General features: G+C 41.7%; 2 protein-coding genes across 3 annotated transcripts; one reads left to right on the top strand and one right to left on the bottom strand.

The window, feature by feature from the left end:
- Positions 1-5,449: 5,449 nt before the first annotated feature.
- On the bottom strand, positions 5,450-28,417 carry smap2 (small ArfGAP2). Of its 2 annotated transcripts, none has more exons than XM_033637622.2 (9): positions 28,105-28,417; positions 11,399-11,532; positions 10,292-10,456; positions 10,057-10,116; positions 9,683-9,740; positions 9,391-9,548; positions 7,743-7,923; positions 7,191-7,585; positions 5,450-7,105 (listed from the first exon to the last, which is right to left on the bottom strand). In XM_033637622.2, exons 1-9 carry the CDS (start codon positions 28,208-28,210, stop codon positions 6,980-6,982), a joined length of 1,383 nt encoding a protein of 460 aa, XP_033493513.1. In that variant the 5' UTR covers positions 28,211-28,417; the 3' UTR covers positions 5,450-6,979. The 2 variants fall into 2 exon arrangements, with proteins under 2 accessions (XP_033493513.1, XP_033493514.1); XM_033637623.2 differs by having other exon boundaries at positions 7,191-7,582; positions 28,105-28,355.
- Positions 28,418-29,197: 780 nt separating this feature from the next.
- Positions 29,198-34,345, top strand: trappc3 (trafficking protein particle complex subunit 3). The gene is made up of 5 exons (XM_033636426.2): positions 29,198-29,360; positions 30,494-30,591; positions 31,888-31,987; positions 33,270-33,452; positions 33,578-34,345. The coding sequence occupies exons 1-5, from the start codon at positions 29,319-29,321 to the stop codon at positions 33,695-33,697; spliced, it is 543 nt and encodes a 180-aa protein (XP_033492317.1). The 5' UTR covers positions 29,198-29,318; the 3' UTR covers positions 33,698-34,345.
- The last annotated feature ends 31,730 nt before the right edge of the window (positions 34,346-66,075 follow it).

Genomic DNA, 66,075 nt, shown 5'->3' with positions numbered 1-66,075 from the left:
TGAATGTAAAAGCTGAGGATGCTTTGGAATGTAAACTCATACTCTTGCTTGCTTCCCTGTAAAATCCACCATCCAACTTTTATCGTGTGCAAAACTTTTTATACGTATCTTCAATCGACCTGATTCGTCTCTTGAGTGCTACGTTGGAAATGTATTTTATTTTTGTAAGGAGAGCGGTATTATTCAGAGAAGGAGGAGAGAGAGTCAGAGAGGCAAAAACCTGCCTTGAGATTTTCGCGAAAATGAGGGCTTGTTCATTTTACAATGGCCTTATTTTGTGTAGGAGACATTGCTTCACTATTGTAGCACACAACTGAAAGTTTTGACAAATGTATTTTGCTTGAAAATATTGTACCGAAGTTATATATGTGTATATGTATAGTTTTATGAATGTATTTCTTAATCCTTACACCAGGACTGAGTGTAATTTTTTTGTCATCTTGTTTGCTATACCGTCTCTTTGAAGACTTTCCAGGGACCTTGCCCGAGTTGGTTCGGGCAGCCCCGACTTTTACCGTGCTGTATACTGTATGTCTTATTCTTTGTGTGTTCATTTTAAAAAGAACAGCTCTGTGGTTGAAACAAAGCATGAATTCTGTCTGGCGAAATGCTTTTTTATTTATTGAATTCGCCACGATGACTTTCAAGCTGAAGGATTGCTATTCCCCTCCTGTACCGATTAACTCGATTTTATCTACCAGGCTGATGGAATTGTTTATGATTTTTGTACTTTGAACTTGAAAACGTTCGCCGCATGGTTACTCTGATGATTTTCTTGTATTTAATCTTTACGATGGTATGATTATGATGATTATGATAATGACACGTGATGAGAGAGTCAGTTAGACCCAGTACAATGTCATAGGGAAATCACTGAGATGCAAAAAAAAAAAAAAGCTGTATCTTAAAGTAGCATGGACTTAGCTTTCCACCTTCTCTTCTGGCAATAACTATTGGCTGTAGCCTGTTGCTGAGGCCTTCACCTTTGGCCTCGGCCTCTTTCTCAATCATTAGGTCGTAGCAACCTCAGGCTGACTCTGTGTCAGCCCGCCACCACGACAAATATGATAAAAAGTCAGATCACATTCACAAGCACTAGAAGCAATTTAGACTCGAAAGAGCATGAGGTGCATTGTGAATAACTGCTATTTGACAATAGCCCCCATGAGCAACACATTTTTATTTTTAAAATTTTTAATTGACTTTCGTTCTCTAATGAAGCATGCATTCCAAATGTCTGTTTGCCAATGTAGCAGCTGTCAATGAGAGCAAAACAGACGCTGATTGGAGTTTTTGCTGCTGAATATGCTAGTTTGTCTTCATCCGTGTCTATAAATGTCGGTAATCACAGCACAAGTCTCCTGAGTAGCCATTCTGTCCTTTTAGCTGTCTGTCAAACTATATTAAGGCCACTGTAGCTCCCCTCCCCTCTATCAAGACAACCTTCATCTTATCAAGCCCAGCAAAGCACATTTGTAACGTCCAAAACTGAGGTAAATCTATGACGTGATTTAATGGACCACAGTGATACTCCCAAGCACACGTAGTAAATGGATGCAGTGGAATCAAATCTGAAGACGGATGGAAGCATCTGGTGAAATAAAACAAAACATTCAGCCCAGTTAAATTGGATTGCTGGTGTTGGTAGATGAGCGGTTGTCTTTTCTTAACCAGCCTTAACCTTTCCACAGTGGAGCTTTCACAGAGTAAGTTTTAAAGGGCAAAGCATAGCAGACCGTCTGATGAGAGGATGCTTATAAAGAGGAAAAAGGGAGCTGTAATTTTATACCTGTGCTTTGTAAATGTTTTCTATGTGCAGTATTTGATAATGTCAAACTGGTATTTTTGTGGTTTGTACGCTGCAGAATTGATTACTTAAGGTGCACGTAGTTTTCTAAGAAAATAGAACCAAATGGAGGAAAAAAAAAAAGATAAATTTCTGATTCAGAAGCCTGTATTTGCATGCCCTTTGACATCTGGACGAAAAGTCAATAAAGTTTATTTGAATCACAAACATTTGTCAATCCTTATTTTGGTCTATGTATGAAGCCCATTTCCAGCAATGATATTTAAAAAAAAAAAAAAAAAAAAGATCCTGCAAGTCCGGTAATGAGAAATTCTCAAAATGATGACTTATTCATCTTAGAATAAAGACTTAGTATCTATAACTAATAAACTTTCTTAAAATAATACTCACCTCAAAATGGTGACCTATTTATCTTGAAATAATGACTTAGAATTGCAATATAATGAAAAACATTCACAAAATAAAAAAAACATTCTCATTAATGATTTGTTATTCTGAGTTATTTATTATTTCGAGACAAGTAAGTAATTATTTTTTTTTTTTTTTAAATAAATTATTTTGAAACATTTCTCATTATTTTGAGATAAGTAAGTAATTATTTATTTTTATTATTATTATTGTTGAAAAATGTCATTATTTGAGATAAGTAATTCAGTATCTATTATTATTTTATTCATTATTATTTTTGAAAAGTTTCCCATAATTTTGAGATACTAATTCATAATTTTGAGATAAGGAATTAATTATTTATTATTATTTTATTCATTATTATTTTTGAAAAAAATCTGATTATTTTGAGATACTAATTCATTATTTTGAGATAATTAATGAATTATTTATTATTATTTTATTAATTATTTTTGAAAAAAGTTTCATTATTTTGAGATAAGTATTTATTTATTATTTTATATTATTTATTTTTGAAAAATACTTTCATTATTTTGAGATACTAATTCATTATTTTGAGCTAAGTAATACATTATTTATTATTATTTTATTCATTATTTTTGAAAAAGTTTCATTATTTCAAGACAAGTAATTATTCTAATTATTTATTATTTCATTTTAATTAGTATTATTATTATTTTTGAAAAAAGTTTCATTATTTTGAGATAAGTAATTAATTATTCATTATTACTTTATTCATTATTATTTTTGAAAATGTTCTTATTATTTATACTAATTCATTATTTCAAGGTAAGGGAGTCATTAGTTCAATTAAGTTTCTCACTATGACTAACAAGATCTTTTTTTTTCATCACATTGGTAAAAAAAACCCATACTATTCTGTCCAAGTGTCAAAGTGTGGTTTGTATTGCTTTAAATAATTGTTCTCAAGTCATGCATAGGCCTCACTCAAACAGGCGAAAGAATGTTAGTACTTGGGCGGGACTGATTGTGTAAAAATTTCAAATCACTACAATTTATAGAATTTAATCAAAACAATATTTATTTTTTATGTTTTCACAGAGACAAATATCATATGTTACATATTCTCAAATTGAAGTGACTAATCGTGTCGACATGAGATCAAAAGGGGGCGAAGCATGTGAAAAAAATGCAGAACTAATATACAGTACATGTTCATCCATCTTGTTTAAGAAACACAATATACAGAGATATTCTGATAAAGAATAAAGTACACAATATCTTGATTGACAAGTACATAAAAAGATACATTCCTTTAATTGCTCTTATTTCACAGAAAATATACCAGACAAAAAAAGGAACTGATCACAAGCAAACTAAAGTTAAAAGATGATCATAACGTAAAGAGCTCAGGTGAAGCTTCATCGCCCACAGAGACAGATTTCTACTGCTTCTCCAGAAACATCTCGTCGCCTGCTGACAGATCTGCTGTTACACTGCAGAGATGACACATTGTCTTATGGTGATATTGCTCTCAGCAGAGAAAGTGACTGCTGCTGACACACTGTTGCCTCCATTGCCACCAAATGAGCTAAAATTGAAAGAAATACCTGGAAGGAATGGACGAGTTTCTGAGTTGTGAAAGGCTGTACTGCTTGTTTATTGGCAGCAGTTAGTTTGAATCTTATTATGCCAGATTATGTTAATTTATTTCTCTTTTAGCTCCTACCCGTCACATTCAGAGTGGCAATTACCACCTAAGTACTCCTACGGAAAAACAGAAAGACAGATTATTTACACAATGGCTTCATGCATTTATAAGAATGAACATCTTTAGAAACGCTCTCAGAGAAATCAGGACACAGAGAGATGGCGTGTGTGGGCGAGGTGTAGAAGGGTTAACTAAAACATCGAGAGGTGACAGATTGTGGTCGTACAATCGCTTTTCGCTTCACAATGTGGTTTGGCCAAATTGTAAACGCCCCCGTTGAGTGACCTGAAAATGCGTCAGCCTGGTCACAGTTTGCTCCTAGTTTGACGATGAGACAGGTACATTAAAACCTGCAAACAGGACAGGACGCTGTTGACCACAGGACATTCAAAAGACAGTGTACACAAGTCGTAGAATATCAAAAACAGACATTCATTCGTTTTGTGTGTATTCAAATGGAGTCCAGTTCAGTCGTGAAACACATTCAGGACGCACATTCGTTGAGACATTTTGTTGGTCTTGGTCAGAGACTGATCAACATGAAGAGAGAAACATTCAGAGAGACACATTCGGATATCTTAATAAACATACAGTACATACAATCAGAGCTAGATAAACATTCTCCTCATGCAATTCAGTGGAAGAATCTGAAACGCGGCTGATCTGTACCTTAAAGTTTGTCTCTTTCCACCTCTCTCTCAATCTTATTTACAGACATTCAACACGATTTGAGGCCTCTATTGTACAAGGTAGATTAACTCGAGGTGCGTGAGCGTTACCTCAACATTGACATGCATGCAAGTGACTTTGTAAGTGTCCCACCCTTGCTGAGGAAATAGCACAGTGAATTGATATGCCCAAACATTCATCGTGTAAGAGCAAGTGTGTACTGTTAAAGGACTGCTTAATTTGATTTCCTACTAATCACTAGTTGTGTGGCTACACAGATGTAACAAAGCATTGGAATACTGTACAACCTTAATAAAGCTAGCTTGATCTTTGGTCTCCCAAAATCCAGGTTAGGACTTTTGACACTTAAAGTCGGGATTAGATATCGAATCTAAAAGAAGCCCTCTGTAAACTGAGTAGAAGACATCATGAGTAAGGGCTGATTAGATAGGTTTTGCTGCTGCTTTAACTTGTGAGAAACTGAGGCTCTACGAACTTATCAACACCTAAAGGGATTTCTTACATTTTACTATAGATGTACAGGTAGGATAACTTAAGTATTTAGGATGGTGATACATTGGTTTTTGGAAGATTTTACGATTTTTTCCTACTTACAGACCCAGGCTAATTTATTCCTGCTTTTCCCTACTTGCAGCTTGACATTGTGTGATGAATTAAGACACTAGCCTAGCCTAGCCTACCTTGATTCACCTATAATTGATATAATTTAAAATGATTGTCACCGAATGTATCAAACTCTTCACTGCTATGCGCATGAAAGCTGGCTGCAAAAATATCTGTAGTTCCTCCTTCACAAATATGGTTGCGGCTAAAATTAGGCTAACAGCTAAAAGGTTGATATTCCCAACGACCATATCTTTTTTTCTCTCTCATTTTGTCTTTGCATTTCCTCGTAACCTACACGCTAGCTTTCTTAGCCTAGGTGACCTCTAGAGTTCCATTTAAAGGCAGCAGTTGACATCACGCTGTGTTACAGGGGCACCATCTTGCGAGGATAATGCTGTGTTACCTGTGGCTGCTACAGTGGTCAAGCAATGGCAGTTGAATAAACTAATGAGGATAAACAACATAGATCCATATGACTTGGCAGCCCAACATTGGATTACAGTCAGTATCCGATGCACACACTAACCTAGAGATAACGGAGCATGTTCCTCACAAAATGGCGCCCTTGTCCTACACAACGTAATGTACATTCTCTATCTTTTGTTAAGAAACATTTTTAATGCTAGGTTAAAAGAATAGTTTGACATTTTGGTTTTACAAAAACTTTATGTTCATTTGCTTTTTTTGCCAACAGTTACATGAGAGGATACCACTCTTGTGACTGCAAGGTATGTGAAGCTAACGCTAGCAGCAAGTTAGCTTAGCACAAAGACTGGAAGCAGAGGGAAACAGCTAGCCTGGCTCTGTCCAAAGCTAACAAAATCCACCTATCCGCATATCTAAAGCTCATGTGTTTTATCCATACAAAGCCTGGCAACCTCATGGTGACGGCAAGACTCCAGGAAGTTACTGACCAAAAAATAGTTCCCACATGAAACCCCAATGTGTCATTTTTACACTTTGGTTTTTGTATGGATTAAACGAATAAGTTATAATGTGTTAATACCTTAACGTTGCCTTTGGACAGAGTCAAGCTAGTTGTTTCCCCTGTTTCAAGTCTTTACGCTAAGCGAAGTTAACTAGCTGCTAATGGTAGCCTCATATTTGGCGCTCAGACATAAGAGTGGTATCAATCTTTTCATCTTACGCTAAGCAAAAAAGGCAAATAAACATATTTCCCACAATGTTGAACTGTTTAACAAATTAGAAAACATTAAGCCGTTAGCCTTGCAACACAGTATGTTTCCCTCATTTTAAGAGAAATGAGTCTTGATTCAATTAACGCCAATATTCAAGTACCTCTTCCAATTGAGTTAAGCTCAGCTAAGCTGTTCTCTGAGTCCTAATTCTGATCAAGTAAGAAAAACTGTAAAATTCTCCTAAAAACTACTTTTAAGTCAGCAGTTAGTTGACACCCACATATAGCCGATGTGCGTGCAAACACTCACACATGGAGGCTAGGTACAAAGAAAGATGTGTCGTCCTAACCAGCGAACCTCTGAACCCTGTTGTCTTGGTCATCATACCAAAGTGTTCTGAAGGCAAGCATGGAAATATGCAAAACATGGCCATGGATGGGTCGAAAAGAGGAAGCATGGGCAGAGAGGAGAGAGAAAGAGAGGTAGTAGTGGTTTCCCAAACCTTCTTCTTCTTCACACCTGTCTCCTCCTCCTTCTCCTCCTCCTCCCTTGCATTAGAAAATGTCTCCCGGAGAGTCTGATCCACAGAATCCTACAACTCAGTTCCCCTCTCTTTTGTGGGTTATTGGCGTTACATCACTTCCTGGATAGATGAGATCATTTCCAAACGTGTGCTGTCATGTGCGCTGAGCTCGGAGTTGTCGAGCCTCCCATTTGTTGACTGCTGTATCCCATCATGCCATTGGTGTTGTAGAGATTCATTCCCGCCATGTGCTGAGTCATCTGAGAGCCGAAAAACACACTTAGTTATAAACAGACCTTTAACTACCTTCAAAATTCATATGGTCCAAAACAAACACACACAGACCTGGGTAAGGTTCCACTGCAGCTGCTGGGCATGTTGCACGCCATACATCTGCTGATGAGGTACACCTCCAACCTGCTGCTGCCCCATCATCCCACTCTGCTGCTGTACCATCATGCCAGTCTGCTGCTGTCCCATCATGCCCTGGGTCATCCCTGTCATGTAGGGTGACGTCATAACGCCACTAGGCTGGGCCATGACACCCTGGGCACCCATTAAGCCATTCTGCTGTCCCATCATGCCGTTCTGTTGAACTCCAATTATGCTGCTCTGTTGCTGGCCCATCATGGCCATCTGCGATGTCATCATGGTGCCGCCCATTCCACCTGCCTGGGCCAAAGAATGGTACGATCCATACGGATGTGTCGGGTATCCCATTTGGTTCATGTACAAGCCTGCTGAAGATAATCACAGACAGAGAGCATCCATTTTGCTAATTGTAAAGCAATTAATACTAATTCTCACATCTCTCTGATGAAACTAACCACCCACTGAATCAAGACTTAAGGACACGTAGAGAAAAGAACATCAGAGAAGAGGTTTTTCAGTTCTCACCGTGAGTCGCCATGCTGCTAGCGTGTACCGACGGGGTAGAGGCGTACAGGGAGAGTATAGAGTCCTTGGACAGTTTCTTGACAGTGCCCTCTTCTGCTTTGGGCATCGGACCCAGGAACAAACTGAGGTTTTCAGGCACCGAGGCAGTCACTCTGCTCTGAGGCATGGAGCTGGAAACAGGCTGGAGAGGGAGGGTGTGGCACGGATAGAGAGATAGAAAGAAGGTAGGAGAAGGTTATCAGCAGTGGAAGGACTGACAGAAGGGCATCCAAAAAGGCAGATTTGAACAAGACTAAAGGCCTTTGCACACTGAGTCAGTTTTTATTATCTGAAATTGTTGCATGTCTAAAAATAAGTATGGCCTTGCGTTATGTCAGTCACGTTTGCCCACTGAGTCTGACACTTTCGTCTGTCATTCAAGTTTTTGGAACAGGTTCGATATTCTGCGTCTTTTGCATCCGTCAAAAGTCTTTAGAGACATTTGACCAAGAATCAGTGAAGAAAATGTGGGCTGCACAGTATCCTTTCATAACTCAGATAGCTCACTTTAAACAGGTCAGGTAGAAGATGATGCTGCAGTCCCAAACGCAAGTCACAGGGAGAGAGTGGTGACAGCTAGAAAGGTAATTTCAGTGGAGAGAAGCAAGGGAGGAAATGTGTCTTTACAATTACAACAATAAAATGCATTGGACTCAGTGTGCAACGTTTCTCTGGGTACCTTTTTTTACCTGAATGACGGATTAAAAACACGTTATCGGCTCTACTTAGGAAGAGTAGTGCTTTGAGCAAAATGCTAACTTGCACACAATAAAAATGCTAACGTGCTAATGTTTAACATGGATGTATAAAGAGAACTGGATACAGCATTGGAGCCAGGACCCGTTTCATTCCTATGAAAGTTGCTCAATGGCGCATGAAGCCCCACTATAAAATTATGCAGATCTTACGCATTGTGGGGCCCATGGAGCAAGCGCACTAGAGACTTTGCCGGCCGAGCGACTAACTTCCACTGGCTAAGCGGCTAACTATCTACTACTTTTATTCACTGATTTACAGACAGCTCTTTCACAGTGTAAGTCTTGGGGAAAAAGTTTTTGGGACCCACAGTCGTACATCCATGGTTTGGCCACTATGTTAAACTGGCTGCAAAGCCTGGGGGCTTGATCTTCAACAGAAATGTTCAACATACTAGTTAAACATATTAACATGCTAACATTTGCTATTTAGCAGAAAACAAAGTACAGCTGAGGTTGATGGGAATGTTGTTAGTGTTGCAGGTTTTTGGTCATAAAGGACAAATTGAAATTTTGACCTGATGATGGCGACAGATGAAAAGTCAGCGGATCAGTTAAGTAATTACAGTTCATCCTGAGGGGTAAATAACGGTCTGTATTTGTTGGTAATCTAATAATCTTGATGCAAGAGAAAAAGATCACTGACGTCAGTAGAATTCATCCTCCTGGGACCATGAATGTAGGTTCAAGATTTTATGGAAATCCACCCAAGAGTTGTTGAGATATTTCAGCCTGGAGGGGTTGGACTGACTGACAGATCAACATTGCCATCCCTAGAGCTGCGCTGCTAGCATGGCCACAAACATAAGGGTTCGGTGGAGAGCAGACAGTGCCCAGCATGTGCAGAGTATTACCGTGGTTTTTGCGGAGGAAGCAGAGGAGGGTGCTGGCAGGGAGCTGAAGAGATCCAGCGCAGAGTGCGCCAGAGCTGGATTGGACGCCGCTGGGCTCTCATTACTGTCTGGAACACATCCTCCACCATTAGACACTGCAGGACTAGGAGCAGGGGCATCTAATAGAGATGGGAGATAAAGGCATGGTTCTGATTATTCAAAATTATTCAGGATTCAAATATAACCTGTCTATTTCGATGTCTTTCTCTTCTCTCTTAACTGTCAGTGTGTTCATGTGTGTGAGGTGCAATACCTAATCCAAGCAGGTCTGTGACAGACTGGGAATCTGTCTTGGGGCTGATGTCTTTTTTCTGTCACAACAGAGAAAGTTGATATGAGTAATGCAATATGTCTGCATTGATTAATGAGCTTGAGTCCAGAATCCTATTTTTCTGCTCCCTGGTGGTGAAATGACCTTCCAGAGTTACTCCCAGTTTTCCCCTGCTGGCTGAAAACCCCTCTCCTCAAGGTATACTTCCTCTCCTGTCACCTTGTCCTCAAAGACTCCGCTTTCTTTCGTTCATGTCTTCCTCTCTTAGCGCTCTCCAGCTCAATCTAATTCTGCACTTTGCATCAGCTTATATTAAAAATCTAACAAATTAAGGGCAAGATACAACCAGAACTCACCAATTTCATCTTCTCAAACACAACAGGTTCCTTGGGAATATTGTCACAGCTCTTTTCTTTCTGTACAGAGACAACAAGTGTTTTTTTGTTGAGCAAGCAGACGCTTCAGGTGCTGTGGCCTTGTTCAAGGGTATCGTGACAGTGGTAGATAAAAAGAGACCAGACGAAAGCTATTTGAGACCAAGCACAAAGCCTCGTCTTCTGTGCGTGCGCACGTGTGTGTGTGTGGACTCACCCTGAGCATCTGGATGTCAATGACCTTATCCATGTACTTCTTTTTGTCATATTTGTCCCTGATAAAGATCTCTGCAGACTGGTCCGTCTCTGGGCGCTGGAAGCACTCAGGTAAGAAAGCCTCGTAGAGACGTTTGGCTTTGGCATTTCCCATCTCCTGCACACACTGGTGACACCAAAACACAACAAGCCATGTCACATTGTTAAGCAGTCTGATAAAGGACAGATACAATATCCAGGTACTGCTAATAAAATAGTGTGAATTCTCAATGTGGATGTCGAGAAAGGAGAAAAATAAAGGTGCTGACTACAGGAAAATTATCACAGTGGGAAGCATAATGCTGACTGTCTTGCTTATCAGACCCAGACAAGATGAGCTGCATACTGATGAGAGAGTGTCTACTTCCCCTTCTGTTTGTGAAACTGCAAGTAAAATCCCAGACGGACACAGTTGCAGCAACCAGGAAGGTTGTCGTTTTTAAACCAAAAATGACAAGAATCAGTTTTACAGAGGAAGGAGCCATGCTAACCGTTTCTACACTTTATACTTAGCTAAGATAAACAATGAGGTATTCTTTCTCAACATGCCGAGTAGACACTGGGTTTGTTGTTATACCTTTTGACGGTCAGATCTATTATTATTGTCAGCATTGAAATGTAATGTTCTGTTTCCTGTTTTATTATTTGGAAGTCTGTTTGTCTCCCCATGTCCTGTCAAGTTTCCTCCCTGATTGTCTGATTGCCTTCACCTGTGTCTCATTATTTCCCCTGTCAGAGTGTATATAAGCCTGTGTCTTCTCTTTGTTCTCTGCTAGAGTGTCTTGTCATTTGTGTGAGGTTTCCGGTGTTCTTCCTAGTGTGTATTCCTCGTGAGATTGACCTTTTTTCGTATTTAGACCAGTGAGTTTCTGCCTGTTGAGTTGGTTACCCCTGCCTGTGTTGACCTGGACTGTATCAAAAACCCTGAACTTTGGATTTCGTCTCAGTCTGCATTTGTGTCCAACACTGTGTCTGATACTTATATGTGAACCCAATCAGTATCTTGTGAAAACCCTGTACTGTGTGTCACACATTAACACATATAATGTCCCTTTCTGTGTCCTCTGACCTGAACCTGCTCCTGTGTCCACTGGTCCAGATTGACAGACTTGACCTTGGAGATGTGGACCCCCAGGTTTCGATGGATACCGGCACAGCGGATACAGATGAAGATGCCCAGATTCCAGGATGCCCATCTTGGACCTGGCAGAGAAGAAGGTAGTGTTTAAAGTTCTACTCTGGGCATCGATTAATCTGCTACAAAGTTGTCTCTGTTCATCAAGATTACGGGCCAATCCCAATTCTCTTCCCTTTACCTTACCCCCTGGTTTCAATTGCACTCGCCAGATAGATTCCCCTCAACGACGAAGGGGTAGTGTTGAGGGGTAGGGAATTTTACCTACAAATTGGGACGCCACTTCATGCAAATTAGCGTAACAGACATGTTCACCTACGTCACGTGAATCGTCAACGAAGGCTTCTTGCACGGAGAACTCTGTAGATCTTCATGTCGGCTACATCGTGAATTAGCAATTTTCAAGCGTTCATATTCTTTTTTAAAGATATTTTTTAGGGCATTTTGCCTTTATTGGACAGGACAGGTAAGTGTGAAGGGCGGAGAGAGAGAGGGGGGATGACATGCAGCAAAGGGCCACGGGCTGGATTCTAACCCGGGCCGCTGCGGCAACAGCCTTATATATGGGGCGCCTGCTCTACCACTAAACCACCGACGCCCCAAGCGTTCATATTCTAACTCAATGCTTACAGATAACAATGCATAATGCAGAAACATATTCCAACATATTTTGGAATTTTTGCATGCTTATTTGGGAAAATAGTACTTAAATTGTGCGATGGCTTTCTCATGGAGGCTGCCATCTTCCTGGAAGACTCACCTGGCTGGATAGTTTCGCAATGCATCCTGGGAAATTCAATCTTTTCTTCAGTTGAGATGGGTTTGTAAGTGTGCATCGAACAGCCCTTCAAATTAAGTGGGGATTTTAAGGGCTGGAAAGCACTTTGCTAAAGCTTGGGACACCCTAGTCCTTCGCAGGAACGTGCAAAAACAAGGGCTAGGGCCAATTTTGAGGGGAAGTGTGAGTATTGGGACGGACCCTACATTTCAGAAGTTTTTTCCATAATAGATATAACAGATGCACACATCCACAAACCATTTAAGGCAAGTGCTGGACAAAAATAAAAGCCATAAACAACAAAAACTGTGGCTCCCTTAAGTGTTATTTAACACACACCCACAAGTGACCTTGCAAGCTAGGGACTTTTTGTCAAACTAGTCTGGCAAACTAGTTTCTTCCATGCCATAAAATGTCCTGGATATTACACTACATTCACCTCATTTAGTATATGGCTATATGAATATGCAACTTAAGCCCCACCTCTATCCCCACCCACACCTGAGCTGCTTGCCTGCAGCTTGAGCGTACCTGCTGACCTTTGACTCTGCTCACTGCTCTCTACAATGTTAGAAACGTAATCATAACAGATAACATGAGCCTTGGCCTTGACTATGTTAAACAGCTACGTGCTAAACAGAGAGTAATGCATTGTTAATGTCGGATAAACCATGTTCCTGATCACCAGCTCTGACAAGTTGAAGTCAAAAGTAGCTTGCAAAATACCGATATGTAGTTTTGCTATAGCATTATGCTAATGATATAGGAAGCCCCACCCTCTGAGTTGATTGGATTGGTTTCTTAGGTTTGTGACATATGAACTCTGGCTGTCTAAATCCGTGTATGTGAGACTGTCATTGGTACACTGAAGCTCCAAGGCTGGAATGTTCAGCCATGGCGTTACTGCTTATTTCGATCATGGTATGTCTACAGCCTATAAGAACACCATATGGACATGTAACAAGGTTAAAAACTTGATTTTTAACTGTAAGGAATCTTTAATACTTAGAACAGATGGTCTTTTCAAGCAGTTGGGCGACAAACAAAAAACTAAGGAAAGAGATGGAGAGTGAGTCAAGAAGTATAACAGACAGGTAGAGTGAGCAGGCGAGAGGACTGGGTGAAGAACAGTGCTAAAAAACTGATTAATTTTAGTCCAATTATAGAAAGACGAGCCTGAAATTCAATTATGAGTTTGAATTCAGCTGGGAACTCATCTAATCCAGTGTAAGTCATGCGGTGTCCTGACACATAATAGGATCCAATAGAAGAGTTAGCCTACATAACTGAGATTGAGAGGAGAGAGGGGGAGTAGAAAGTAACACAAACACACACACACACAGAGGCGATCACACACACACACATTCTGGATACCTGCAGGGATGATTACTCATTTGGTCATGAGCCTGTGTGTGTGGGTGCGCGGTTATCTGAGTGGGCCATTTTGTCCATCTTGCTGCCATCTCTATCTTAATGGTTACATGTGAATGTTGCATGCCCCATATTCACCCCCATGCTTCGTCAGCTTAAGCTCTCTATCATGTTGTGTGTGCCTCGCTGTCAGGGAACTCTGAGAGGGGAGAAATAAAAACAACACCGTCAGGCTATTTTTCTGCTGAAATTATGCAACCGTCCTCTTCTGAGAATACAGTCAACTTCAAAGAGAATACTGGTGCTCCTCTTCCCCATCTCTCCTCACATCTTCCTTCTTGCCCCTCCTCCTCCACCTCTTCCTGCTCCCCCCTCCCTTGCTTGCTCTAGTTGGCAGAACCACCCTCTCTGCTCATCTCCGTTATGAGCCCTGGCTTGCAACCTTGCCACAAGTTGATGCACTGTGGCCTTTACGCCACTAGATGGAAGAGCAGCTTTCGATTTGGATTTCTCATTGGCCTCTTCTGTCTTGACAAAGTCGCTGCGCTGAGTTAAAGGAAGGCCATTCTATGCAAATGAAAGAGGAAGTTGAGTTTCGGAAGAGAAAACACAAAACCTTCCTCTTTACTGCAGCTGCGGAAACACAGTCTCGGTGCAGAGTCAAAAAAACAGCTTTGTGTCTTGGTTGCATCCTGAGCTATAGATGCTAAATCTGTTTGCACCATTAACAGGAAATCATCAGATTGGCTCTGTGTTTATTTCTAATCTGAATAGTTTGCAGGTTACATTTTTAAAATAGCAAAAGAAAAGGCATCAATGGGCAAAAAATGCAAGAGGGCAAACAACAATAGAGGGTCACCAGACAGACAGACAGAGTATGTCCATCACCTTGACTGTCTGGCTGCAGCATTAGCTGTCATGCCGGCTAATAGTAGCATTACTCCGCAAAGCCTGCTTAACTGCTGTAAACACTGCATGGCACCAGTCGAGAGCAAGAGAGACACTGTCAATCGCGTTGAACTCCCCATACGATGGAATTAGTTTGTCCTTCTCATCCTTATTCTAACGCTCCTCTGTGTCCTGGTTGCCATTTCTTATCTCTCTCATTCACCACCGCTGCTTCCCTCCTGCTCTCCCTTGTCCACCCATATCTCTCTCCCCCAGCTCTAATTCTCCTTTCTATTACATTCTCCACCCTCGCTTTCTGGGGTTTCGCCCAGTTGCTGTCACTGTTGCCTTTTTTTTGGCATGTCGTACTGAGTTTTTATCTCTCTTTAGCCAGGCTAGTGGAGAGGCTCTTGGGGTGGCCGTTATTGGTCTGTTGGTCCACCGCTTTGGACCAGACTCAAATATCTACCCATGGTACTCCGAAGGTTGAATCCTATTGACTCGGACAATCCCCCGCTTTTTCCCCTAGCACCAGCATGAGTTTGACATTTCGGGTTTTTAGTGAGACTAGTGCAAAACATGCCTGATCAGAGCGGGCCAAGTGGTACTGCTGCTTGCAACAACTGAACACTCAAAACTCTGCTTCACTGGGTCCTGAGCAATACAGCTGGGTCCAAACAGCTAGATTTATTAAGTTAATGGTTTTACTTCAGAAAAAAATAAAGTGAGTACTTCTTCTAGCAGCCGACCAACATTCCCAGTTAGAGAAAGGGTGAAAGTGAAGCAAGGTGGTGTTTGCCCGGAGCCCCCAAATCACTAAATCCATCCCCGAAAAACACTCAAGTCACAGCTGCTTGCAGTCAGAAACACTGGTGAAATGCATTTACCGGTGGTATTAATTTACAAAGAAGTATATTAGTCACTTGTTTTGGCATTACAACTGCAGGTAATAAGTAGAGCATGGATTTAATTAGCAGAGGCATTTTGCAGACAGTAACATTATTAGTGTTTTAAGTCAGTAAGGCAAAGAGAAACACACCGAAATTGCAGCAAGTTGCGGTCAGGAACACCGGTGAAATACACTGACATTTTCTTTCCAAACCGTGTGTGTTCACGTGTCCAGTGGTGTAAGCGCAAGTGTATTTCTAATCTGCTTACAACAGAGTCAGGTGCTCAGCTGTGAACAGGAGTGTGCTGACCAGGTGAGCCAAGAAAGAGGGAGCAGGTCAGAGTTGAAGGTTAGTTATCTAAAAGAGAATCACACCTGCACACTGCACCACAGTACCCTCTTTGGTGCTAATCAATGCAGAGCCTGAGTAAGAGCCCATACACAGCTTGTCTGTCCAGCAACAACAATGCACACCTCCAGGTACTTTGAACAGATATAGTAGAGAGTAGGAGGGATAGACTTCTAAAAAAGGAAGGAAGGATTGAAGAAACAATCTCTGCAAATCAGATTCTCCGTGTTACAGGGATGGATTGCAGCATGCATTTCTCCGCAGCTGAGTAAGAGTGATGAGCAAACGTCCTCTTTTCTTTTTGTCATCAAAGAACAAACACCGTCTTTTGAGGTATAATTAAATGTTCCAGGTTTGACTGATGAATCCAGTTTTATAGGGCTAACTACCCAAAAGTAGAATGTTTGCAAAGGAGACTGATGAATCATCCTGGCGAAAAGAAAAAAAAAGTGTGGTTGTGGTTGTCAAACATGCAGCTTGAGGCACATCAGGGGATGATGAGAAGGCAGCGCCGGGGCGAGAGCCAAAAACAGAGACAAACAAGAGGGGATTTTTATAGTCAGTAAATGGTGGACTTTAGCTGTTTGATGGCCTGCTGGGATGTACAGGGGGGGTATGACGAGCAGCGAGCGAGTGCAAACAGAGATCTATAATGAACCTCTCTGTCACTCACCCACACACACATTTATGTGAATCACAACACTTGTGAGGACCTTTATTGGCTGTGCTCATTTTGTAACCCCTCACCTTCAGTGTTTCTCCCTCAAGTACCCTTCATCTTTAATCCTTCCCTTCAAGAAAATGTTACATTCAAAGGGCAATGTCAGCGTAATTGAAATTTTTAGGTTAGTAATTTGCATTTGTATTGACATTTTTAGTGATATTGCATTTTTAAACACATGTTATATGGTTTCAGATTTTGTATGCATTCTATCCACCTTCAAGGGTGCCGTTGATTCTTATTCATTTTCATATACGTATGGAATTAGCAAACTAAAGACACTTAATATGCTAATAAGTTGGATGAGTTCAGGGTTACCTTTCAGGCAGCCACTGACTTCAATTTATTTCTGTATGGTATGGAAATCTGTTAGCAGGCTCTTAAGAAATAAAGTCTGTATTATTTTTTGACAAAATAGAATTTTTGAATGCATGCTATCCACCTACTAGGCTGTCATTGATTCCCATTCATTTCCATATAGTATGGAAGTAGCAAACTTTTGATTATATAAATAAAGTAGACTGGACTTGTGTAATCCACCGCAGAAAAGGTCAAGTTTGCATTATTTTAGTCAATATTACAATGTGCGGTAAAACTCGGTTGTGGCTAGATGGCAACCCCAGATTTGCGAAACTGTTTGGAAATATGGGAAAACCTATATTTCATAATGTGACAATGCTGTAGTTAAAGTCTGGTTCAGTTTAGATACAAGAAGCTTGGATAGGGTTAAGGAGAGATCATGCTTTGGGCTAAAACGATCTCTTGAGACATGGAAAAGGAAATCTTGCAGTGCTTTTCATGAATGTAGGGTTGCCATCTTGCCATGACCCATTTTTACCACACAATGTAATACTGACTAAGGCCCAGTGTACACAGTGTGATTTTGGGCTGTCCCAGACAAAAGATAACCATCGTGAAAGAAACATGGCGATATCTTTCAAGGATGGACATGGTCACAGTCTAAATAAAATTCTGACTGTCAGAAATTTGGGTTGACCATCTCACAATGTGACTGCTGTTATGGCCTATACGTTTACTAACCAACCGATAGAAATGCTGCATGAAATGATGCACTGGTGCTATACCAAAAAAAAAAACCCAGACGGATAGCAGCTTGTCATGGAGGCAAAATGTGCTGAAAGAAATGTGCAAGATTCCAGCAAAGAGGAAAATCTTGTTGAGTTGTGACAGCAGAAGCCTTGCCTGTATGATATGACTTCCAGCTCTTACCATGATCACATAAAGAAGAACAAAGCATGGACAGAAATTGCGGCAGAGTTGCAGCTGCCAGGTGAGCAACCTAGCAGCTAGCAAACACACACATTGACACACTGCAGTATAAAGTGCCCACAAAACTTTACGTTATTTAATAATGTAACCCTCTATGTTGCAAGCGTGCAGCACTCTTGCACACTCAGTATGTGAAGCTATTGTACATCATAGCTTGTGATTCAGTGGCCATTGTCATTGTACAGTCTGCATACATCAAACTTATCGTACCCAAGTCTATCAGATCCATGTCGCATGATGTAGCCTGCACTTAAAATGATGCAAACGTGACATTTACAGCAGTGGATTACGCAAGTCAAGTCAAATTTACTTTTATAACCAAGAGTTTGCTAATTCAATACCATATGGAAATGAATAGGAGTCAATGACGACCTTGTAGGTGGAAAAAATGCATACAAAATCTGAAACTGTATCGCATGCAATCCAAATGCAACGTTAACACCTCATAATGGCAATGCAACTTTGATTTTTTAGAAGGCTGCTAACAGATTTTCATACCATACAGAAATAAATGGAAATCAATGGCTGCCTTGTAGGTAACCCTGAACTGGGAAGAATTTCTCTCATTCATCAGACTTATTAGGATATTTAGAGTCTTAAAAATAGAAAGAGAGCAATACAAAGCACTATGATGCATTAACAACCAAGCTCACAGCAGTATTTCCTTCGATTGATGAGATTAGATTGTTTTATTGCTTAGATTTGTTTCTGCGAAGCCCTTTGTTAGTTTGTTGTCAGTAATCTGGATTAGGAGAGCAGAGCATTATAGACCCGGGGAAAAGTGAACAACAAAACCGGGTCTTTGATCAGAAAAGCTTGTTTAATTGATAAAAGGAATCAAGACTCTTGAGTAGTTCTCCTGCTGATGACTTGCTTTTACTACTCGATCTGAAACATAGAGGCGTGCTGTAAAGGTCTGGGTGAAGAAGCAATTCCAACTGGTATATTTTAACAGCAGAGCCCCTGAGTATCTCAAACACCAACATGGGTACCTGTTCATTTACATCCTGTGGCTCCAGCAATTTGATATTGTGTAGGTTTGCTTGATTGTATGATGTTACCTGGTCACCTGGACTCTGACTGGCATCATTGCTATCAAGCACCCCACAGGCACAGACATTTCTGTAGTTGTATGTGATGCCTTCCTTCTCATAATGTCAAATAAATCTCAAATAATCTCAAATAAACTAAGCTAAATAACAAAATCATACATTCACAAACATATTATTAACGTCTTCCTTCCCAGGGGTGGTTTTCTAGCACACACCTATAGTGACATCCATAAGCGCACGTCATTCCCAAACATAGTATGTATTCTCACACTCGCACACACACACAAAAGCATGTGCATATGGCTCATTAGCCTATATCCCACAAGGATAAACGGTGCTCTCTGCGCGCATCCAGTTAATCCCACAGAGCCTCAGTCATCGGTGGATCCTATGCCCTCCTACACCACCGCACAAACACACACTCGTGTACAAACACATTCATCCCCTTCTCTAGCCCTTCAGCATCTGAAGCACTCCAGAAACCCCGAGGCCTCCCCGTGACCCAGTCCCAGTCTGAGCTAAACAGATGGACCCCTATTGATAATTTACTAATACACTCCCACCATCTGTGTTACAGCGCGACTGTCACGACTGTGATCCTGCAGGTGAGTCACTGAAGTTAAATGGGTTACACATCAAAAGACGAGCAAGACACACTGTCACTGTAAGATTTAGATTCTTCTCAGAAATATACTTGATTTTGTACTTATCCTGATTTCATTTTTATACTTTCTGCAGTTCTATAATTATTTCTCTACTGCGTATGCATTTGTGCATTAGTACAGCTGTTTGAGAACTTTGCGATCTTTTGGAGAGTACCGTACAAAAGTCTTATTATACCTATTATTTACCATAATCTATAAACACGGAGATAGATCGATGCCATGCTAACCTACAGCAAAAATACTACCTACAATACTCCATATAAACTCATCCTTTACTGATTTTTACTTGAAAGCTACAGAGGGTGACATAAAATGGATGAACGACATAACGGCACCAATACAGTAGCCCTGCAGTACCTGCTACCTTTGTGAATGTGCCTTGATATTGTTCCTGTCACATTTCATTGTCACTTTCCAGGTAACATAGGAATAGTGGATTGATGTCTGACCTTATCAGACTTTATGTGATAAGATCTATGCTCCATCCACTTAAACACCAGTGCAGACCAGGTACCCCCCTTTAAGCAGTGGCACTCCCCAGTAGCTGTGCCCCCCCAGCAGGACAATGTGCCATGCAACACCACAAAAACTGCTCAGGAATGGCCCGAGGAAAGTGACAGAGACCTAAAGGCATTCACTTGGCCTCCAAATTCCCCAAATCCTAGTCTGATCCATCATCTGTGGGACATGCTGGTACCCCACCTCACAACCCACAGGACCCAAAAGATCTGAAGCCAACGTGTTGATGCCAGACACTATAGGAAACCCTCCAGAGGTCCTGTGTTCATGCCTTGGCAGGTCAGAGCCAAGTCCAGTCCACGACGCACCCACTGTGGATCAGGGGTACCTCTGGGGTACCAGCACGTCTCCCAAATGTTCGATCAGATTGGGATCTGTGGCATGGTGCATTGTCCTGCTGGGGGGCACTGCCATCAACAAGTGCCGTTGCCACGAGGGGGTTTACTTGGTCTGCAACGGTGTTCGGGTGGGTGGAGTGCGTCAAGTAGCATCTACATGAATGTCAGGACCCAAGGTTTCCCAATGGAATATTGCACTGTAACAACATGATAAATGTTATTCACTTCACTTAAAGCCCCGCTTGAAGGGGGGGTTTCTGTTCAGGATGTTTATGGGTGTGTATCCCCACAGTGCTCAGGAGAGGCCGGGGCATTACAAAAAAGTAGCGACCAGGTGCCAGACTGTAAGCAGCATCCAAAAGACACAGCACAGGAAAAATGCAAATACAGCAAGGTGAGACGCCAAACAAGAGTGGTGAATCTGGGGTCAGCTTTTACTTTCACTTTCACTGGCGAGCGTGTTTACAGACAATAACTGACAAATCTGCACGGTAGACCTCGAAGGGAGCCCTATTTACTACCTTATCTTCAGTCCATGTATTATAGACGGGCCCTGTGTCCTTTGACTCAGTCCTTTCGTTGATACTGTTCTTACGTGTCTTGATATCTAATCAAAAAACCACACAGCAAACCTGTGACCATGTTATATTCCAGGAATAACGTGCACACTGCACACATACTGGAGGGATCAGGGGAGTTTACAGGGACCCAGAATGTTATGTTTGCTCAAGGGCCCCTTGCAGGTTCATCTAGCCATGGCAGTATATACACATACAGTGATACACTATAGACTGAGCCACCCTCACCTTGGTACTGTGAGACTCTGAACTCCAGCCAGGGGACACAAACAGCCAATCACCTCCTTCTTTCAAGGGAAATCCCTGCTGCCCTCTGATTGGATGAGATTAAAGGGTGTGAGGGGAGGGGGGCTAGGTGGTGGTGATGGTGGAGGGGTAAGGCACGATATCACCAGGTGATATCTCCACGGCAACTGTGGCCCGGTGTGCGCGTAAACACAAGTACAATGGAGACAATAAAAGAGGGAGGCTTTTATGCAAACACACACGCAGACACACACACAGCAGCCCCTTGAGACTGAAGCCAGAGGTAGAAGTGTTGACTACATTATGCGCCTGCCTCACCCTCTCTCCCCCCATCTCTTCATTATTTCCTGGCACTGCTGAGGATTTACAGTAGAAGTGTCACACCATGAGGAAGTGATAAACAAATAATACAGTACGTCACGTGGTACAGAGGAGAAGAGAGACAGGAAGTTGGGCAGCACAGGCAGTAAAATAGAGATTTCACTTCGATAGGGATGACCTAATGGCGTTGTTAATGTGTTTTCGTGTGTTTTAACGTGCCAGTGTGAGCATGCACTTGGCTCCACATGTCTCTCCACTTCCTCCTCAGTCACCCAGTGGGAAGAAGGTGATAAACGCACAGTAATCTATGTCAAAGCAAACAAGATTAGGCCAAACCCCATCACGAGCCATATGGCCAAAAGCCTGACTTGAGAAAGGGAAGGGGAGGGGCCAAATGCTTTTAAGGTGTGCACATGTGTGCGCAAGTGTGTGGTCGTGAAAGAGCATGTGCTTGTGAGCTAATGCACAGAAGAGAAAGACTTACAGATTCAAGAGGAAGTGCTAATCAGGGTGGAGGTAAAATACCTCTTTTCAAGGACCAAGCTAGTTTACAGTGTCACATTATTAGCACAGATTCATGAGTGAGTGATGTGTGACCTTTCAGTCGGTGTGGAGCCGTATGTTATTGCATGGTTAAATAATAAATGCAAGACATACTTATTTACATAATTGACAGAAAACACGCTTTAGATCGTAGCAAAAGGCCACTAATGATCAGAGGGAAAGTCACTTTCCTTTAGATGAAAGCTGGAACTTGGTGTATATCTGTATGTGTGTGGCTGCTATTTTCTCCGCTAACCCCTAATCTCATCTGCAGTCTAATTAGACCAGTCTGTTGCACAGTGAAGGCACACCAATCAAACAAAGAGGCAAAGCACAGGTTTGCTTCATGACCTCGTGTTTGAGTGTGTAAGGAAAAGGAGGACAACAATCAAACCTAAATGATTTCTCTTTCCACATGTCCCAGATTCACAAATACGACGCTGTATCCTTTATTTTCCTCTGCTTTTGTTGCCTGTCTTAGAAAGAACAGGCATAAATTTAGATGGGCTGCGAGAGTCTGATCACAGTTTGTTTTTTTAAATTGACTTCTGAACAGTCACAAGTGCGTTCGCCTGAAGTCTAACACCGTCTGCAGTCCTTTTTATATCTTATTAAAAAGACCACCCAAAGGCCATGTACGCTGGAACAAAACCTTGTTTTGTAAAATGAAGCATTCACGTTGGTGTGCTGACGTCTGGTTTGAATCTAACTAAGACCTTGACATCACATGTCATCTTAACAAAGTACTCCACTAATCTTGCAGTTGTCTACGTGCTGTGCAGGGTTTGATGAAACCTTATTTCACCTCTGATGGGGAAGTTGGATTTTTGTGTTTTAACAGGAAAATTAAGCAAGAAGACAGAAAGCAGAGAAATGAAGAATCCATTTTAAAAGGACATACTAAAGACTGGGCAGGTGATGGATTTGCTTTTACAACTAAAAAAAATAACTTTTAGGCTTACTACACATTGTGGGGAATGGGTTTCAGAATTTTCTGTAGTTAAAAACTAGTTCACCTCTGGAAAGATGATCTTTTCATAAACCTAGGCTGTCTATGCTGTGTACAGACGCAAATATGTTCGAAATCAGTACGACATGACCAGAGAAAACAAAGGAAAAGGAGTGTAACATTTACCTTTGCTCAAGAGGTAGAAACCTACAACCCTCAGAATGCACTACTGGAAAGTAGGCAACAGTAGAAGAATCAGCACTGCCTAGTTTTACCATTTGATCCATTCCTTTTTTCAGCCTACCTTTTTACAATGCAGGAAGCAATATTGCACCCACTTCCTGTTTACACATTCTCATATCCTCCTGAGACCCGAACTTTTGTTTGGATTACATTTTTAATTTCTCCTAGCTATTGGGGATCAATAGTACCCGATAAGTATAAAAAAACTAAACATTGTCAAAGATAATTAGGTCCTAATGTCCTCATTCGAGACAATAATAAAGTCCCAACGTCTTCAAACAAGTACTTCCTAATTAACAGTGTCTCTTAAAATTGGTCAATTCATCATAAATAAACAAGTATCAACCATAAAATGTGATCAGGTTTTGGACCTTGTCCACTTTTGTGTCGGGATCAGCTGCAGACTGTCTTGGCAGAGATGGCAGCCATCATGTTTTTACATGGATTAGTGTATTGTGCTCTTACTACTGTGAGACTGAATTTATATTTTATGGGTAAAAGTTACTGTTCTCATTGTATTATTGTTCACTGGAGCATTATTGAAGTATTGCCTGTATTTTTATGGCATGTGTTAGTGTCAGCCGCTTGGTGGTGCTGTTGAGACAGCGGGTAATGTGGAGGTGAGATTTAGGCAGAAGAAGGAAGAGGGGACGGGAACGGAGTAGAATCGTATGGCTGTATGTGACCTGTGTTCAGAGACCGTACTAAATGTTATGAACAGAACCCAATACGTTGTTGGACTCATTCATTCCTGCACACACACCCACGTCGCTTATACTACCACTAGATGGCACAAAAAAGTGTCCATGAACGAGGACAACAGGCCTACATTAAGTAGAATGAAGTATAAAGTCAAGAAACCCAAAATTTGATGTCCTCATATGTGGACACAGGGTCTCAGGAGGATATTGCAGCCAAACAGTGCACTGAAATATTATTCTAAAGACATTTTAGCCAAGAAATAGTGCAGTAACATAATCTTGGTTTATAGCCTATTTGATTCGCACTGCCAAGTTTTACAGGCTGATCTGAGTTTGGTCTGCATTTGAGTGAATGAGGGAGGGAGAGGGGTGGCTCTCTCTTGATCCGCTTCTATGTTCATAGTGTCTCTGGTGCGTTCATAGTCCAATCTGTAGTTTAAGCAAGAGCCCAAAAGCCAGCAAAAATCCAAGCTGGGGGATTTGGCTGCCGGTAAGATAGAGGGAAGTTTACCATAGTTTATTTACACATACTACTCACATTATTATGATAAAACTGGGTGAAAATCTGCAGATTATCCCTTGAACTTTTTATTTAAGTTTAACTGTAGGCTATGGTAGTGAATCTGTATCAGTGTAATGATGTTTAGTTTTGTTTGAGGTTTAATACCAAAAGAGAAATCATTCTCTCTACATCCGCATTTGAAGGTTGTTTTTGTTTTCATCAACCACCTGACCAGCTGAGTCCCTCTTATGAAATATTTGTGATGCCAAATTCAGCACCTCAGATCATTTTTGCCAGCATTTGGCAGCTACCTGAAAGAGATACAAAGACGCAGACTATTGAGAATGAACAGAGACCAGACCGCTTGAGAAATACAAAGAGAGACAGAGAACAAACGCCCAAACTGACCTCCACTTACTGGAGGTTAAAAAAAAAACAAAACAAGCGTCTGTTTGCACTTTTCTGAGTGTCCCTGTCTACATCAGAAATGTTTCCCCCTGTCATGACACAGCCTGGTACTCAAATCCAAAGTAAAGATAACTTATTGATTTTGTCTCTGACTGTGCTTTGTACACATCAGGTTTCTCTGGTGTTGTTTGCCTGTCCATTTGTCTGTTTGTCTGTTTCTGCGTCTGTTAGGAAGCAAACACATCTGAACCACGAATGCAAAACCACAGAATACATCTTAATCCCTGTTAAATATGGGGAGCTGCTTACACATATCATTCATGAAGTTTTCATGAGGTATCCCAAGGATGTCTCCTGCGTGACAGCCTGCAGGGATTTACGTACATTCAGGGCCCTCACTTGAGAATTTATGAGTGAGGTGGGAGCAGTGGCAGTCATGTGGAAGTGGAAACGTGACATGCAGCTTCCCCACTGAATCATTTCGGACATGGTATGTGGAGAGGCCAATCTCATCTATCTCAGCAGCAGCAGTGGCGCTGGGTTACATCAGAGCCAGTTTGGAATCTAGCATATAGGTATGAAATGGACTACGACTAAAACATGGCACCAGCACAGCATATATTTCTTAAAAGTTTTCCATAAAACCTGACATAACTTACAAGAAGCAAGTCATTTTGTCAAAAAGGGATGTAACAACTTCATCATAAGTAGCCACCTGAGGTTTATCTTTAGGAGCTAACGCTGTTTGTGAAGTGATTTTGTGTGCATTGACACTGTATCTGTGTGGACCCAGAGAGCCACACATGGATGGATTACTGGACAGGCTACTGGGCAAAGTCCCAGGGGGCCAAAGTGTCAGGGGCCCCCTGGCCTTCACCGGCAAAATGTCAGTCGAAGAGAAACGTACCAACCATGAAAAGGCTCAAAATGACCACAAAGACACATAAAGCAACTAAAAAGAGACACAAAGAGATGCAAAACAGCTGAAAAGAGATGCAAAGAGACTCGCAACTACAAAAAAGGGCAAAACAACCACAAAGAGACATGAAATGACTGTAAGGAGATGCTAAGCAAATAAAGAGACACAAAACAACTACGAAAAGATGCAAAATGACAACAAAAAAGGGGCAAAACAATCACAGACACATAACGAGTACAAAGAGACACAAAGCAACTACAAAGAAACACAAAACAACTACAAAGAGACACAAAATGACTACAACAAGGGGCAAAATAACCACAAAGAGACATGAAATGACTATAAAGAGACAAAAAGCAACTACACAGAGACAGAACATGACTACAAAAGGGGCAAAACAACCACAGACACATAAAGACTACAAAGAGACTCAAAGCAACCATAAAGAGACACAAAACAACTACAAAGAGACACAACATGACAATAAAGAGACATCAAATGACTACAAAGAGACACAAATAAGCCATAAAGAGACACAAAACAACTACAAAGAGACACAACATGACAATAAAGAGACATCAAATGACTACAAAGAGACACAAAGCAAACATAAAGAGACACAAAACAACTACAAAGAGACGTAATATGAGTACAACATGGGGCAAAATAACCACAGACACATAACGACTACAAAGAGACACAAAATGAGAACAAAAAGGGGCAAAACAACTACAAAGAGACATGAAATGACTACAAAGAGACACAAATCAGCCATAAAGAGACACAAAACAACTACAAAGAGACGTAGTATGAGTACAAAAAGGGGAAAAATAACCACAGACACATAACGACTACAAAGAGACACAAAATGACTACAAAAAGGGGCAAAACAACTACAAAGAGACATGAAATGACTATAAAGAGACACAAAACAACTACAAAGATACGTAGTATGACTACAAAAAAGGGGCAAAACAATCACAGACACATAACGACTACAAAGAGACACCAAATGGCCACAAAGAGACACAAAACAACTACAAAGAGACACAAAATGACAATAAAAAGACATGAAATGACGACAGAGACACAAATCAACCATAAAGAGACACAAAACAACTACAAAGAGACGTAATATGACTAAATAAAAGGGGCAAAACAATCACAGACACGTTACGACTACAAAGAGACACAAAATGGCCACAAAGAGACATGAAATGACTACAAAGCGACACAGAGCAACCATAAAGAGGCACAACACAACTACAAAGAGACACAAAGCCACAGAGGCTAAACAACTAGAAAGTCTGTGTCTCTTACTCCTATATGTGAGAGGTGGAGGGGCCCTCTGCATGTCTGTGCCCAGGGCTCCACTGTCTCATAATCCGCCCGTGGTGGCACATGTTTGTATGTGTGCACTTTACAGCAGCAGATATCATCAACTTATTGACAGTTTATCCTAAAACAAAATGAAGATAAAATGCTGGAGAATCAGTTTGTTGACTCAGTTTCACACTCGGTGTATACGTGACCAAAACAGCAGTGTTTACCCACCAGCATGGTAAAACAGGTTCAGCAAATAGCTGATGGCATGGTTCAAGGCCTCAGTGAGGCTACAGACGGACTGAAGGGTCAGTGGACACGCATAAACACAATTGAGAGTCTTATAAAGTACATGTAAAATAATCCTATCATACATGTTAGAATGATTGCAGACGGTTACCACACCAACATCCCCCCAAAAACATGAGGGGCAATATGACCTTTCAACAACCAATTACTTAATTCACTGTAACTACAACACTATAAGTAACTGCTGAGGATGACAGACTGACAATGCCCATGGTTAATTCCATTATAATGTGAGAATACTGTTGTGCCCTTTTGTGAAGAGTTGCCCCATCTGCACTCAGACTGCAGGAACAGTGTGTTCAGGGTGACTCAAAGTCAGTGTGTCTCTGTGTCTGCTGTGTCTCTATACCGGGGTCCAGGGAGCCTCAGGTGTCTGCGATGCTCCCAGCAGCTGGAGTCATCTCACTAATGATCTCATTTGCTTATTTCATCCTGTCATATAGTTTCCAGCTCTTATAATAAACAAAGCCCTTCTTAGATGAAAGGTATTCCTTATAATGTCTTTATCTATTGTGCTGCCTGCTATTATGGACACCTAATGACTTGGTGATGGAGCAGCATGCCATGCTCCAGCCTTGTGAGGATGGAGCCCCGTGTCTTGCACCATAGTACAATGTAATTGGTCGAGGGATGATGAATGCAACGCCGCATTTTCCAGTGTAGTAAATGAGCAAGAGGGTCGATTCATGCCCTGGCCATTAGCAGGCATGGTGAAACAAGACATCTGTAGTCACCTACCTTTTGATTCGCAGTCAGCGCAGTATTTGTTCTCCTCCAGCGCCAGTAAAGAGTTGAGGACAGTCTGGTATCTGTCAACGTCTTTTACAGATTTGCCCGTCATCATCGCACCGGTCCACCTCCTCCACAGCCCCTGCAGTCCGTGACCGGCTTTGTCAAACAGCCGCTTATTAAGAAAAATTAAAGCAGTGTGTGTGAGTGTGTGTGTGTAGAGCCGATGCGATTGGTTCCTCCTCCTTCTCCTCGATGTAGAGCAGGGCGAGTTTGTTTCACCAAGATGGGATGACTGCCTCTCAGCCAACCAGCATGCGGGTTATTCGAGGTGCAAATACTAATACTAATCAAGACGCAACGTGGAGGAAAAACACCATGCGACTGCCAAGCTTCAAAATGTGAGATCGGCTTCAAAGCGCATCTGTAACCTATCAGTGATTGGTACTGAATCATCCAGCCCTCTCTCTCTCTGTCTGTCTCTCTCTCCTACACATACACACACACCTGCGCGCGCGCACACACACTCTCTATAATACATTGTTGTCCAAATACAGCTGCAAAAAGTCCCAATATGTGCATGATCTCTCCGCTATATATTTTTTATGTATATATATTGTTATAATATATTTTTAAAGTTGCATTTCCCTGCTTTATAAATAAATGTTAGGCCGTTTGGTTTATTCTACTGTCAATAAATTACATATACCGCCATCCTGTGGTCAATTATAAGAAGTTTTTGGGAAGTAGGTTTCAGTGTGGCCCGCAGTTCCCCTCCAAGACGCAAGGCGGCGATATAACAACCTGCAAAGAGTCAGTGAGACAGCTGACTGACTCAAGCCACTAAGTAAAGTGAAGCAAATATACCGGAAACAGAATTATTGTGTCGTCAAAATAAAGCGCATAATGTGTTTCTAACCTAAAAAGAGAACACTCTGTGCAGGAAAGTGATAACAACAGTAATTTGCTTTTATTTACAGTTTCTTTTCTCAAATACGTTGCTTCTTTTAACATATATTTTTTTGTATTACTCGACATTTCCTCTCAATAATTATTTTATTCCGAAGCACAACCGGAAGTGCACGTCTAAATCTAGCTGGTTTGACATGAGTGGAAGTGCGTGACTGAAGGGGTGATTACGGAAATAACTGCTTAGCCAGAATCAAATAAATAAAGGATTAATATCGAGTCGCCACCTGTGTCAGCCTATAATACTGTCCACAATGTCCAGGCAATCCAACCGAACAACAGACAGCAAGAAGATGGTAGGCGAATCCCGCAGGATTAACATCAGTCAAAACCTAGCTAGCATAGCTAGCGAAAATGCTAACCGTAGGCTACTAGCTAGCATAACATCTGTCTACATTATATTTCTTCGAGCTTAGCTACTTGACAGTCGTGCATCTTTGTTTGGCAAGTGCGGCTGTAACATGAAGAGCATTTAAACTAGTTGAAGTAGTATTTCATTCATTGTGTAACACGACTGGCTTTGACAGGAAGTGTAGTTCGTCGTAGCACAGAAGCTAAGCAGTTAGCCTCCGTAGCTGTGCAAACATTTAAGATAACTCTCCAAATGCAATACATAATATGCAATTATATCAAACATGCATATGTAACGTTACAGGTCTGTTATCATGTTCAACTATGAGGCAGTTTTATTAACATTGTGAAAGTAGTTGCATCACAGTTTGACAGCTGCAGTGAAGACATGAGCCTTTGGTTTGAACACTTAATATCATTATACATTAAGGTGATTAAAGTGTATATAAATTGCATTTTATTAATAATTTAAAAGCAAATGTTTAATTACTGTTGTCAGACATTTCAGCACCAGGAACTGTCCTTAGCATTAGATAATAATAGTAGACGTTCTGATGCAGATAGTAGCCCTGTATGTTTTCACAGCTCTCTCCACATTGAATATATTGATTATTAGATGGCAAATTAATGGAGGTTTTTAAACACACACTTTGTCCAAATATAAGGTCTTTCACAAACTGAAGTGGGGCAGTGAAGTTATAAAATATATGTTATGTTATATATGACCTTGTTATCATTTTTACTACTGGGCTACTGGTTACTATTTAAATGTTTTTTTAAAACTAATTTTACTAAGATGCTTTCTGCTTTATTCATCTTATCCTTGAGGTTAACTTTGTGTTATAATATGTAAGAAGAACTGAAACATTTTTCTCCTGACCTGTTGTTGTAGATGTACGTATATGTTTTTGTTTTCGATAATTAAAGGATCTTTATTATTATGCTAATTAATATTCATTGCAACAAAATACTTTGCCGCATTCTAGTGGTTAAATGTTTGACACCCTTAATCCAGTGTGATTCGTTTCATTTTATCAGCACAAATAATGTGAGAATTCTCTTGTTTTCTCTGTTGTAGAACTCTGAGCTGTTCACCCTGACCTACGGGGCCCTGGTCACCCAGCTCTGTAAAGACTACGAGAATGACGAGGAAGTCAATAAACAACTGGACAAGATGTAAGTATCCCCACTGACTGTCATTAGCTGTGTTCACACCCAACTGTACTTGAGAAATAGTGTAGATACCAAGCAAGTGTGCCAGATTTGCTGGTGCAAACAAACAAACAAATAAATAAATATCCGTTCATGATTTATTTTATTTCATCATAATGTAATTTCTTTTGTTTTATTAATTGTGTGGCTCTTTTATTTACCACTAAACATCTGTTTTCACCCACTTTTATAATTTAATGCATCATTATCAGCAAAAGGTTTAATGTAAAACTAGATGTAGGCTAGTCTAATAGCAGATACTTGTGCTTGTCAATTCCAATCACTTTAATAACTAAGCTGGTGGAACTTCTTATGGGCATGTAGCAGCAAGGCTTCAGTGTCACAATATATGTCACATACCACCTTCAAATGTCCAGCAAAATATCACTACCAGACCATACTGAAGTAACCTACAATACTGAATATATTGTACATGAACTATTACAGGATGCAGCCCTGCTGTGCACGTCCATATTGGGTACATAAAAGGAGATGCTTGCTTCAATATGTTTAAATTGATCTTTTTTTATCCATTAATGAACAGAAGTGATGTGATTTTTCTAGCCTGTCGAATGTCTCCCTGTAATTCACACTTTCACACTGCTGTCCTGTTCATTATGTATGTAGGCACAGAGAGATGGCATAATCAGGTTCCTTTTCTCACACTCCTGTGTCAGAGGTTACCCTCAGCTCTTGTAGCTTCTTAGCACACATGGGGTGTTTAAAGGAGAGCACACTGATGTTTTTTATGAGAGAAAAAAAAATGTCTGGAACGCGATGCCGGATCCCGTTCTCCCACAAAATAAGATTAAGAGAAATCGATGGGTTTATAACTCAAAAATTCAAGTCATCCCGTCACGCTGACAGGACTTTGGACTGGATGTGCTTTGCTTTCCTGGTTGTGCAGCAACCTTAAGCTCTCTCCAAGCCAAGTCATGATGAGACTTGTCTTACCTGGCCTTAGAAGGCAGTGAGTGTGCATTGCCCACTCCGCTTGCTGGCCGCCAACTGGTCAGAGGCAGACCATGTTAGGAACGGGACGCATCAGTTGGCTTTAGATTCTGTAGTTAGGATAAATTGACTTGACCGTCTAATCATAATTATCATCATTTGCCAAGTCTGTGACCCAAAAATGTTCGGAGCATTTGGACCTGTCCTCTGTCTCATTACTGTAATTTTTCCTCTGTACTTTTCTTCAGCTGTGAAGGGAGAGAATGACTTTATCTCTGCTTCTCTTGCCTCTCTTTCTCTCTTTCATAGGGGTTATAACATTGGAGTGCGTCTGATCGAGGACTTCCTGGCACGCTCCAGCATCGGCAGGTGTCAGGATTTCCGAGAAACAGCCGATGTCATTGCTAAGGTAATTGGACTTTTCCAAGCCAATCAGAGCGTGACGGTGGACTTCTCCCAAAGATGGGAGGGAGAGGGAGAAGGAGGGATGACAGAAAAAGAGAGATTAGCGAGAGAAGTTGATAAAACATCCCAACAATTGATAATGGAAAGAAGGGGAGGATGTTGGGGAAAACTGCTGATTGTGACTGAGTAGATCAGAAAATGTCCCAGTCTGCGGCCTCCTAAACTTGAAGCCAAGATGGCAGTCTACGTCGCTTGACATGATTAGTTACCTTGATAGTCAGAAGGCGAGGATTCACTTACATATGGAATGAAATGTAATCTCATCCGTCAGCAAGGTGATACACATTCAGTGATACCCCTTCTCTGTTTCACTGCCCAGGTGCTGGTAGTTAAGCTTTAAAACAACCATAGCAGACATATTAATGTCTCTCTTGTTATTTACTGAATCACCTGGCCGATCATGTTACTCTAAGGATATGTTGTACTTCCATTTTCCTCTCTGTATTTATCCCCAGCCTGTGGATTTGTAACATATCCTTGTCTGGTTTTGCAAAAGTCCGACTCCCCTCATGATTGATGGACATAAAGATGCATGCGGACAGTGAAAGCTGCTCTCAGGCCTGAGTGTGTGTTCAGCGCTCCAGCTGTTTTCAAGGTGTTACTGCTGCCTGCTCGGGGAGTCATTCCACAGATGTAACCCCACACTAGCTCAGGGAACTGGCTCTCGGTCATGAGGAGAAGGGTCGTGTCTGTAAATGGAGGACCACTGTGGGACAGCGGTTTGGAGGGTGCCTTGATAGCCTTGCCCGAGGATATCATGTGACCTGTAGTTAAACTCTGACCACCTCAGTCATTGGTCAATAAAATATATAGTATATGAGGGAGGTCAAAAACCGAATTTTGAGATCATGACTTTGTTTTTCTTGGAAGACAACATTTATTCACACCTCTTAAGCTGTAGAGTTATTAACTAATATTCTGTTTTCAGTGTTTCTAAAAATACTGGCAAAGTCAAACCATTTTACATATTTTAAAAAAACACCCAGTGTCACTGAACATTTTCATTGCTGTGACTTCAGTTTCACAAGCCTGGGTGAGCTTTGATTTGTGCATGCGTGAGAAAGTATGCCGACATCACAGGGACAAAGTGCTGCGGAAGAACAGAAGCAACAGACATCAGGTGTGTGTGCATACAGGATCAGGCTGTTCAGCTAAATCTAACTGAGAAATCCTGCACTGTTTCCTTTTTTTCTAATTCACTCCTCGCCGTATTGTGGTTGCTGTAGGTCGCATTTAAGATGTACCTGGGAATCACCCCCAGTGTGACCAACTGGAGCCCTGCAGGAGATGAGTTCTCCCTCATTCTCGAGAACAACCCACTGGTAGATTTTGTGGAGCTGCCGGATAACCACAGCACGCTGATCTACTCCAACCTGCTGTGTGGGGTCCTCAGAGGAGCCCTGGAGATGGTATGGTCAACATCCATCACTGTACATTTAAATTAAACTTTAAGTCAATTGATTTTTTTGTGTAGCTTTGCAGCAATTTCACCAAGAGTGCAAAGAATTGTAAGCTTTTTTTGTGTCTGATTCAGGTCCAGATGGCTGTGGATGTGAGATTCGCTCAAGACACTCTCAGAGGGGACAATGTGACAGAAATCCGCATGAAGTTTATCAAGAGGATCGAGGAAAATCTCCCAGCAGGAGATGAGTGATGGAGACAGAAAGCTTCTTCACTCAACTTCTCATGTCTCATTTCGGGAGGACGAGGAACACCTTCACATACAGACTGAGAAGACGCATGAACTGTAGGCAAAACTTCAACACTCTTCAGTTTCTAGTGTCTTTGTTGTTGGGAGAATAATGCTAGGAATTAGAAGAGACTATTGAGATTCGAGAGGAAAGAAACACTGTACACTATTGAAACACAACACAACATCATAACATGGCCCTGCTATCTGGAACATCTCATGAGTAAAAAATAAAAAAGAAGCTCCTTGGCACTGATCTGTGGTCCAGTTTGAGGGGAAAGTTTTTGTAGTTCTGTGCCTGAATGGCAGCTGTTGCTGTTGATGAGAAGAGAATGCCTTGGACCATTTATCCGTCACCATGAAAGTCACTTTTTTTTTTCATTTATTATAAAAATAATTGTTGGGTTTCTTTGAAGAATGATGTCTTTTCATTTGGTCATGTGTTGACTGTTTTTTTGTAGCGAGGCTGGAAACCCTTACATCATGTTTTAATGTTTGTCTTGTTTAAACGTTTTGTTTTTTAAGAAATCACACTCTATATTGCTGCCAATTATATGGCATGTTAATTTATGTTGGTGGATGTGTCAAATAAAAGTGACATATTTGATGCGATGCTTTTCTCATGTGTTTGTGACAGCGGAGAGACTCGCAGTTTGCCTGTTGGGCAACCTGGAACAGTTTTACCTAGTCACACACACACACATATACACACACTGAGTCCTCTGTACCACCTTGTCAGTTCTGCTTTAGTGTACTGTGTGAGCGTTACTCCTTTGGAGCACCGCAGTCACCCAGCAAAGGCAAACAATAACAGACCTAATGCCTCTCTTATGTTTGTTCAGGGTACATGGAAGCAATCTGTGTGTGGGTGTGCGTGTGTTGTGTGTGTGCAAAGAAACGGCAGGCTGCCTTACTAAAACTCACCAGTTCATGGTTCTGGTTGTCACACCTGTGAATGGCTTTACATCACCCCGAAGTAATGAACAGAACTTCTCATTTAGACCGGCTGCACACCTCGTCAATAACTGAAAACACAGGCGCCCATTCACACACACACAAACACACTAATCATCCCTGGTCTTTCTTTAAAAGCGAAAATCTGGTCTGGATACCACGAAAACATTAGCCATGTTTTTCTTATTCTTTGTCTTTTTTTTGTTTTATTGTGTAACAGAACAATAACATTAGTACCAAACTCACGAGTCTGCTGAAAGCACTTAAGAGGATGAGATTGTCAGATAAGGATTTCCTTTTGGAGAAATCTGTCAGCTATTAGCTGCTGGAAACCTTCAGGCTCTACACATTTCTATTTTACAGCTGCTATTACATGAACCCATTTCTGCTTTTACAGCTTTAGAATTCAGGCACTTGAAGTAAAGTTCTCCACAGAGCCACCAGAGGTTGCTATGTACATGACGTTCCACAGCTGCAGGCAGCATCGTTCCCAGTGCAAGGCTTAAGTGGGTATTGTGGGAGTTAAAGCTGGAGCTGCCAGAAAACATAAATAAAAGGTTCATTTTCAGATTATGAATATGGGAAGAGCAGACAATTCGCAGTAGTTGAGCGGAGTGTCCAGTGCCAATTTATGGACTCTAGCTTTGATTTGGCTGGAGATTAGACAAACGATGACAACATGCAGTCTTTGTGCTTTGTAATGCCGGGGAAGATGTATTAGGATGGGATTTCTCAGTGTTATTTACTGTCTTTAGCCTCTGCCCACTCCTGTCTGGGGTAGTGCTCATTTAAAGGGATAAAGAGTGGAAAGTGGAAGCACCCCGACGACAGCCGTCGGCTTGCAATAAGCCCGCTGGGCCATTAGGCGAGCTCTCAGCGCATTACGTGCACATATCTATGCACCCTGTAGGCCTGTGATGTGGATGTTGGATGGAGAGTGGGCAGGAAATAGTTTTTGTGCAGAAGCTCGATGTAAATGACTTGGCAGAATTAGAGCCGTGTACCTGGGGGATGGACGGACAGCTGGCTTTGTGTACTTGTGAAAACCTGTATCACTCTGCCATATGCTCACAGGAATTTGACTCGACAAACACACATGCACGCACGCTGTACATGGAGGCCAAGGTGAGGGTGAATTTATTACAACCACTGTACTCACAGATAGGTGTTAATACACACTAGAAGGACCTTGTCCAAACACGCCAACAGGTCATTTTGTGTCTCCCACCACTTAAAGGTCCACCAGTATGTCTAGTGAGAGTTTTGTGTTGATTGTTTTCACTGTTTTACCCATTAAACAAGAAGGTATTAAGACTACAAACTAACTAACGCTCTGTTATGACTTCACTCCTCATAACCTGTCCATCTGTGATTCCTATTTGCGAGCCTGCAGATGTTGTGGCAGAATGAAAACACAAGGAAGAAAAAAAAGATGTTGTTGTGGAGGCACTTAAGACTCTCTCTCTCCGAGCCATGAGGAATTGCTTCGAAGATGCTATTTTTATCTGTTGTCTAGGAGAGTGAAATTTCCCATCACTTATATTTCACTTGGAAACAGTTTGGTGTCTCGCGTCTGCACACACATTGTTTTTATTTTGCTTTATTTTAGTATATGTTATCATCATTAATGTTATTTATCGCAGCTGCCTATATTTTTGAGAAAACTTTATTAGGACAGGCCTAGAAAACAAGTAGCAAATGTTACGGGCCCGAGACAACGTGCGCCGATCTGCTTTAAGCCAGCTAAACGTTTCCATGTGGCCTTTATGGGAAACAAATGGTGAAAGGCACGCTGTGACAGTAAAGCCCAGCGCACAGCCTGGTATTGACCTGCACTTACTGAATACCGCATCCCTTTCTTCTACCTCCACTCCATCCATTTCCATCCACCGCTTCTCTTAGTTTTCCCACTTTGTTTTGATCATCCCTGCTTTCTTTCCATTTTCTTAGTCTTGGTAATGTTTTGCTGATGTGCTCAAGGAAAAAGCCAGCAGTCTCTAAATCAAACAAAAGGATGTGTGATAGTCTTTTGGAAATGTCCCGCGCCTGATGGGAAATGTGTTGTCTCTCAGGTGAGGTAAGGACCGGCTGACGATGCAGTCACCTGGGATTTCCAGAGGTTTCCAGAGTGTGTTTTGTGTCTGGTCAGTGGAAAGAGTGGAGATGACAGCAGGATGGACAGCACTCTTTGACAAGAGAATGCAGTGAGTCAGCAAACAAGTGTGCTCATGGTAAAAATCCCAGACGGACTGAATAATGTTCCCGGGCAGTGAAGCGGTGGGAAGAGGTGGTTGATTTAATGAGCGTGTCTCTGGTGCGCACCTGAAAAGATGCTCACATGAACACGAGAGTTGTTACATAATTCACAGGATCTACACTTGTCTGCTCAAACACATCCTGTTGTCTGGGGTGAAAGTGAGAGTTTAGTGGTTTGAGGGGATGTTCGTTTGGGATCTATGTGCATAAACACCAGTAAATAAACGTGGATGTGGTTTTGAGGGGTAATTATGAGTTGATTTGGTATTCAGTCACATTATGTACCCACTGAAATCTGCTACAGCATCTGCAAGCCATTTGGAATATGAATCATCACCCACTTCCAGACAAACTGTTGAGCACTTCCTATAAATCTAATAACTCATGCATTGCTCAACCGTTTAGCACGGACCACACATCCAATAGAAAGTGAGAAGTTTTTAGGCCTCCCGAAGTTATGTTTGGGTCATCAGGATTGTTGGCAGGAAGGGTGAAATAAGAAACAAAACGAGTGAAACACACCTCTCCAAGCTCAAAAATAAAAGCATGGATCAGATCCAGCTAACCCGTTCAGTGAAATCCTGGATCACCAGTGTCACAAGGGATTCGTGTTAACAAAGAAAACATCTTTTCAACAGGAAGACATGTCAGGTTGAAGTTGGTCCAAAGCTGGGTCTCTTTTCTGTCTCGGCAGTGACCTGGCCTGTTCCACAAGGGTTTCAGCCGGAGCCCTGGACGACGCCGAGCCATTTAATGCCTTGTTTTTAGTTTTTCCTCCTTCCCTTTCTTCCAGGCTTTTTGGATGGGAGCTGCTAAGCTGCCTTCACTCTGCTTCCAATTTCCTCTTGCTCTTTTGTTCTTCCTCTTTTCTCCAGGATCTGATGAAGAGGAGTTTTTAGACGTTCCTGATGATACAGGTTTTACCCGTTCCAGATCCTCTTTATCTTTCAGCCTCATTTTCCCACAATATGCTCAACTTTTGTCTTGTTTTTCTCCCTCTTTTCTTCCCCTTTTTCCTGACCCCGCAGCCGTTCGAACTGGAGTTTATGTAACAGCGGCAGAACTTTCCAGCTTGGAACGGCCTCACTTGAAGATGGAGCAAGGAGAATGAGTGGGAGAGAAAGAAAGAAAAAAAAAAGTGTCATGTAATATTACACTGGCGAGCGCTAAGGGCAAACGGCACCTCACCTTCGACTTCATTATTCCAGGGCCTTTTCCTCTGCATGCACATATGTAAGCATATATTTATATCACTCTCCCAGGCAGTTACAAATACGTTAATTCCAATTGAAAAGCAGGAATGTGAAAGTCCTGGTTTGCCCTGGACTAAAATCAAACCAGGCTTCCCTCCCAGAGCACAGGACTGCCTGGAGGCTGCACACCAGCTGCACTGGACGGGATATCACCGCTCACCACTGCCAAGCATGAACTGTGTGTGTGTGTCACATTAAAATTTTGGAGTGACAAAACACACACCATATATTGATTAGAGCGAAGCACTTCTGGTGACGCATGTCTCCCCAGCAGGTCATCTATTTAACTCTTAAAGCATGACATCCGAGCTAATATCACTGCATAAATCCAGACACCAGCCCAAAGGCTTTATGTCTTCAGCAAGTCATTTATTGTCCGCCCACTTCAAGCATCTTCACCGCTAGTCAAAGTGATTGTAAGGGGTCTGGATGTCCTATTATGCAGGCTAGACATTTCAGTCTATGAGTATGACTTTCCATATAAAACACCTCAAGCTGTCACAGTGGAGAAGACTGACTGGAATCTGACGGGTGGAGGTTCATGAAAAATTCCCATAGTGGGAGACGCGTGATGGGGCATTATGAACTATATTTCCTTTCAACTTTTGTATGAATTTTATCTTTGAAATGTTTCCAAAGAAAATGAAATGTACGTGTTCAATAAAGCTTACATGTTGACCCGTATCACTGTCAATTAAACACATTCAATTCAAGGCTTTGAAGAAATCAGGCAAGTGTAAAGATGAAAAAGAAATGCACTTGGGAATATTTCAGTCCACTAAAAATTACTGCACAGCTATGGGTTCCCTCATTAGCATTAGAGCTGTTACTTTCCCAGACATTAAAGCTTGAAAGAAAAAGTAACCCATCATTTCCTCAGATTAAGCCCAGTCCAAAACTAGGTTGTATAATAGACTTTGCTCCATCCATTCAATTCAGTGGTTGGTGTTGTTCATTCAGCATTCCTTGCAAGCTCCCCACATTTTGTGTTAGTGAAGAGACTAACAATTGGGAACATGAGCCATTTGTTTCCAACATTTAAACAATACTTGGAATTTTGAATAAAACGTGATTCCTGAAACTACCATAACAATAGACATAGGACATTTGTGGGACATTGTAGTGGTCATATGAATTGCAAACAACAGTCAAGGAAATGCTTAGCTGTTGAATAATTTGTAGCCAGACCAGACATACCGAACCTGTCACCATTTATTTACCAAGTTCATTTTCTTTGCTAGTCATTGTGTCATGACAAAGATTTCTTTACTCCTCACAGTGGAAACAGGACTAACGTTAGTTGACTGGTCTGACAGCAGCTCTTCGAGGGTGTACTGATGGACTAAGAGTCTCATCCTACTCTCTAATGTGCTATGTGTGAGCTCAGTCCTGCGTGTTCTTTAATGAAGCAATAGGAGAAGATATTCGGTCTCAGTTAATGTAGTTTATTAAGCAGTAAAGGAATAAAATTACAGAGCTCTGGGTCTCAACTTCACGTCCCTGATGAACAACAAAGGTGTGTCAGTTCACGAAGTCTGACCTCCTGTCCTTTCCCTGACCCAGTATATTTGAGCGTAACAGAGTGTCATTGTGCACGCAAGGCGTTGTCCTCTTCTCATTGGCAGTTCCACTTCCTCCTTCACCACACCACGCCCCTGCCTCGTGTTAATCTGACTCCTTCCCGCTGGCGGTGGGGGCGTGGTTCCTGTTTTGAAAGACAAGAGAACAACACAACTCCCTACACGTGCTGTACCTTACTATCTGTATATCACTTTCTATTCTTTTTACCATATATGAAACTAATTATCTAAGCATTGCGGTATGTGCTCCTCAGACTTCATGTCTCTTCCTCTCCTGTACTTCTCCACTTCTGCAAAGCAAACACATTCAGATCAGCTGAAATCATCTCAGTATTCTCATTGTTCACACATCTAAAACTTATATAGTGAAACACAACTTATAGTAAAACACATAACATCATTCTATTCCCAACAGTACGTAGGTGCAGTGGTGCTTTGAACATAATGCTAACAGCAGGATGATAATATCCTCATAATGACAGTATTAACATGCTAATTTGTTACAGGTAAAATTTACCATGGTCGCTATCTTAGTTTAGCATGCTAATAATCACTAATTAGCATTAAACACTAAGTACAGCAAATGAATAATGGCAGTGATATTAGTTTTGGTTTAAAAAAAGTGCTGGAGGAAATTAAGCTTTGACCTTATTGTGGTGTTCAAACCAGCCTCCAGTATATTTTAGCATTTTTATAATATTTCATATTTTTCTAAGTCATGTCCAGACAGTGCTGCTTGGCCACACTGTTCAGCAAATATTTTCTGACACATAGTTTTGTGCTCAAAGTGAAAAACAGATTGTTGCTAAAATGGAAATATGACATAGGACTAAAGTAGAATCTGCAAGTCATAAGTCATCCTCCAAGCTTATAAACATAATACACATCGTTGTAAGCTAGCCAGTCAATTAATCTTGTATTTTACTATAGTTGTAGCATTATTCATATGTCTCTGTGTAGTTGTGTCCAGCTTAGTTTAGTGTGTTGGTTATTTTCATAATAGCATTCATAGCCTATGTGCAGTGAAGGGCTGCAATCAGTGCAGTGAATTTCACAGAATCCCAGCGGGAAAAATAACACAACACAGCGAATGTCTTTCTCATTCCCTCTCTTCTTTACCGTCTCTTGACTACATGGCAACGCAGGATGGATCGACACATTACCAAGGTTTTGGCACATGTTGAAAGTTTGCACCGTCCACCAGACAGTTAGATCCTCACCCTCTTTAAATTTATTCAGAGCCCGGCTAAAAACCCTCTCTTTGCCTTAGCTTTTGGTGATTCATCATGAGAACATATTGTTTGATATACATCTTTTTCAATGAATTTGCTCAAGACAAACTCTACTGTCTTGGTTGATTATCTTTCTTGTTGTGCATAATTGTAAAGCACTTTGATCAATGATGGTTGTTTTTAAATGTGCTCTATAAATAAAGTTGACTTGACTTGACTTGACCAGCACTGCGGACCCCAACAGAACCTGGGAAGTGCACAACTTTCAGTCAGAAAGTTGAAAAGTCCCATTAGAGTAACAAAAAAATAAAATGAAAAAGAATCACACTACTGCCTGGGGCGGTGTTGTTACTGAGCTGAGGCAAGAGCAGCCCATGCCCCTCCAAAATGTCCCATAACTACGTTTCATACAGCAGACTTCTGCAACAAGTCTGCCCTTCCTGCAGTGTGCTATGCCATTGTGCAGTGGTGTGACTCCCCTGTGCAGCAGCAGCCAAATGGCACCTCATCAATACACAACCAGCAGCTGCAGCAGGAGGAGATGGTAAAAATGAGAGCAAGTGAAAGAGAGAAAGTCGGTGTGTTTTGCTAATTATTGTCTCATTTGCGTTCTGATAAACAGTAGATTAATCAAATTAACTGCATTATTGCTGTTTTCCAAACTACTGCAGCAGCAAACTCTTTGGTATAGTAATGGATTAATGTTATGTATGACTATTAACCACGTCCCCATTCAGAGAAAACGTTAATTCAGTCAGGAATACTCCGTCATTGATTTAACCATTTATTGCAACAAGTGGAAATACAGTTGTGTTTGGCGCTGAGGGCTCCGCTCTTTAGGTGCTCCCTGGATTAGACAAGCAGCATGCTATGCCAAAATAGGGAGCGCAATGCAGGAAACCCCCTGGGTACACAAGAGTGGGCCCAAGCAAGACATTAAATACAATGTTGACCTTAAAGCCATGTTAGAACTCTGAATTAGTGAGGTGGAGGCTGTGGTGGTGGAGGTAAAGCTTTGCCAGCAGCAGCAGTGGTGTGTGGCAGCATTGGTGTAGCAGGGATCAGTGAGTAGGTTGAACCGCCTTGTGTGGGAATGGGCTGTGATTGGTGTGAGACTGATAAGAACAATGAACCAGCGTGAAGCTTCATCTGTGAAACAGGAAGTAAAACATGCTGGAGGGGGGCTTTTAATACAAGGTTAGGGGTCAACACAGTTCTTAAAATCCATCCTTTGGGAAACGTATTTCTGTACAGAAATTCATGGCAATCATTCTCCAACTTGTTCACTCAAATGTCAACCTGCTGATGAATGTCTGTACAAAATGTTGGGCCAATCCATTCAGTATATGTTGGGATATTTTACTGGATATGTGTAAAATCTGGTGCAAATGAAACAGTCAGGGGATTACCAGAGTCAGCAGGATTTATCCTCTGGGGACCGTGCATGAATGTCATGAGTGTCCACCCAATAGCCTGATTGTTCAGATATTTTCGTGTGGACCAAAGTGGTGGAGCGACTGGCATTGTCGTCTCTAGAGCTCGTCGCTAGTGTGGCAAGTAAGAGCAGTGCATTTGTCTTTGTGACTCTAATTCTCTGCTTTCTAACCTTTGTCATTAATGATGACGCCAGACAAGTGTTCACACTGTGACTGTAGATATTACTTTCATCAGGTGAAGTGTGTTTACATCCCAGTTTGGCTGGAGTCTCTGGTGGCGTGTCTACCCCACTGTAAAGCTTTCAAAGTCTTTCTCTTGTTGCTGAGTTCAAAAGCTCTTGTTCACCTGCTGGGCAGTGATACAAAGGCCTCAGGGTGATGAGAAATTTTATGTTTTGGGCCATGTTCATTGGACAGACCAATATGCACAGAGCAAGCCTGTTTACTGATCCATGTGAAAGATGTAGTGCTCACACATGTACTACAGCAGGAGTAATTTTCTCAGCCATTATATGACCTGTCATGAACGTCCTGTGCTTCCAGGTCTATGATGTTGCAAAATATATGGTTTTAACTAAATGTAGCTACAGTATGATTTATGCTAACAATGTGGGTTTGTGAGCCGCCATTAGAGGGGATGTTGTCGATACAGGAAAGGAGTTGTACTTCGCTTTGTATGTGTCAGAGAGAGTGCAAGAGGACATGTATGTCCTTCAACTACAACTCATGCATACATATGTTGCTGATGCATAATGGGAGTGTATTCCCAAATGGCAAGGTCCGTGCCAAACATGTGTAGCTGAAGGTTCAACTTTTGCCTTTCCCTTTTCCTCGCTCATGTCATTCAATAATGTGAACACCGCGCCAAAAGTTCTTTTTAATTTTTATGGCGTTGAAATCATGATGTTTGTGTCGGCGTACGTGCGCACATATTGTGGAGGATTTCTCCCTACACACGTGTACATGTGTGCATCTGCTTCACCTATGCGCCTCCCTGTGTGATTTCGTTACTCATTCAGTGCGGAGGTGCTGAAAGCGCTCTCGGCGGGCCTCATAATGCACAAACCTTTTTTCAATTAGCTGGCCAGGTTGGGCTCAGTGGTGCTTAGATCTACTGTAAATCTGACCCAGACAAAACACCCACTGGGTCCTGCTCCAAGGGGACAGATAGAGAGAGGAAGAGGGAGGAAGCTGTCAAGAGCGGTGTAGCATTTTGTCGGATGGTTTCCGGGCCTCTCCTGCTGTAGGTCAGCGTCTGGCCCTCCGACTGTCAGCATCCACGTCAGTTCGCCAGTTAAAGGACAGTCATATGGTTTTATGAAGGGAGAGATTAAAAAGCCAGACAGTTTCTGATCTGTGTGGCCATGTTACAGCCACACACATGTACGCATGACGCCACAAACAGTCCCACACGCAAGTATCAGATCTCTCTTTGTACTGACTGGACAAGAACTAGCTTCATGTCAGCAGGAGAGTGTCTTGTTTTTAGTAAACAGCGCTACAGCCGACCGTCACCCAGTGAGATTCTCTTTGTGTTTGTTAGTCTTTCCAGCCCGCTGTCATCTGAGCACGCTGTGGTTTGTGTTTCACAGTAACTATGAACCGATTTTGTTGTTAATATGTTGAGAAACCATGTAATTATTTCCCATTTCCCCTTCTTTAATTCTATGAAAGCGTTTCTTTGATTCAGAAATTCAACCATAACCAGTTAAACCAAAATTGCATTCTGAAGAAAACAAAAGAAAGTGAACTGTAATCACTGAAAACAATCTGTTTTCAGCATACCGCATTAGGTTTCTTTTGTACTTGGTATGCAGCACGTACCATGGAGACATTTCTAGTGGACATAAAAGCCAGTGGAGCTGATTGAATGAGACCTGGATGTCCTCTGAGATGTACTTTGGAAGGCAAAAGCATGACTCCAACTGCATGGGAGCATCCAACATTCATATTTTTCTCTCAGCTTTTATCTCTCCTTTGTCCTTCTCTGTTTTATCTAATTCTTGGCAGGTGTGAATGATTTCAGATAGATGATGCTGTGAGAAAAATGAAGACATGCTGTAGCCAAGATCAAAGTGATGACACTTTCCTTTGAGCGATATGTTTATCTGGCACGAGCATGGACTGTATAAGAGAAGTGGACGTAGCCTCCAGGTCTGAAAAGTGAAGCCAAGGTGGAAGTGTCTTAAACCTGCATTCTTTCTATCAGCCAGCAGGTTGTGACTCCACTGGTTGATGAAAGAAGTCTGACTGTATAGAAGTCTCTGAGAGAATGATACTACTTCTTGATTTATGACCTCAGTTAACATTTTTCTCAGGAATTTATGGTCTCAATTTTGCCTGTGTCCAGACCTTGAATCTGCCCACTCCACTGAGTTCGAATTGACTGATTCTGGTTTGGCATTGTGACTTGAATCAGCTGTTTCTTGGGTGAAATAAACAACCAATTAGAGCTACAGGGGGACAAACGATGAACCAATCAGTGCCTTGGGCAGGGCTAATGCAGTTGTCAAGCTGTTTTCAAGCGTAGGCTGTAGTCTGTGTGCAAGTGTAGGCTGATCCACACACAGCTAAAGGTTTGCTGTTATTTTACAGTGAGTCTTTTTCCATCACTCAGCAGGGCAGGTAGAAGAAGGTTACCTGTTGGAGGTGAGCTGTTTGCAGAGGTGCAGTAAGAGCCTGTTGTCTGCAGCTCTTCATCAACATCTCACTGTGGCTGTTTCTGATTTTACTCTTCCTCCATGTGGTATTAGTAGACTCTTTTTTTTATACAGAAAAGTCGCTAGTTTGACAATAAACACATTTCATTTCCTTAAAATTCTTCACAATAAAAGTCCACTGTTATTTTGCTATGTAAAAGCTTTTATTGTGAAGCAGCAAAATATGAAAATGTTGAGTTTTCATTGACAGTAACATAACACGACTCTAAAAGAGCTCAAAGCGAACATGAAAAAGTAAAATAAAGCACATATCTAAAGTAAAAACAGAACGTAGGAGAGAAACTAAACTCCAAACCGCAGAGATTCAGTTAGAAGCTACAAAACTACTGAGAGCTGAACACACAGAGCCTTTAAAAAACATCTTCTCACTGTGCTCCTGCACAAACAGGAGCTGAGTGTGGCAACGTATGCTCGTTTGAGGGGGAGAAACGGGACATGTCCTCTCAATATCGCCCAACATCGTAGTTTGTTTCTCTGTTCAGCTCCACTCTTAAAGGCGCTGTATGTAAGAATGTGGTCAAAACGGTTACTGCACTCAAATTCAAAATACTGCCGCGAGTCGTGTCCGCCCCCCCTCCCATGCAGATTCGCGGTTGCTGGACAGCGGCACCCTGGAGACTGATTTGTTTGCCCACAGGCGGCTGCCGTGGCAGGGCCGCGTCCTTGATCTTCGGTTTTCCAGCGGACCGTTCGAGCAAGTCCGGCTTCTCTGCTGCTAACGCTGTTGCCGGGATACAGCTCATGAGGACCCGGCTGCTAATGCTATGTACCGGGACACTGCTAATGCTGCTTGCCGTGCTGCTGTAGCTCAGTCGTAACTTTAACCAATATGCTGAGACTCTACTGACTGTGTGACTGGTAGATGGTGGTGGGTGGCGCAACAGGCCAAAACACAAATTCAAAACATAAACATGATTTGCGGACCGTAAAATTTTTTTTTAAATGCGAATATTCTGGCTGTACTATTGTTGTCGGTGAGATCAGTATGTTATATGAACATTATTCCTTAGTCTCTGTGACATATTAGGATGATTTTACGACTATTTGCTTTAGATTTCTTACATATAGCTCCTTTAAAACCCCATCAGGTATGTTGTCATGGCTACACATCAGTGTAGACTTAGAATGAGGTTAGATTCAGGTGGATACATTGGTCTCCTGTGACTGGTTAAAATTGAATCACCCTCCTCCACAGAAAGTGTTAAGATTGGACGCAATGTCAGTCTGAAAATGGAAACGTAGTCTTCTCTGATATCAGTGAAGTCTCAGTTGCTAGTCTTCTCCATAACTGCATGATGTTCATTCATTACATTTTGGTCCTGTTCAGAATGAAATAGATGATAAAGCAATAAATGCTTTAGAGCTTGCCTACCTTGTAAATGACAAGTCAATACTATGACAGTGGCACCTCCAGATATTTTTCACACCAAAACCAGTCATAACTGAATTTCAGGAATCCAATTATGCTACTGAAGTATAGAAACTATTTGAAGGCTATGTCAATATGAAGAGTTAAGAAGTTGCATATTGATTTACTTTGGTTTCCCACTAATTATCTCCATATATGTGCATAAGATTATACCGGTACAGTTACCATTTTGAATACCATAACGATCCTGTTTTAATGTGTTATGTGTCTGTATATACATGTGTAAGGTGATTCATTGTTCTTCAAATAGGCTTGATGTCCTTTTCTTTAAAAAGACAAATTTACAGCTTTAATTTGAAGGAGTACATTGATTGTAAGGAACAAAACATTTACTACTGGGAACAACCCTAGTTTGGGGGAGACTCGTAGGTACCCATAGAACCCATTTTCTTGCAGATATCTCTAGGTTGGTGTTCAAAGGAGCCTTTTAAAACTAGCTATGGCAGTTTTTCCCTCACCAAGATTTTGCCTAAGTTTGGAGCATTATTTAACCTGCTTTTTAACAAACTCTACCAACATGTATGGTACCAGTGGATGCCTTAGGCTGTGTATCTCTCACTTCACTAGCTTAAAAAATGAGTGCGCAGCAGCTTCTTAAAGACATTAATGTTAGTCTTCGATTATTTTTGTACCAGGGGTCCATGGCATATGATCCCAAGCTCTTCCCTCTCATCCAAATATGGTCCCCACTGGCTTCAAAATACCACGACGATGACGAGCAAAATGCCAGACATGAGGCTTTAAAATGTTAGTCCACAAAGCAGTGATAGGTCAGGACGTCCACTTCTTTTGTACAGTCTATGGGCATAAACAGCCAGTTTATGTCTTTGTCCACATGGCAGTGATTCCAAATTTTCTTCTACGGCTACTTTTCTAACCACAACTCCGAGCCTTTAACATGATTACTCTCTAACTATGTCTATAAAAGCTTTTTCATGATTTATTTCTCGTAAAATCTGAGAATGAATAATTACTGTGTGGCTTTAAGGATGGCATTGCTGGTCAACCAGTCGTTCCACCACTGTGATCCAGGGTGAAATATCTCTAACACAACTGGATGGCCAGCCATGAACTTTTGCACAGACATTTGTAGGATGTTACCCTTTTCCTTTTTTGGTACAAACTGTCAAGTCCCCTCAGAATGAATTGTAATCACTTTAATGATCAATTAACCTTTGTTCAGCACCACCATCATGGTCAAATTTGAATATGTCCATTGTGTTAAGTGCTGATCAGCAAATGTAAACATGCTGACATTAGCTTTTAGCTCAAGGCACAAGTACAGCCTCGCAGATCTGTGAGCATCATTGAGATTTGTTGAACACTATCGAGGGCATCTGTTCAGTGTAAAATGTGATCAGTATCTTCCTACAGAACTAAATCGGGCAACTTGGGATGTGCTCATGCAGCAACCAGAATTCAGTTAAAACACTCACTACTCTAACACCTGAGGCCAGAGGCAGCAACCATCCTGATGGCAACACCTCGACCATGAATGCTTGATCCGCTAGGGTGGACCTGGTAATGGAAGCTCAAAGAGCGGACTGTTCAGAGACACAACCCCCCATTCACACCCAGCTCCGGTGCTGCATGGTCTGGTTCAACTTTACAACATGAAGGGGGGTCTTAAAAACATGCCCTGTCACTACTCAACCTCCCAAAAATGTCACACACACACACACACAAACCTGCCCATGGCTCACCAATCTTTGACACATGCTGGGAGAAAGGTGGAGCTGTAGTTTCAGCAAGGTATTTATGATATCATGACATCATCAGGCCAGGTGATTGAGTGCTGTGTCATGCTTTGTTTGGTTTTCCAGCGCTAACCGTATTAGCAATAACACCAGCTCTGGGAAAACATGTCAGTGGAGGATATAACTGAAATTGGCCCACAACAGCGACGAGAGGAAAAGAACATAATAACCCGGGGGGTGAATGTGTTTGGAAAAAAACTGTATTTGAATGTAAGTGCGTAATTATAACAAGGTGCCATCAATCACGGTTTCACCTCCCTCTACCAGTGCCTTCACACTCCAGTGACCCCTGGTCCCCTTGCACACACCACAACACTAACACAGTGCTGCTTGTGACACATGACATACCTCTCAGCACCTTCATATTCAACAAACTGTATAATGGTCACACACGTACTGTGGAGCCAAATACAAACCTGAAGTTCATTCGCTTTAAAGGACTGTGCAAGTTGTTTGAAATGTTATAGCTCATTTTAAAAGAATTTAATTTCTTTTAATATGTTTTTTCTACTGTTGGTTTCAGTTTATTAGTGAAAGCTACAGTAATGGCTTGAAAGAGGGATCTGTCACAGCGAATAATGTATTTTTAAATCAACTTGTTTCTTTATTTTGACAAAGTTATGTGACAAAATAATGCCGCTGCAAGCAGAGCCTGCTCACGGTAAATGTTAATTATTCCAACATTTTGATTTAAAAACAAAAACACCTTTGACCAAGTTTGCTTATCGTTTGTCCTCTTCTGTGTGTGCAGTACAGAGACACAAATACTTTTGAAATTGGTGCTACAGAACCAGATAAAACAGAGAAAATAGATGCTTTTGCTCAGGACGGAGAAAACCTACATCTACCAGAATGCACTGCGCTGCACCAGACCAATAAGACCTCCTGCTGGTGGGTTATGTAATGACAACACGTCTGTTTTAAACAATCAGGCCAGCTAGCAAGAAACAATGTCATTTTATAGTTAAACAATAAGCTAAAATATGTTTCTAAAAACACTGAAGGCAAGAAATGGGCAATACAGTAACATCATTTTGATATATATTCAATCAGCACTGCCTAGTTTTACTGTTTCATCGGATTTTGAACATTTTCTTTGGGCCCGCGGAGACAGCATGGGCAGCAGGCAATACGAAAATGTCTATGCACATGATTTACAACAGGTCCTGAAAGCCTCTGCTCACAGATGCATCACTTTGTGAAAACAGGGACTTCAATACCATTAATGAAATAAAAATAAAAATACTGTGATTGATTATATTAAGCAAGTTAAATATCAGTAAGGTATTTTGGTAGTGTCGAACAAGCAAAAACCATTGCAGAATGTGAAGTACAGGGGGTCAGAGGGAGCTTGACTCCTCTTTATAAGACAGGAGTTCCCCTGCAAACATGATTTATCAGATTTTGGTGGGTGAGGGATGGGCTGGGGTCTCTAAAATATTGACAATATGCATTTTTTGCCATGCATTTACATTTTTCTGTATCTTGTCATTATGGATTATGCATACAATTAGGCTGTTATTGATGTATGATTCATGCAAGAGGGTGATTCATCACTTATTCACTTTGATAAAGATACCAGCATGCTAAGCTTGTCTTGACTATCAAAGTGCGACAGCACAATATCATAAAACTTAACTCACTTTAACTCAAAGATCAGAAAAATATCAAACTTTCTAAGGCCCACTAGGTATGCACATTTTTCTGTAGTTAGCATACAGATATGTCAAAAGGAAAACAAGGAAACCTAAAGATTTAATGCTCATGAATGCATGTGATTATAGGTTGTTTAACTGTTTACACCTATCCTTGTCTAATATGTGCAAATAAACTATAGAAAAGAGTAGCTACCCCCTAAAAGAGAATGGGCTCCCATGAAAGCCATGGTATAGTTCATACACTGTCTAAAGGGTAGTTTTATGTGGTATGTAGCTTATACGCTATGACCAGAATGGCTCCTTATGTCCATGAACAGGAATCATTACAAGAGTGGAACAAGCTGGAGTGAAAGGCTATTGGATATAGTAATTAATAAATAAATAAATGAATGGATGAATGGGTTGTCAAAGTGTAACCCAGTGATCTTTTTTATCCATGATATAATCCCTTCTCTGCACAATAAAAACAAGTTTGAAATTGAGAGAGTAAGCATGACCACCAATATTTATTAAAATAACAAAATGACTGTGGTCGGCGGTGTAAGGTGTGGATGCTTGAATCAGCAAGGAAAGAATGACAGGTGAAGTGGAGGGTTCCACGAAATAAATGTGAGTCATTCATTAGCACCTCTTTATAGAGTTGTATACCTCCTTTAAAAAAGGTACACTGTGCCTAAAAATAGGAGCGAGTAACATGTTTGGAAAACTGCATCTGAGTTTTCCATTTTCACATCTCGGGCACTTATGTAAAGTGTGTGACGGGGTTAAAACCAAAATGATGGTGGTGTGATGTGTCTTTGACCACATCACACCACCTGTAGACCCGCCCTCACTACTGGTGTTCTAAAGGCCAAGTAGGCCTGTAGCACCAACCAGCACCTCCAAGGAAATGCATCATTATTTCCATCTCCTGAAAGGGTTTGAATCCATATACATCCTCTCGTGTGTGTGCGTGTGTGTATAGTGTGTCCTTAGTTGTCGGTAATATGGAATCATTTAAGATCAAATACAATCAGTGAACTTTCTGTAAGTCGACAGAGACAGCCACACGTTGGAAGGACAGTGGGATGGTGACAATGTTTCCTGTCGAATGTTTCCATTTCAGGCGCCCAAAGAGGAGGAGTGCGCTGTGGCTGCCTCGGCTGACAGATGCGGTCACTGTAGGAAAAGGAAGAGGGAAGCACTTGTTTGACCTGTCAACTGGGTGTAGGAAATGTGAATCGTCATCTGGGGCCGTGTCAGATCAGGTCAGTCAGTCTGTGCTGTTACACCTTACAGCAGACCCTGATCTCTCTTAGTTTGTCTCACTCCCAACTCGCCAAATCCCAACGATTGGTCAGTGGCCCTCTGCCTCTGATACTGACACACTGAGGCACCCTTTAGCAACCGTATGAGCTGCACTGGGCAGTGGCATTGTTTGACGCTCTGTGAAACTACTATAGTGTAAAGAGCAAGAATGTCAGGGTGTGAGGGAGATGGATGGATGGGTCAAAGAAACACAGGACTTTCACCCGCGAGACCGCTGTTCATCTCTTGTGTGAAACCAAAAGTCAATCAAGTTATTTTAATAACAACCTAGTGTGCTAGTATATGTAGCATACTGCGCTAGTGATGCATATTACGTGACGTTACATTATGTCAGTAACAAACCCACTCATTTAAAGCCAAACCATGTACTTTTGTTGGCTGAACCTAAGGAAGTAAGTTTTTAAAAAATATATATTGTAAGTTTATTTTGAAAAGAGAATATATGCATTTAATGAGCGGAAACTGTACATATCCTGTGCAAATAAAACTTAATTTTGAAAAGACAAATTGCATGTAATGAGCTTAAACTGGCATGCCATCCCTTGACGTCCAAGCTGACGCCGGATGGAATATCTAGAGGTTCGAAGTTTGACGTATAGGGTCACTGACCAAGTGTCAGTATTTGACGAGTTGGGAGTGAGAATGTGTTGGGTTTTTTTCCATTGAAAGACTGAGGTTTGTATGAAAGTTAGATTTCATCAAATATAGTTAGCGATGAGAAGGATGGCTTTGTCACAGCTAGACTGGGTCCTAGACAGGCCTCAGAAGGTGGCATGAAAAGTCTACCATCTCAGAGGAAAGACTTGATCATTTTTCAGATGGGATAAGGCTACAGTAAGAATGCGATGCCTTGAAGGTGTTCACAGTGTTGCACTCCAGGTATTGTGGCTTTCCAGTTTTGCCTTCAGGAGGTGTTGCAAACCAAATTCAGCCAAAACCCTGTCATAACAAATCATCTGTTCTCTGCATAGGTGGAGAAATTGGCTTTAACGCAGCGTCTGTTGCCAGGTTTATCAGTCTAATCTAATTGAGGCTACTGACTGGTTTCTCTTGACAAACTTTGGTGGGAACGGATCTGTCACAGAGATCCCCAAAGGTAATTATGAAATCAGTGGCGTGAGATAATTGGCTTCTATTATCCTCGTCTGGATGAGTGAGGACAAACAAAGCTGTCCTGCAGAGGAGGGGAACAACGGTCATCCCACTGCCCATATTACCTTAGCCACTTTTGAGGTGAAACTGGAGAAGACATCCCATGCTGTGGAAGATTGTTGGCTCACAGAGGGGATCAGAGATGGGAGAGGAGATTAGAAGAGAAATAATTTGGCAAAATTGTCTAATAGAGACGTGACACACTCTGGATAGAGGGTGGATTAAAGAATTGAATTGGATGAGGTCTGGCCTCTGTACATGTAGAGAAACCACAGCAAATCTTATATCCATTAAGTCATTCCTGAGCAGTTTTTGGCAAAATCCACTGATTCATTTTCCTCTTTACAATATCCCGATCCGTCCACATCTCCTACTCGCTCAGCTTCCCCTCTGCATCATTTTCTCTCCATGGTATTATGGTTTCTAAGTGATAATTCCAATTTACCTTCATGGTTTTGACACAGCATAAATCTCTTCCACTGGTCTTCAACATGGACTTAACGCAGCATAGCAGGCCCAGCCCAAACGCGCTTTCTTTCATAAACCTCTCGATCCTATTTCCCAGACTATTATGCTTGCATATTTCAATCGGCGTGGAGCGCAAGTGAGGGGTGGAGGAGGAAGGGGCGAGAGGGAGGGGGATGAGAGAGGGGAGGAATGAAAAACACAAGGAGGTCAGCAAGAGAGACATTTCTTTCTTTCACACCATGTGTTACTGTAAGATATTCATTTCCTCTGTGATTCCTCTCCCTCCCTCCAGCCTTTTGTTTTTCTTCTCCATCACTGTCAGTGTGCACTGGCTGAGGTAGTCCAGGTCGCATCAAGTCCACTGGATCACGTCTCTATCTTGGATCCATCCCTCCAAATCGGTTTCCCAAATTGTGAACCATGCAGAGTGCAGCTGTGGTAACCTGAGAGCTTTCTGTTGTAGTTCTGAGCCGCCAAAGCCCATTAAGAATGAGCATGTTTGACTTCTGAGCCTGGTTTTGCGATTTAGCTAAAGGGACAATCTTATTTATCAAATCGAATCTAGATAGAGATCTGTTGACTTCATGTGAGATTTCTAGTCAGGCTTGGATTGACTGTAAGGTAACATGGCAGCAACATGGTCTGCTAACAGGGCTTTTATTTGTAAGCCAATGAAATGTTATTAATCTATGTCAGGCAGTAATTAACAGATTCTTTAACGATCAAGTCAAATGGGGAAAGAATTGAGATTCCCCCTCATTCCCTCATTTCTGTTCCATTATTTTCTTTTTCTCTTTGTCCATTTCTAACCCTCGGCCTGTTCCGCCTCTCCAGTAAGCCCAAAATTATTATTTAACAGTGCAACATGTCTCCGACTTAAGACATTCTCATCATAAAATCATAAATACACAACTGTGGTTGTACTTCAAAATGCAAAGCATTCTGGCAATCCAACACTGGATGTAAGTCATTCCATGTGGAGGCGAGGGTTGCTGAGGCTCAAAGTGTCACATGCTGCTGTTGCAGCTCTTTGGTTCCCATGCACAGTAGCCAAGGATCCTCATTAAATCTTGTGTTTTCATTTATGTCTTAATGCGCTGTCACTTACTGGTTACATCATCGAAACCAAGCAAAATAAGGAACAGGATATTTTTGACATCCAGCCTGATGCAAATGTAAACCATCTTTGTACCAGAGGTACCGTGTTAAGCAGATCAAAGGTCATAGACACAGGTCTTCACAAACACTTTAATAGTGGTTTGTTCTGCTGACAGGAAGCTGATGTGTCACATCTGTGCCCCATGTATTTCAGGTTTAAAGATGACAAAGGTGGGAAATAGGGAAACTGTGTGATCCTGACACTCATAAATAAGTTATAGTTGCTAATTTGTCCGGACAAACTGTAGAGGTTGAAGCTACCTAAACAGGGAAAATATGTTTTAGCAAACTACAGGTATTTTGTTGGCATTTTAGCCTTTGGTTACATGTCCTGGCACTGATTGTTTTCACCAGTGGTGGCCGTGGTTTTCAGAGTATGACCCATTGTACTCTGTCTCTATTCCAGAGCAGTGTGAGCTGATCTATAGTACGAGCGATTGTCAACATTTAAGGAGTTTGGAGATGCATCTTGTTTAGACACAAGCACAATTGCAAGGAATACATTAAAAAGTGTGTTTATCTGCTGTATTGTAATTGTAAACAGCAATCGTTAGCATGTCTGGCTCACCAACTTCCTTCTTTCAGTCGTAACCAAGCTTTACTTCCAAGGCTAAGGAAGCCGGTGCTTTACTATCACAGTTTAGGCTAATGTTAAGCCCCTTTTACACTACCAGATTTTCCGCGAATGTTGGGCCGTTTTGCCGGCAAGCTGCAAGCGTTTAGACACACAGAGCTGGATTGGTGAGTTGATCCGAGGTGCCCAATTTTCCGCCTCGTAGGGTAGTCATATTGGCGGAAACCTTTTAGTTTAAAAAGACCGAGGCGGCCTTCCACCACGGGAGGGGCTGTTGAAGACTTGTGGGAGGAACTGTTGATGATGCCACACGTGTGACCCACTGGCGGTGGATAAACAGGAAACAGCTGATAGCAGGAATTAGCGAGCAGCTAGTAGCAAGAGGGAAACGCAAACCTGACAGACACTGTAAAGATGAGCAACTGGGGAGACAAGGAATTGCGTGCCCTCCTTGTCCTCGCAAATGAAGAGGCCATTAACCGTCAGATGATGGGGACGGTGAAGAACGGGCCAACTTATGAGAGAATCGCCAAAGGACTGACCAGCCACAGCTTCCCTCTCACGTCACTGTTTATGTCACACGCTGAGCTACACGTTTTGTTACTTGCTCACGCCCCCCATTGCCCCGAAAAAGGTGCATTCTGTATAAACAAAAGTAGGTAGGCGGCATTTTGCCGCACTCCCCAATTTTGTTTTTATACTGCCAATGCTGAAAGAAGACTGATTGGGCTTTCCTGCAAATTTGCACAACTCCTGTTTAAAAAGGGCTTTAGCCTCACTGTCCCACTCTTTATTGAATTTGGGACAGTCAGCTTCAGCCTCAGTTTTTTAGCATGATATCATGTGTGTATTTATCAAGTACATACTTAAAATTCCTTATTTATGTTTCACATTTTTTAAAAAAAAGTCAGCTGGAGAGTTTTCAACCAGCTCATGAAGCGAATGTTAGCTTAATTAGTCCCGATAAGCTGAAAGGAATTTCAAGTAGTAAATCTGCCACTGTTATCGCTGTAAACTGCATATAGTATGTGATGTTTGGAAAAGCGCATCGTTAATCACAACAGAGAATTTGTCATCAGACGATACCGGCGTGTTTTCTGAGGACGTCACCAAAGCATTGCTGGGATAATATTTAGCCAGGTGCTGAATGTGGATTGGGAGACGTTTATAGAGCTGAGTGCTTCATGGAATCCATATCCCTCCTCAGCGGGGCCCTCTTTGGGATCAGAGCCGCAACGCAGAGGTCTGCCTGCACAGTGTTCCCCAGAGAGGGACAGAAAGAGAGAAAGGAGAAGATGGAGTGAAGAGGAAAGAGCAGGACACAATGATGGAGAGAGCGGAAAGAAAGTGAATACCAGATATAGACGGAGACAAATACCTCTGTGTCTGACAGTGACAGTTAAATCCAATACCTTGCGATGTTGTAAATCAGGCCCCTTACTCCTGCTATTTTTGAACAATTTGTAAGGCAGATAATCACATTTTGGATCAAGAGAGCTCCCCGGCACGCTGAAGTAAAACTAAAGAGCTCTGCTAAATTCCTGCCTTTGGAATTTGGATTCCTGTGTTTGGAGACATATGCTTTATATACGAGCCTGGACTGGGCCCACGCAGTGCTTTATTTTCTTAACCAGACACCCACTGGCATGTAACGTAACTGTGGTCAAAAACAGGGAGAAGTTTCAGCAGTGTCCAGACCCCACCCCAGTTGCCGACGTCCATGCACGGCGCCTCGCCCCACGTGCTCAGCTCGTGCGTATGTGTCCGTGAAAGGGAGAGACGCCGAGAGATTCAGGAAAGAGGATAGTAGGATTTGGGCCCTACCAGAGGGCCACCTCGGTGGCTAGGGTTACCTCCACTCATTCTTCCCTCCCCTGTTCCCTCCTTTTTTCCACATGAACAGGAAAACCCTGGCTCTCCCTCCCTCTGAGTAGTGGTGTGTAACTCTATGTGTCTATGAGAGAGAGGTGGGTCGAGCTGGATCTGCTTGGCCTTGGGAAAACCACATTCTCGAGTCTACCTAGCCTCCAACATGCTTCCCACAGAGAAACGCACATCAGGGACATCCACGGCCCCCTCATAAAATCCGCACCCCACTTTCATCTCCTCTATGTCTTTCTTTGTTTCTTTGTGCCTTTCTAGCATTCTCCCCTTCTTGTTTTTCTTAGGTTTCACCAAGTTTAGCATTCTTCCTTCCCTTCTTTCTTTTTCAAACGTGCAAACATGTCAGTGGTAATTCATGTTGATAGCGGCCTTTTGTCCAAATATTTCCACTGTAACTTTAACCAAGAAATCAATGGTAAATCCTTTTAATCGAGCTGTTTGCTGAGGTGGCCACAAAGTCCTGCTTTCCTTGGCTAGTTGGAGACGACCTGTTTAAACATACGCCCGTCTCTCTGTTTAGAGTGGAGTTTTGGATTTAACCCCTCAGTCCGCCAGTCATCACACCTGATGGGAACAGATAGGCTGAATCTGCTTAAGCTGTCAGTCAGAGTTGGTCTTGGCTGCGAGTGCAGTGTGTGTGGGAGGTGTGTATGTGCAATGGATCTACAGTGTATCAGTGTGTGTTTGTGTTGTGCATAAGGTTTTGGGGTACAGAATGTAGGCAGGGATTGCGGGGGTCATCTGGATGTACTGTGATTAATGTGAGTGTAATGTACAGTGTGTGTAGTGCGAAGGCTTGCTGATAAGTTTGTTTAAGTTTGGGTTACAAAAATTACTTTAATAAGGTCAGAAATTGATTGTGGTCACATTTAAGAAAAATTGGCTCCAAGTTAAAAAGACTGAGGTCCGACCTTCCTCACATGTTGTGCTGCTCTATAATATCACGCCACTTTTGCCTTCACTACTTAGAAAAGACAGTTGTTATTTGCATGACTACAAGAAGTCATTTGTCACATGAACACAGGCTGCTTTTAGCGTTTGAACAAACAACCTGTGTTGTTGTTTCTGTATCTGTAGTGTGTGCTGCAGCGTGTTTAGCTGTGAGCTGAATGCTGAGCTATTAATGGCAAGAACTGCGCCCTTGTATCACGTTTACGTACAGTGGCATGAATGAATGGAAATCTGTTAAAGGTCCCAAGAACAGGTTAAAAAAGGATTAAAGAGGAAGCATAGAGCTTTACAGTGCCAGGACACATAAGGTCTTTACAGGTTACTCCCACTCAAGGGGTGGAGACCCAACCTGGGACTCGTATGGGTTTGGATCCATGTTTTATTATGGTCAAGCGGGTCTGGGTCCCATTCTATAACCGAATATGCATAAGCACTGTGCATTTAACTTGCATAATAATTAGTCTGACTCAGGATCAGATAACAAGATTTAAAGTAAGGCACAAGAAACATGAAGCAGCAGCGCCAGCAAGTTGGAGACAGAGTGGAGGAAAGAAAGTGAGCACTGTTAAGTGTATTGCATGTGGTGGACTGTTGTGTTTTGTGTGTGGGGGGAATCAGAGGAAGATAAATTTAGGTACTGTTTTGACCCCAGAGCCCGGGAAATTAAGGGTGCTTTCACACCTAACCAGTTTGGTTGAACAAACAGTTAGTATGGTTTGTTGGGGCTGTCAATCAAATCCTAGTTTGGACCAAACAACTGAACCAAGACCCCTCGAAAAGGTGGGTCTCGGTAAGGGATAGGCATTTTAAGTAACTTCCATATTTGAGTTGTCACACAAAATTATTATAGAGTACTTGAGTACTCAAAAAACAAAATCAAATGTTAGCGTAAGAATGTAAATTAGCTGTCAATGGAAAAGAAGTGCAATTTGAAATTCACTTATTGAACAACTAGGCTTCAGTTTCTCTGTTAAACCAACTGAAAGTTAACATGAAAAATTAGTCACCTTTCCGTCACTGCCCTTAACGTTATATAGGTTAGACGCAACACTGAAGGTCACCGACTGTTCCCTGGTGCGGAGGTCACACTCCTGCAGCACTAGTCTTAAGATTAGGGCGCATTCACACCAGGATTGTCCGGGGGACTCGGTTCGATTGAGCGGGGAATGCCGAAAAATTTCACACCTTCATTTGGTTCGGCTCACTTTCACACTGCACTTTTTAAAGCGGACCAAACCACCTGGACGTCATGCAGTTACAACAGCTGCTCGTTTGGGGGCGGTATTGCCCGAAACAACCACTGACCCGGAAGAAAAGAAGCATCAGGAAGAAGAAAACCCAGCTCATCGACTGGCCAGGAGCGAAAACGGAAGTCTGTCCCCTTCAGCCGGCTTGGTCACCACAAAAACACCAAACACCAAAATGCTCTGCACTCTACGTCACTTTCTCTCTTTGGTTCACTTCTTCTGTTTGGTTTGCTTGATAGTCCGTTTGCATTTCCTACTGTAAGCGCACCGCACCAGGGTTCACTTGCAAGTGAACCGAGAACCCCAGTTTTCAAGCAGACCAGGGTTCGCTCGTTTGGTCCACACCAGAGTTCAAATGAGCGTTCACACCACATCAAATGAACCACACTATCCGTGGAAGTGGACCAGGGTTCAGTTAAAGCAGATCAAATAGCGCCAGTGTGAATGCGTCCTAAGTGGCAGTGGGGCAAGGAGGAGCTGAGTGAATCAATACACAGCACGTTGCTCTACAATGAAATAAGATTTTACCCATTTTAAATAGTAAAGAAAGTCATGTTCACAGGTGGGAGGGGCAGCAGTGAGTATTTATTTATTTACTTGTTTATTTGACAAGGACAAATGCATTAGACATTGCAAGTAGATGCAATGAATACATGTTTCTAGCCATGGCTAATTTGCAACCCCTGTCCCTGGTTAGGCTTTCAGAATTAAAACAGTTAGTGTGAGTTGCTGAGCATGAAGTACTCCATACGCTGAGCAAATACCGACACCAGTTTGTTGGGTCCATATCTCCTCTCGGACATGCACCAGTTCCGGTCTAAGCCTGTGTGTTTTCGAGATTATCGGGTTCAAGAGCTGTAGTTGTTGTGTAAGTGCATTTTCTTTAAATCGTATTTATGTGTGTCTTTTTATATGGGCTCGTGTTTCATTTATATTTTCTCTTATTGCCTGTATGTTTAATGTAAAGCATTGTGAATTGCCTTGTCAACCTTCCTCGCCATACTGACAAAGTGGCTGCAGTGATGATGCTCCGAAAAACGTGGATAAACAATAAAGGACACACACTTCTCTATTCTCGCATATGATCCCAATTACAGAATTATATACCCTGTGAACAGCTGCACTTTCCCCACTGACTGATGACTGTGGGATTTTAGGGAATCAGAACTGTAACACTTGATGGCACACACACTCACACACAGAATGACACATACTAGTACGTGCTAATACTTGTAATTAGGTGTCCGCAGAAGGACCCATGCGTGTAACACATACATGAACTGAAATGCAGTTTGACATAAATCATAACCTTTCCCACCTATTCATTCAACCACACACAACCACAATCTCCCTTTCACACACACGCACACACACAGCGCAGTCTGTTCTCATCTGCAGGCCGTCCCAGCCCACAGATGTTCCCTCTCAGGGTGATCTCCAGGATTTGGGGAGTGTTTTGAAGCGTTGGGCCAATGACGCGCTCCAAAGCCCCGGAGATTTCAGTGGCGGGTCCTTAAAGAGTATTTGCCCTACCCGTTGAACTCCACGGAGATGCTGAGCTGCTACTGACCATGATATCCGAAGCGACAACAATGAGCATGTGTGAATTTGTGTGAATGAGTGGAAAGACACTTGAATTTTTCAACTTTATTTTTGGGAAACATAGTAAGTTTAGCACAGCAGTACTGCGAGCTTTCACTCTTGAAGCCTGCAGACCTTTTTTTAAGTACAGATTACATGTTGGCAACCTGCCTCTGATACACATGTTTTCTGTTCCTTAATTGGAGAGACTCTACTTTGACCCTATTTACAACTTTGATCCCCAGATAGCTGATATATTTTGTAGACTCGGCCTCTCAAATGTAAGAGCCAATGGGGAATGGAACCAATAAAAACCTGAAAAACCATTTGTATACAAATCTGTGTTTGTTTTGGTCTGCTGCACACTTTGAACTTTTTTTTTTTTTTCATATTTAAATGTTTTTATGATAGCTTCCTGACCAGTGAACATGACATACGGCAGACTTGTCCTTTTATTATACACTGGAATAGTAACAGGCAGTCTCGGTGAGGGCGGTGGATGAAAACATTTAACCCGGCTAAATTTGCACCATATTTATTTTTTCCTGACATCATGCGACATTAATGTGTTTGCTTTCAATAGACACACACATAAAAAGAAAAAATAATAAGAAAACCATAAAACAATTCAGATTTAACACTGTCATAAACATTTCACTGAAATTAGGTTCTGAAATAAAAATCTGTGAATGCTTTTCTAATTCATTGCAAGACAGATCCTTTTGAATTTGTGCTTTCAATAAAGTTTTTACAGGCATTGCACAACAGATGGATGGTCTGCAGCCATGCAAGCAGCTCTGTGAAGCTGAATATAAACACAGTAATGCCTTTAGCTAAATGTTAATGTCAGCACACTATGACATTGCTAACATGTTGGCAGGCAGAATGTTTAGCATTCTTGTCATTTTAGTTTAGCTGGTCAGCATGCTAACAATTGCTAATTAGCACGAAATACAAAGTAACGCTAAAGCTAATTTGGTCATAAATCAAAGTACTAGACAACATGAAATTTTCAAATGATGACGGCGCTACAGGACAGGTTAAAGGATCCTGAAATTATAACAACTAGTCCATACCCATTGGTAGCTTTGTCACCTTCTACCTATGCCAGTCCTCAATACCTATGTGCAGTTTCACATAGATTGACCATGTCAGTGAGTAGAAAAACGTGGGACAGACAGAATGACTGACTGACAGAATGACACACTGACAGTTTCCATGATTATGTACAGCATACCATACCATGACTTAGTCATACCAAAAATCAGAAAAAAACAAACATTGGTCCACAGGGGGAGCCACAGTGATCGGTCGCATTTTAGCCATTTTTAAGCATTTTTCTGTTGTTATAGCGCCACCCAGTTGCCAAATAGAGTTAAATTTCTCCAGTCACCTTGAGGCATCCTGTTCTACATATTTACCAAGTTTAGTAAAAATCCATATGGTGGTTAGGCCTAGATAAGAAATGAGCTCTCTAGCGCCCCCATTTTGTTTGATGGGGTCAATAATGGAGGGGTCCCCTCAGATTATGTGTGGTCATATGCCTACAAAGTTGCGTGGTGATTGGTGAATCCCTTGAGATGTTATACACCTTTATGTGATGAGCCACGCCTTCCGCAATATTCATTGCCTTATAGAAGCTCAGTTTTAGTAAGTTTTCCAACTTTTGCCAAGAGGGAACTTTAGATATTGGTCCCTAGATTATGTTCACCCAGTTTCAGGCAGATCGGTCAAACTTCCTAGGAAGAGATCGATTTGAAGTGTTTTTCAAAAAATTCAAAATGGTGGAAAATCTATATAACCGGAAGTATGGGTTCTTGGGTAAATTTGTTCCTCATGAGGAGAGGCATCTCTGTGCAAAGTTTCATGTCTCTACGACACACGAGGCATGAGATATGCCCATTCAAAGTTTGCACTTTCAATCAGTTGCTATAGTGCCCCCCTTTGGCCAATTGATGTAATATTGCTTCATTCGCATCCTCCCATGACCCTCTACCACTGTGCCAAATTTCACATGGATTGACCAAGTCAGTGAGGAGAAAAACGTGGAACAGACACACACACAGAGTTTTCGTCATTATATAGTAAGATTCATCCTGAGTGGAACATGAACGTCTGCACCAAAGTTCATGGCAAACCATCCATTAGTTGTTGAGGTATTTAAGTTTAAACCAAAGTCGTGGGCCAGCCAACAAACCGACATTGCCATCCCTAGAGCCATGTTAATGACACGGTTAAAAATAACCAAACCAAGGGACGACACTGGTAACAAGAATTATCCTGGCCCACACTCAGTACCATCAAGTGTGTTCTGGTTATTAGAGAAGTGAAGTCCCTCCCCTCCCTGTGCCGCCCATGGGACCTTATTTTGGAAAACATGTTTATGGTAGAGAAGAGCAAGGGACAAATCAGTTTTTGATCCTGTTTGATTTACACCTGAGATGTTTGTCAGTTTAAAAGATATTTTTGCAAGTCAAGAAAATACCAGTTTTTCATAGGCTTGTCATAGTACCTTTTAGTTCAGTGTGAAACTGCAAGGTGAACTACGATGTATGTCTCGTCTCACACAGTATATGTCTCCGATACCAGCTAGCTAGCTAGGTAGGTATCTTCGGGTGCTTTCACACCCTGTTCAGTTCAGTTGAACTCAAGTTCATTTGCCCCCTAAGTGCGGTTCGTTTTGGCAGGTGTGAATGCACCAAAACAACAGGACTGAGACCTTCTTGAAGAGATGGTCTCGGTCTGGTTACAAACAAACTCTGGTGCGGTTCGTTTGTGGAGAGAACGTGTTCCGACCTGGATCTGAACCAACTGCAGTCACATGACACATTGTTTAAGTTAAACATGAGCATGTTACAGTCCTGGAGGATTATTAATGTGCACCTCCTCCTGTACTGCCTTAATATGCACATTCAGCACATCCAATGCATCAAAACATTGTTTTCTAGTTGGAGCCGCGCCTCGTTTTCAAACTGTATGGTTTGACTAAAATGAACAATGACAGCAATATAGTCCACGATGAGCAGCGCTAAAATCAACCTGCGTAGTTGTCCCTCCATTGTGACATTAGAAAGTGTCACATTTATCTTGCAACTGTACTCTTCTTCAACGTTTTGTTTACTTCCTGGATTTTTCCCACATGGAAATTCTGACCAATCAAGAGCAGCTTTCTCACACAAGGCATTTGATCTGGTCTGCTTGTAAATGCTGCCGTGAGAACATGATCCAACTCTAGGCAATTATACAACTTTGGAACAAAATTAGTCTCTGATTCAGACCAAAGCAAGACAACTCTAGGTCTGAAAGCACCCTTGGCTACACAAATGTAACATTATTTTAGCTAATGTGTTTTATCCAGTGACTCCTGGTCTTCTTATCAGCCGGGAAGGGACAGAACAAAGACTCATTGCTCATGTGAGTACATCCTGATACAGAACACACAGGCATAGTAGCTTCAGTAAGAGAGACAGCCATGACGTCACATATGCGACTTGTTTTAGTTGACTTGACTTGTACAATTACACATTTTTGGAGTCCTATGCTTCTCTCGCCATTCAATTTTTCCTGAAATAGAGTGCCTTGGTGGTCCACCGGAAGGAGAAGGATTTCACCTTTCTGTACACATTCCTTGGTTTTTCCACTGAGTGCAGTACAGACTCCCATGATGGATGATGGTATGAAAATTGAGACATGTTTAGTGCCATTGTGAACTTGCTGTATGGTAAAATCATTTCTGCTCTGACTGTGTGGTTTGATTTTAATCAGAGGCAAGCAGAGTATGCTTGTATTCACTCCCATTTCGGGGTAGCACAGTCTGCGGTCATTCTGGCCTCCTTCCCTTTGGAATTGAATTTTGAATACAGAGGACATTAATGGTTTGATCAGTCCTACCATTACCATGGGAAGGCAACAAGAACTGGTTGTTGTCCAACTCTGGCTGTGGTTCCGCAGAGCCAAACTGGCGGCCCAGGGCCTTTTCCAGACCTTGATTATACACTGCAAACTCTCTGAAAGGAGCAGAATATTAAGGCAGATAATTGTACTCCAAGCTCTCTGAAATGGAGAGCTCCAGAAATATGTTTGAAAGGAATAGAATATCTGTGCGTTCTCATTCGGATTGAAGATGGAGGCCGTCAGACAACTGAGACGACCAAGGGCATTTTGTTGCCCTGAGCCTCTTGGTTTCGCAACTTTTGTTATGTAACTCTTTCTGATTCAGCAGTGCTCACTGCCGATGAAGAATGTACACAACTAAAAGAGAGCTGGATTTGCACCAAGGCTTCAATATGTTTCCATTTTGATACTCAGAACCCACACTGGAAACACAAGGCTTCGGCCAAGACCATTTTTGAAACAAGCGCATATGAGAGAATGTTACAACTTACAAACACGTTTTCCTTTTTGTAACATACAGAATGGAAAAGGAAAGAGCAGAGCACTTTAGGACTTACTATTAATGACTGTCCTTAAATAGATCAACGTAAAGGAGTGTCTGTGACTTTGCTGTCATGAGAACAACAATATTGGCTGTCAGACTACAACACAATATTCTCTATTTCTGTGGGTATTTGTTTGTCTATGATGTGCACAAAAATCCCTTCTGGCAGTTGTCCATATCAACATGAAAACATTAATGAGGCCATTTTGCTTTGGATCTCTGACATTTATGTTTAAGTGGACAATTTCTAACACTTCAAACTGAAAAACAGTCAATTGTCTTTGGTTTTAAACAAGATAATCAGTTCAGGAGATGTCAGTTTTTCAAAGATTTTGCTCAGTGTGAAGCTGATTTCCAAATAGCTTGACTATTTTGATACATGAAATTCAGATGGAGGGCAGGAAGCGATAAATGCATACATGTATCCTGCTAGAATGGGAAATAGAGTAATTTCACTAGGCTATAAAAAAAGGTTGGATGAACCTGCAGATAGTGGGTATTGTCAGAAAATTGATATTCGTGTCTTGACCAGTTTGCCCGATGTGGATACGGTCGTCGTAACAAATTACATTGTCCTTCAGACCTCCTGATGTTACTAAACTATAACTATTTTGTGTGTGGTTGGATCCACGACTAAAATGACCATCTTGTTTTGGCTGGGTGAGTAAATGTGTTACTGGTTTTTATAGTTCAACTCTGTACATGGATACATCTCTGTCAGGCTAACGTTACTAGCTAATGTACTATTTTCAACCAACCATTCCCAGAGGTCTGATGAAACACGGGTCTTGGCTAAAAACACGGAGGAGTTGTCACAGCACACTGTAACTGCATCTAACTTGAGACATGTTTAACTCAACGCTTTGATGCTAATGTTTGACATTAGTTTACTCTGCTCCTCCAAACTTAGGATGGAAGTTTTTGATCCACATCTGCTGCAGTTTCTCAATTATTTTTTTTTTTAAATTCTCCCCTTTGCATCCTGCTGTTTTCGGGGCTCAAAGTAGCCCTTGTTTTTTCCCAATTTGATCGATTGGGACAGCTGTAAGCAGTGCAAATCATAGTCCTTTGTTCAGTGTTTGTAGTCTTTGCCTCCAATTGCTTGCCCTCCATCTGGACAGCGCACCGATGTATGATGTAATATACACTTTGCACAGGATATTGTCACGCTGGTGTATGAGTTTGTGAACAAAAATTATATAAAAAAAAGCAAAGTACATCCTTCCTAAATGTTCGAACACAGGCATATGCCTGTTTAAGTTTATGAAACCTTTACATCAATGATTGTTCAAAGACCAATCACTTG

This window comes from Epinephelus lanceolatus, chromosome 16 (genome assembly GCF_041903045.1).
Source record: "Epinephelus lanceolatus isolate andai-2023 chromosome 16, ASM4190304v1, whole genome shotgun sequence".
Classification (NCBI taxonomy): Eukaryota; Metazoa; Chordata; class Actinopteri; order Perciformes; family Serranidae; genus Epinephelus; species Epinephelus lanceolatus.
The sequence above is the reverse complement of the archived record's forward strand: the minus strand, read 5'-3'. Positions and strand labels throughout refer to the sequence as shown.

Coding starts and splice junctions, on each gene's coding strand:
- trappc3 (XM_033636426.2), top strand. CDS start 29,319: ATGTCCAGGCAATCCAACCGAACAACAGACAGCAAGAAGATG. Junction 29,361..30,493: donor CAACAGACAGCAAGAAGATG/GTAGGCGAATCC, acceptor TCTCTGTTGTAG/AACTCTGAGCTGTTCACCCT. Junction 33,453..33,577: donor TCAGAGGAGCCCTGGAGATG/GTATGGTCAACA, acceptor TGTCTGATTCAG/GTCCAGATGGCTGTGGATGT.
- smap2 (XM_033637622.2), bottom strand. CDS start 28,210: ATGATGACGGGCAAATCTGTAAAAGACGTTGACAGATACCAGACTGTC. Junction 10,457..11,398: donor GGACACAGGAGCAGGTTCAG/GTCAGAGGACAC, acceptor TGGTGTCACCAG/TGTGTGCAGGAGATGGGAAA. Junction 7,106..7,190: donor TGCAGTGGAACCTTACCCAG/GTCTGTGTGTGT, acceptor TTCGGCTCTCAG/ATGACTCAGCACATGGCGGG.